Source organism: Zea mays, chromosome 8 (assembly GCF_902167145.1).
Source record: "Zea mays cultivar B73 chromosome 8, Zm-B73-REFERENCE-NAM-5.0, whole genome shotgun sequence".
NCBI classification, from domain to species: domain Eukaryota; kingdom Viridiplantae; phylum Streptophyta; class Magnoliopsida; order Poales; family Poaceae; genus Zea; species Zea mays.
Window position 1 is genome coordinate 120,519,756 of NC_050103.1, and position 69,958 is coordinate 120,589,713.

Sequence of the window (69,958 nt, forward strand, 5' to 3'; positions counted from 1 at the left end):
CATTCGTACGCGTGTCGGTACGTGGGGCCGACGGTGATGACCCCGTTGGGGCCCGACATCTTGAGCTTGAGGTAGGTGCAGTTGGGGACGACCATGAACTTCGCGTAGCATGGCCTCCCCAGTACTGCGTGGTAGGTTCCTCGGAACCCGACCACCTCGAACGTGAGGGTCTCCCTTCGGAAGTTGGAGGGTGTCCCAAAGCAGACGGGAAGATCGAGTTGTCCGAGGGGCTGGACGCGCTTCCCGGGGATGATCCCGTGGAAAGGCGCAGCGCCTGCCCGGACCGAGGACAGATCAACACGTAGGAGCCCGAGGGTCTCGGCGTAGATGATGTTGAGGATGCTGCCTCCGTCCATGAGGACCTTGGTGAGCCTGACGTCGCCGATGACGGGGTCGACAACGAGCGGGTATTTCCCCGTGCTCGGCACGCGATCGGGGTGGTCGTCTCGGTCGAAGGTGATGGGCTTCTCGGACCAGTCTAGGTAGACTGGTGCCGCCACCTTTACCGAATAGACCTCCCGACGCTCTTGCTTGCGGTGCCGAGCCGAGGCGTTCGCCGCTTGCCCACCGTAGATCATGAAGCAGTCGCGGACCTCGGGGAACTCTCCTGCCTGGTGATCTTCCTTCTTATCGTCATCGCGAGCCCTGCCACCCTCCACGGGTGGCCCGACCTTGTGAAAGTGGCGCCGAAGCATGGCGCACTCCTCAAGGGTGTGCTTGACGGGCCCCTGATGATAGGGGCACGGCTCCTTGAGCATCTTGTCGAAGAGGTTGGCACCTCCGGGGGGTTTCCGAGGGTTCTTGTACTCGGCGGCGGTGACAAGGTCCGCGTCGGCGGCGTCGCGCTTCGCTTGCGACTTCTTCTTGCCTTTCTTCTTGGCACCGCGCTGAGTTGACGCCTCGGGGACATCTTCCGGTGGGCGGCCCTGGGGCTGCTTGTCCTTCCGGAAGATGGCCTCAACCGCCTCCTGGCCAGAGGCGAACTTGGTGGCGATGTCCATCAGCTCGCTCGCCCTGGTGGGGGTCTTGCGACCCAGCTTGCTCACCAGGTCGCAGCAGGTGGTGCCGGCGAGGAACGCGCCGATGACATCTGAATTGGTGATGTTGGGCAGCTCGGTGCGCTGCTTCGAGAATCGTCGGATGTAGTCCGGGAGAGACTCTCCCGGCTGCTGTCGGCAGCTTCGGAGATCCCAGGAGATCCCAGGGCGCACGTACGTGCCCTGGAAATTGCCGGCGAAGGCTTGGACCAGGTCGTCCCAGTTGGAGATCTGCCCCGGAGGCAGGTGCTCCAACCAGGCGCGAGCGGTGTCGGAGAGGAACAGGGGGAGGTTGCGGATGATGAGGTTGTCATCGTCCGTTCCACCCAGTTGGCAGGCCAGCCGATAGTCCGCGAGCCACAGTTCCGGTCTCGTCTCCCCCAAGTACTTTGTGATGGTAGTCGGGGTTCAGAACCGGGTCGAGAACGGCGCCCGTCGTATGGCGCGGCTGAAAGCCTGCAGACCGGGTGGTTCGGGCGAGGGACTCCGATCCTCCCCGCTGTCGTAGCGTCCCCCACGCCTGGGGTGGTAGCCTCGGCGCACCATCTCGTCGAGGTGGGCCCGATGGTTGCGGTGGTGGTGCTCGTTGCCGAGGCGACCTGGGGCCGCAGGCGCTGTGTTGCACGTGCGCCCGATGTGGACCGAGGCTTCCCGCATGAATCGGGAAGTCGCGACGCGATGTTCCGAGGGGTACCCCTGCCTTCGGGAGGCGGAGCTCTCAGCCCGTCGGACCGCGGCGTCCTCCAAGAGATTCTTGAGCTCTCCCTGGATACGCCGCCCCTCGGTGGTTGATGGCTCCGGCATCGCGCGGAGAAGCATTGCCGCTGCAGCCAGGTTCTGGCCGACTCCACTGGAAGTCGGTGGCAGCCTTACCCTGACATCGTCGGCGATGCGGTGCTGGATACCCTGGGGTAGGTGACGCACTTCTCCGGCCAGAGGTTGGCCTGCCCATTCCTGCCCGATGTCCCGGCGGATCGGCTCAAGTGTTCCTGCCCCCTCGTCGAGCCTGGCCTGCATCTCGCGGATTTGCTCGAGCTGTGGGTCATGACCCCCCGCCGGGACGGGGACCACAGCTAGCTCCCGTAGGATGTCAACGCGAGGCACATGCCTAGGGAGATCACCGTTCTCCGGCATACCAAGATGGTTGCCTTCGTTGGGACCCCTAGATCGACGTGGAAACATTCACGACTTGGGCCGTAGTCCTCATCGCCGAGGCTGCGGCTACCGTCAGAACAGTCGGAAAGGCAGTAGTCGCATGCGGTCATGAAGTCCCGCATGGCACTGGGGTTACCAAGTCCGGAGAAATCCCAACAGAAGTCGGGCTCGTCATCTTCCTCGGACCCCGAGGGCCCGTAGGTCGAGACGGCCGTCAGCCGGTCCTAGGGTAACCGCATACGATACCCCGGAGGGTTTGGACTCGCCTCTACGAGGGCGTCCACCAAAGCGAAGTCGCTTGGTGGGTCGAGGCTGAATCCAAAAGGCGTGAGATGGAAATCGGTTGGTACCTCTTAGTCGACGGGCGGTGACGAAGTCACGTCAGGGACTGACTGCACGTCGTCTCAGGTACGAGGGTGACGCCCAGCAAGTCCTTCGCGAGCGTGCTGGCGTCGTCCGTTTGCTTGGGGTTGGCGTGTTGCGGGGAGACAGCGCTCGTCTTCGTCTCAGACGCGAGGTCGATGCCCGACGTGCCCCCCGTTGGGGCGCCGGCGCCATCGACTCGCTTGACAGCCGACGAGGTGCTGCCTCCTGCTTGGCCTTGGTTGCCCCGCCTCCTCCTCCGTCGACGGGGGAGGGGACGGGGCGAGCTCGAATGTTGTTCTTCCACTACGCGGGGAAGACGTCGTCGATTCCGTCGCCGGCGGGCGGGCTGTCGGCCGCCATTGTCGCTGTCGCGCGGTGGGGGAAGGAGTATCATGTCGTAGCTGCCGTCGAGGGACATGAACTCAAGACTCCCGAAACGGAGCACCGTCCCGGGCTGGAAAGGTTGCTGGAGACTGCCCATCTGGAGCTTGACGGGAAGCTGTTCGTCAACACGCAGCAGGCCCCTACCTGGCGCGCCAACTGTCGGCGTTTCGAACCCGGGGGCTCCCTGGACCGACGAGTAAATTATCGCCGCGTGCCCCAGCCCAGATGGGTCGGCGCGAGACAGAGCGCGAAGGGGGGAGGCAGCCAGAGGGAGACAGGCGTGAGAGGTGGAATCCCGCGGCCTTCGTGTTTGTCCCGCGCCCTGGTCGGGTGCGCTTGCAGTAGGGGGTTACAAGCGTCCACGCGGGAGGGAGCGAGCGGCCTCGCGCGAGCGTCGTCCCGTCCTTCCCCGCGCGGCCAACCCTCTGTAAGAGGGCCCTGGTCCTTCCTTTTATAGGCGCAAGGAAAGGATCCAGGTGTACAATGAGGGGTGTAGCAGTGTGCTAACGTGTCTAGCGGAGGAGAGCTAGCGCCCTAAGTACATGCCATCGTGGCAGCCGGAGAGGTTTTGGCACCCGGTTCGTGAGGTGTCGTGGCCGTCGGAGGAGCGTTGGAGCCTGGCGGAAGGACAGCTGTCAGGGCTGTCGAGTCCTTGCTGACGTCATCTTGCTTCCGTAAGGGGGCTGAGGGCCGCCGTCGTCATAGAGCGTGCGGGGCGCCATCATTACTTGTCTGGCGGAGCGAGCCAGATGGGACGCCGGTCTTGTTCCCCGTAGCCTGAGTCAGTTTGGGGGTAGGGTAATGCTGGCGCCTCCTGTTGACGTGGTCGGTCCGTGCCCTGGGTTGGGCGATGTGGAGGGTCCTCCGAGGTCGAGGTCGAGTCTGTCTTCCGAGGACGAGGTCGAGTCCGAGCCCCTGGGTCGGGCGAGGCGGAGACCGTCGGCTGAGGCCAGGGCTGAGTCCGAGCCCTAGGGTCGGGCGAAGCGGAGTTCGTCGTCTTCCGGGGCTGAGCCCGAGTCCGAGCCCTAGGGTCGGGCGAAGCGGAGTTCGTCGTCTTCCGGGGCTGAGCCCGAGTCCGAGCCCTGGGGTCGGGCGGAGCGGAGTTCGTCGTCTTCCAGGGCTGAGCCCGAGTCCGAGCCCTAGGGTCGGGCGAAGCGGAGTTCGTCGTCTTCCGGGGCTGAGCCCGAGTCCGAGCCCTAGGGTCGGGCGAAGCGGAGTTCGTCGTCTTCCGGGGCTGAGCCCGAGTCCGAGCCCTGGGGTCGGGCGGAGCGGAGTTCGTCGTCTTCCGGGGCTGAGCCCGAGTCCGAGCCCTGGGGTCGGGCGAAGCGGAGTTCGTCGTCTTCCAGGGCTGAGCCCGAGTCCGAGCCCTGGGGTCGGGCGAAGCGGAGTTTCCCATGGCGCCTAGGGCCGGACTTGGCTGCTGTCAGCCTCACTCTGTCGAGTGGCTCAGCAGTCGGTGCGGCGCAGGCGGCGCTGTCCCCTTGTCAGATCGGTCAGTGGAGCGGCGAAGTGACTGCGGTCACTTCGACTCTGTCGACTGGAGGGCGTGCGTCAGGATAAAGGTGTCAGGCCACCTTTGCATTAAATGCCCCTGCGATTTGGTCGGTTTGTAGCATCCCAAAAATTCAAATCTTAAAAATTTCTCAAACTCGCTCTAAATTCAAAATGAATTTCAAATTTCATTTCAAAATGTTTGTTTGCGAGTTGATATCAGCAAATAAAATATAGTGGTCTATATTCTCTCCAAAATCCTCCTCAAAATATCCTACAAATATTTCCCCAGTGATCCCCCTCAAATTGTTTACAGAAATACTGCCCAGATATTTCCCGAGTAATCCCCTTCAAGTTCTTTCCAGAAATATTGTCCAAATATTCCACAGATATATCTCCAAGTATTTTCTTCCTAAGAAATACCTTCAGAATCATTTTTCAAGTCCCTACAAATATTTTCTTCATAACTTTTCTCATGCTCATACGTATACGTATGCCTCCAGTGTCATACGGTGAGCTCTACAAGCTAATCTCACTTATACAAGACAAATACATGCTAATCTCCCACTAATTCTCTCATCCTCCCACTAATCCTCTCATCCCTCCCCCTAATCCCCCACCATGGCTATAAATAGAGGGGCAAGGGCCTCCTCTCATCCCACCCCAAGCCATTTCATGGCAACTCTCTTCCCCACACACACCCACTCCATGTTCCACACAAGCACACACTAGCACAAGGATCGTTCGATCGTTCTTCGATCGTTCGTCCCCTGTTCTTAGTTTGTTCGTTCGTTCGTCCGATCATTCGATCGTTCGTCCGATCGTTCATGGTTCGTTCGTCCGTTCGTCCGATCGTTCGATGGTTCGTCCGTTCGTTCATCCAAATAATCTTTTTCCTACCGTTATGCTGCCGAAATTCCGATCGTTCGTTCGTTCGATCATTCGATCGTTCATCGTTCGTTCATAGTTCCTATTCATCGTTCATCGTTCGTTCATGGTCCCTATTCATCGTTCTTCCGGATAATCTTTGTCCTGCCGTTATGCTGCCGAAATTCCGATCGTTCGTTCGTTCGATCATTCGATCGTTCGTCCGTTCGTTCATAGTTCCTATTCATCGTTCATCGTTCGTTCATAGTTCCTATTCATCGTTTGTTCATACGACTGTCCATCATCACTATTCGCCGTTACTATTCATCATTACTATTCACTGACACTATTCACCATCGTTACTATTCAGTGCTACTATTTATCATCGTTACTATTCATCATCGTTACTACTCATCGATGATATCTAGTAACTTTTTCGTCGTCACTATTCATCGTTACTATTCATCGATTAGCCGATCACCCCAAATTTCAACTACTCATACATCATGTTGTCCAGTCCACCTAAGACCAGCCAGATCCATATTCCAGTCATACGAACTCTGGTGACTGTGATTTTCTTTCCAGTGGGAACTTCCCATCTGGTCACTCATCCCAGGTTTCTCCAAGTTGAGCACGCTTAACTTTGAGATTCCTTCGAACCAGGCTCCCAAACTCAGATTCCAATAATTCTCGTTTCTAAATTCTTATCAAATTATTCCCTATCCAACCATGTCATCCCTTAAGCATGGTCCATATTCCAGAAAACTCCCAAAATACTCTTGTCCCATATTCTGCCTATAACTCTCCTGTTCATACTAAGTCAGACGATTCATTCGTCACTATTCTCACCAACAGTGAACTTCACTGTGCTACACCACCTACACTCAGCTATAAATACACCCAGCTACCCTCTCCCTCTCCACACACACTCAACACCCTCAGCCAAGGCAAACACCCCACCCACTCAGTTACTCTGCTCTGTCAGCTACACACATAGTGCCGCTTCGCCTCCAGTCCACCCTCCTGGTAAGCACCTCCGCTCCACCACCAGTAATATCACAACACCTCATGACACAGATTCTACTCAAGACTCTACCCATCCATATATCGCTATTCTGACCACTATACTAAATATTTGATGGTATACTTGCTTGTTTGTATGTTTGCTTGTTCATGTTGCATAGTTATCGGAGCGTTCGTGCCATCTCGTGGAGGCCAGATCTGCAAGTCTACGCCAGGCGGTGGAGCCAGAAGCCAGTTCCGCGAGCTCTCCTTCCCCTTTCACCGGATAAGCACGGCAAGCTCACTGGATCCCTTTGATGCATAAATTACCTATGATTTTTCATCCACAACCCTCAGCCTGTTATTTTATGCATGATATGATTTTGAGACAAGTTATTATGGCCACCCAGCCGCTTCCCGCAATCAATCCCTGATATATATGTTCCAAATGATTTGAGAACAGGTGTGAGTTTTCAAAAGAAAATGCTTTTCAAAATGTGTGTGATGACGGGTTTTCACCTTTATCACCTTGTGAGTGGGATAATCAGGGACTCCCTTGTTTAGGGGAGGGCCTAAGGTGTTGGCTCAGCTGGTTTAGGCATGAGCAGAAGGATTGTCCCCTCATATAAGGACCGGTTTGTCATCTTCACTACTTGTACTCTTTAATAGTACAACCACTCGAGACTGTGTGGGCAGTCACTCAATCTGAACTCGTGCGGTCCGACCCCAGGGTTATGAAGGCTGGGGAGCATCGGGAGGATAAGGAGGGGGAAAGTTTTGTCCGGTTTGGACATGGTGGTGGCCTGACTCCTTCCGGATAACCGTTAAGGTTAGGACGTGCGGGGAAAGAAAGAGATTCGGATTCGGGTCTCACTAGCTATGAGATCGCAGAGCCGGACTAGTGGGTAAAGTGTACACCTCTGTGCAGAGTTTGAAAACCTATTCGAATAGTCTGTGTCCACAGGAATGGACGAGTCTAGTATGGTATGACAATTAATGTTTTGTTTTCCAAAAAAAGAGATGCTTTTGAAAAGTGGTTTTTAAAAAGGGTTCGGCGGTTGAGCCGTGAGCTATGGTGGACGGGAAGTCCAGTAGCTGTTTTTGAAAATGAAAACCGGTGGGAAACTGCTGAGATACCTGGATGGTTTAGTCCAGGGGATTTTTTATAATACTGAAAAACTTCCTGCTCCTTTTGGAGAGGATGCGCTTTGCAAAAGTATAAAATGTTTTTCAAAACAACCCTGCATAAAATATTGCTGTTTCTGCAAAATATTCTGGGCTCCACATATTCCATGCATTATATCTGATTTCCCCATTCCGCGGGTGAAGGTGGGCTGCTGAGTACGTTTGTACTCACCCTTGCTTATTTGTTGTTTTTCAGAAAAAGGAGATCGGGTAAGAGTTACGACTGTTCCCAACCTTGCCTGTGGCTGTTGGACCGCTGATTTGCTTCGCTGCGTATATCGGGCTGCTTCAGCCCCACTCTGATGATATGTCCTGAGTTGTGGACCAACTCTTAAAGTTGTTCGCCACCTTTATAGGTTTGTCGTTTAAGCAGATCTGTAATCATCTGATGTATAAATGTGTTTACTAGCCTCCTGGAACTAGTAATTATATCACATTTGAGTCCTAGAAGATTGGGACGCTTCACGGTTGGCGTGGCGATTTGGCCTAGGTTGCTTCTTGGTGAAGACTGGGCCTCGGGCGAGCCGAAGGTGTGTCCGTTGCTGGAGGGGGGCCTCGGGCGAGACGTAGATCCTCCGGGGTCGGCTGCCCTTGCCCGAGGCTGGGCTCGGGCGAGGCGCGATCGCGTCCCTCGAATGGACCGATCCTTGACTTAGTCACACCCATCAGGCCTTTGCAGCTTTGTGCTGATGGGGGTTACCAGCTGGGATTTAGGAGTCTTGAGGGTACCCCTAATTATGGTCCCCGACAGTTAGCCTACAATGGAGGACAGCTGCCCCCTCTGTGGCTATATAAGCATGTACGTGAGATCATTTGGAATAAGAAATAAGTCAGTCCTAATCTCCCTCTCTTCTCTACAAACCGACGACTAAGGGGCATAACCTCGCCGGCGTGACGGACAGCGGCTACGAGTTACGTAGTCAGGGTCCGGCCAGTCGGGGATTTGGTGTCCTTGACACCCATCTTCTACAGTGACAGTACTGCCCCTCCCTCTTGCACGGGCAGGAGCACGTCACATTGCACTCACACTCACAGCTAGTCTCCGTCTCCCGGTTACGCCATTGCCCCCCTCTCCCACCATTTCTCTGCGCCGCCGTCGTAGGCTGGCTTGCGTGGACTGTGGCTCTGCCTCCCACCGGCCACCGAGCACGTCAGTGATGGACAATGGGTATGAGTACTGGATGAATACTCGCTACCTGTGGTGGGTAGGAGTATGATGTAATTTTATACCTATGCTGGATAGTGGATATGAGCTATTTTTTCTAGTGGGTATGGTTATGGCTTCGCGTGTCTATTAGATACCTTACCTATTCTCATCCCTACCTAGTAGGTATGAAATTTGCCAGAGAAAAATAAGTGGGAAACACCACCTAAATTGGAAAGAAGCTACTGTGACTGTGAACTAATCGAAGACACAGATCCAACAGAAACTTTGCGTCTTCATAGAATTACCTACAAGCCTAAGGGTGGGTTTGTTTGTTGGCCCAATTATACTATAGACTATGGAGCACATAGCAGCTAGCCGAACGACGAACTTGTAGGCGAACGTGTTTGGGAAAGAGAATTAGGGTCAGTCTGAGAGGCCATTTCCTCGCGTGGAATTGGCTTATTTCCCGATGTTGCCGGCCCACACAAAAACTTTCCACGTATATAACTCCGACCTGTTTGGAGGACAACTCCCTAGCGGTGCACACCCGATCTCAGCGCATCATCCCTGTGGAAACACTCTCAGACTTCGGACGTCCGACAACTATTCCGTTTCCTCCTCTCCTCTCGCACGGTCGGTGGCGCTACCATGCCTCCGCCATGCCTTCGCCACACAGAGGCAGTGGGGACGGAGGTGGAGGTGGATTTGGGTGGGTACGTGTTGAAGTAGATGGTGCACGCCTGTGGCCACAAGCTGCGCGCAGTTGGGACCTAGGTCATGTCGTCATCGCCGTCTGTCGGCGCGGGTAGGCCGACAACGCTGCGGACACGGTGCCGCTCACTGTCTGAGAACCACTCCTCTTGGCCAGGCCCGGAGTTTACATTTTAGAGACCTAAGACGAACTAAAATATCGTGACCTCTTCTATATAAATATAATTTTACTTATTTAGGGCACATACATATTTTTATCAATAAAATTAACATAATATAAAAAATATATTAAATTAATCATACAATACCTTAAAAGTTTCTTCTAACATTTCTTGATGCGAAGTCATCAATGATAGTGTTGATATCAACCTCATCTAATAATTTATTTATTACATAAAGTTGCTAACTTGTCCTATTGTTCTTGAGACATTGTAGATCTTAAATAGTTATTCAAACAATTTTAATTTTAAAAACCTTGTTTCAGTTGATGCCACAGTCACAATAAGCAATAGATATATTAGGATAAAAACTAGCAGTGCACCTGTATAAGCCTATGGCCAGAGGAGGAGGATTTACAGGAGAAATCAGACTATTAGGGGGTGTTTGGGAGTGAAGTTTTTTCACAGTTTTGGAAGAATACTGCAGTATTCTCAAATACTACAGTATTATATACAGAATGATGTTTGACAAGCTGACTAAAATCTCTGTTTTCAAAACTGAAGTATTGCAAATACTATAGTTGTTTTAAGGTATTCTAAACTTATGTCTGGATCTCAGTTTTCAAAATTGTGGTATTGTAAACTATGATATTATCATGACTAAAGTATAATGTAGTATTTTAAAAACTGTGGTTTTTAAAAACTTTGTTCCCAAACAGGGCCTTGGATGTGAACAAGACGAGTGGGAGAGATGATTCAGTTTTATTATTTATTTAGGTTTTTACTGCTCCTAAATTAAGATACCCAAATCCGGTACTGCTCTTTCCGCGCGCGGACGTCGTTCTCGGTGAGCACGACGTACCTCTGCTCCATGTAGCGTGCCGAGGCCGAGGCGTCGTCGCCCTTGGGTTGCTCAGCAGCAGCCTCTTCTTCCTCGTCGTCGTACTCGTCCATGTAATACTCCTCGCCAGCGGCGCTGTCGATAGTCATTCTCTGAGCATACCCGCCATGAGCATCGCCTCCCGCGCCAATGTAAGCTTCAGAGCTTGGTCTCTTGTTGCGGCCGCTCGTCTTGCCGTCGTCGTCCACTCATCGGTATATCTCTTGAGGCAAACACCGGCACCGCCGGCCGCATGATGCCATGCGGCGCTGCACAAGGCCAAGGCAGTGGATCCCCTTCTTGGAGAGAGCTTGAGCTTGGACTGGAACCTAAGTATCCTAATTAATCAGACTAAAAACATACATCAACATAACCAAATCGAAGACCAGTAATGCTCAACTGATTTTTGAGTTCAGTTTTCAGTTCTCACTCAGAACCTCAGTGTGTCAGTTGTGCAAGTCTTTGGCATGCAAAACTAGAAGCAGCAAGCACATACAACTCAATGCAGACACATGATGCCATGGAGATAATTGGATTTTTGTCACTCACAATGTTGTCTTCTTGTTACAATTACCACTCTGTCTATTAATTGTGGGTCCAGCTGAGTTTATGAAATGTGGGCCTGATGGCAATTTTACAAACCTATTTCTTGCTGATGGCAAATATCAGAATCTCTCCATGCCACGCTCTACTAGTGGTGGGAATATGAGCCGACCTTTTTAGGCTGGCACGAGTACGACATGAAAATAGGAGCCTAAAATACAGGCCGACACGAAATAATATGGGCCGAGCTAGCACGGCGGGTCTCAAATTCTGGCCCGTCGGGCACCCAGCACGGCCCGCACAGATGGGTCGGATTTGGACCAGCACGGTCCAATGAAGGCTAAGTTGTTTAATTATTTTAATTTAGTAAGCTACCGACTTTATATTATTGTGATATTTGGAGTTTATGTACACCACACCAAAATTTTGAATTTCCTACGGCTTCATAACTTCCTACGGTTTCTATCGAGAACCGTAGGAAGTTAATAACTTCCTAGAGGCACCAGTAGCCTCTCGGAAGTTACTAAACTTCCGACGGGCTGAACTGCGGGCTCTCGGAAGTTAGGCTTACGGCTGCGGACCGGGCCCTGCCCTGTTAACTCCCGACGGGCTGAACTGCGGGCTCTCGGAAGTTACATTTTTAAAGTAAACAGCGTCATCTCTTTCTTGCCCAACCCGACGCTCCTCGCCTACCCGAACCCGACGCTCCTCGCTCCTCGGCTACTCCTCGTCGGCCGCTCCCCGCCGCGCCCTTACCCGTCGTGCCCGCCGCTCCCCGCCCCGCGCTGCCCCGTCGGGCCCACCGCTCCACGCCGCTCCCTGCCCCGCTGTGCCGGGCGCTCCCCGCCCTGTCGGCTGTGCCGGCCGCTGCCCCGCCGTGCTGACCGCTCGCACCGTCCCACCTAGAGATGTCAATGGGGACCCGATACCCGCTAACCCGTGGGGAATTCCCCTATTAGGGTACGGGTATAGGACAAAAATTGTCCCCATGGGTATGGATATGGGACAAAATCTCCACCCATTGGATAAACGGGTATGGGTTTGGGAAGCAAAAATCCGAACCCGATTACCCATGGGTATTTCATACGTGTACATCTATCCTGTTTGTATGAATGAGTTGAGGCTGAGCCGGCCACCAAGCCCAGCACTACAGCGCACCAAACCCCAGATCCTAGCCCAACAAAGCAACTAGAAGACTAGCAAAAAAACAAAACCCTAAAATAACCAGCCATACACTACGCCGACTGCTAGGAGCCTAGGACGACGGTGACGGCCATGGATTCTCAGATGCCAACGAACTCGGATGGTGACCAAGGAAGGTAAGGAGACTCCATTTCTCCATTTCTTCTATTGGTCACGCAGTATTGATTTCTTTTTGATGGATGGATGAATGGATCATGGTTCATGGATGAGTGTTTGCGGATGTGGTGATGTATGAAATCTGGATAGTTTGTACTAGCTGTTAGTACCTAGTTATCCCTTAATTGGGGATGAGGACCCATTGGGGATCCGAAACCCGAATGGGGATGGGTATGGGATGGGTTTTGCACCCATGATGAGTATGGGGATGGGTATGGGGACGGATCAAATATGATGGGGATGGGTATGGGATGCTATAACCCGGTGGGGAATTCCCCATTGACATCTCTAGTCCCACCGGCCACCGCGGCAACACCGCCATGCACGGGGCTCGCCGCTCCCTGCGCCGGCCGCTACCCGCCCTGCGTGGCTCGTCGCTCCCTGCGCCGAGCGCCGCCTCTCCTCCACGCAGCACCATCCTCGGCCATCGAGCTCCGCATCGCTACAGGTAACTTCTGAGTGTTTGTATTGTATTTTTTTTATTAAATATACTAACTTCCGAGAGTTAATTGTTTTTAAACCGTAGAAAGTTATGTTAATAGGGTTAATTAACTTAATAAGCTAGGTGGTGCATATAATTTAATTATGTTAGTATCTTGTTTGTTGCGTGTTAGTAATATTTTTTGCAAATTTGCCGTAGTGTTGTGAAACCTATGTGTCGCCCGTTCCGGATCGGCACGAGTCACATGATACGCATATGACTCGTATTGGTCCGGAATTATCCCTTTTTTGGACAGCCTGTTAGTGGATGATAGAGCTATGGATTTATGACGATGACGGGTCCGAACGAGATTTCGGTGACAAAACTCTGTTGTTCTCTATTGCACCATTTATGGGCATGCAAATGGAGAACAACGGGGTTATGCTGCTGAAATTTCGTTCGGACTCGTTGCTATAAATCGTTGCTCTATCGGTCACTCATGGGTGGGTTTAGGAACTATCAGCGCAGAACGGACGACGTCAAACTTTAACTTCCGAGAGGAGGGCTCGGCTCTAGGAAGTTATCCATTAACTTCCGAGAGGGCAACTCAGCTCTAGGAACTTCCGACTAAAATGTTACGAGAGGCTAACTTCCGACGAAATTAGCTATCTTCCGACGGTTTCTGTAACTTCCGAGAGTTTAACTCTAACTTCCTACGGTTTAGGCTCTATGAAGTTAAACATTTTGGTGTAGTGGTAGTGAAATGATGCTAGAATTGTTTAACATATTTAATTTATTAAGCTGTGCAATTTATGTGGATGTAATATTTTGATTTTATGTTGTCAAATATATGGGCCAGCACGGTCTAACGAAGGCACGACGTGGTTTAGAACTAGGTTGGGTCACTGTTTTACACTTCGGGCTGGCACGGCATGGCCCAAAAGTTGTTTAGTCTTTCCTGGCTCGAACCCGTTTGGCACGAAGCACGATGAGCTTGGGCCGGGCCGAACCAACCCGGTCCAATTCCCATCACTACGCTCTACCACCCCTAGCAGAACAACACAGACACAAGAAACTGAACAATACAGTCAAATTCTATAATGTTAACTGTATCTGATTTCCTACATATTTACAGCTAGTTTGGGAACACCGTTTTTCCAATGGATTTCAATTTTCTCAAGGGAAAATGAACTAATATCCCTTAGGAAAATGAAAACCCCTCAGAAAAATGGTGTTCCCAAAATAGCCCTTACTTTTCATTTCCCCTGCGTGTCTCTATCCTGTATTTCTCTGTTTTGATGTTTGAATTTCAGTTTGCATTCTGTATTCATCAATCACTGAGATGAGTGCCACTTGTTGGTGGAAGGGAGGGCTGCTTAATCTACCTCTATCTGATCTAAATATAATATTTATATTTATGTTATTTTCAAAGTTCTTGGTGAATGGGAAGACCTGGGATGTTGTTTTTGTTTATGTTGCTTACAGAGTATTTGGTGGCTGATGAAAGGTCTAATGTTGTTTCCCTATTTATCTCCCAAAAATCCTGATTTTTTCAAGTTTATGTGCACCGTCAGAACTTTGGCAACGAAAAACGATTTGGTAGCCGGAGTCAGTCTGAGTCAATTTAAGGTCATGAACTTTTGGTTGTATGCAATTATGGAGCCAGCTTGTTGTTGTATGAAGTCAGTCTGGAGATTCCTTTTGGTTCTGATTTTTTGCCATTCTATTCCATTCACACCTTCAGCCATATTGATGTGTTCATTCATATTCATATTTCCATTTGTTTATTCATATTCGGCCAGTGTTCATTCATATTGCTATGTTCCATTCTCAATTTCACACCCGTGGCTAGCTTTCCTACCATTCTCTTCCAAAAAGCAAAAGGGACTGTCTCCCCTGGGCTCGAGATAATTGCATATTTGGGACTCGAAACATTGCGCTTCGCACAAATGCCATTCGAAAGATTTTCTTCGTAAAAGAGGGACTATAAATATGTTCTAATTGATTATACTACCATTTAACGTGTATTATACCTTTTTATAATTTGTTTGCATGTATTTATCATCTAAGGGTCAAAATTACCCCTACCACTCCCTGGATTTGTTCGTTCGTCTCTCTGCTGGAAACGAGCTCTGCGTTCTTCTCGGCTTTTCTCTCGCCGAGCGTGGCGGACGCGCGCGGACGGCTTCTACTACCTCGAGGAGCGCCAGGCAGGATCTGTCACCGTGCCGGGCAGGAGAGCCGCCACCGCGCCGGGCAGGGCAGCCGCCACCGCGCCGGGCAGAGCAGCCGCCACCGCGCCGGGCAGGGTCGCCATCGCTCCGGGCACGACCGCCACCGTGCCGGGCAGGAGAGCCGCCACCGCGGAGAGCCGCCACCGCGCCGAGGGCAGCCGCCACCGCGCCGGGCAGAGCTGCCACCGCGCCGGGCAGGGCCGCCATCGCTCCGGGCACGACGCCGGCGCCGCGCTCCTCGCCCCCGCCGACCACGAGGTGTGGCACGACTGCCTCCCCGTAATCGCTGAGACGGACGCCTGCTTCTCCCCTGACGCCATGGCCACAAACTCCTCTCCAATGTCCGCGACGATGGACGCGCCCAACCTGGAGACGCCAACGTCGGACAGCAGGCTGCACACGGCGGCGCTGGCCTCGGACGAGCCGGTCTCCGCCCTGCCCACGATCGGCTATTTGACCCAACAGCCTGACCACGACTGCCTGCCCGGAGCGGCCATGGAAGTCGTACCACCATCCACTGCGATTGCGCTAGCGAGGTCTTTGTTGCCCCACACTTATCCTTCGACAGTACAGTACAATGAACCTGTACTTACTACCCAAAGGTGATTATTATTTTTACGTTGTTTTTGCTATTGTTATCACCGTTTTAATGGTTATTAGGTTATGTATAGGGTTTGCTATTTGTTAGTATACAATATAGTAAGTATGAAGAAAGCATATGGTTGTCATCTAATTAATCATGCTATCTATTAGATAAAATGATTGCATTTTGTTTAGGTCTGAAAATGAGGTTGTGCAAAATATGCCAAGAGTTGATTGGGATAGCTTACAAATAGTGGAGACACATGACGAGGAAGGTCGAATTGCACTTTTGAGCGAAAATCAAATGTATGCGCTTCTAGGCTTAAGAGAAGATGACCCTACAAATGGACCTGAATATGCTCAACATGTGGTAGATCATGATGAAGATGACATTCCTATTAGTGATGTCGTACCAAGTGATATAGTTATTTCGTATGATAAGGATCACCCAATAATGAAAATTGGTACAATTTACCCAACAATGGAGATGTTTAAGATGGCAGTGCGACAATTTGCCATCAATGAGGAGTTTGCTTTAGGGACAGAGAAGTCAGATACAAGGAGGTATAGGTGTTTTTGCAAGTCTAGCATTGATTGCCCTTGGAAAATAAATGGCACCAAACATAAAGGGCAAAACACTGTTGAGGTGAATAACTTTCCATTTTCCATTAATTATTTGATTTCATAAAATAGTTTCCTTCTCGATAGTTTGACTCTCATTAGTTGTGATTTTTTTGTAGGTGACAGCTTTAACTGATCACCATACTTGTGTTTCTTCCATGAGGATGCAAACTATAACTCCATCTCAGAAGTGGGTAGCTAGTAAGGCTGTGACTATTCTTAGAGATTATCCTAGAATGGGTGCTAAGGAATTGCAGGACAAGCTACAGAAACAATATTCTGTCACAATTTCTTATGACACTGTATGGCGGGGTAAGGAAAAAGCCCTTGCTAAAGTTTATGGCAAATGGGAAGATAGTTTTGAGTTGTTGTTCAGATGGAAGGCTGAGGTTCTAAAGAGATGCCCTGAGAGTGTAGTGGAGATTGATGTAATTGAGGTGGATGGACAAGTATATTTCAATCGTTTTTTCTGTGCTCTAAAACCTTGCATTGATGGTTTTTTCGAAGGTTGCAGGCCTTATTTGAGTATAGATTCTACAGCACTTAATGGAAGGTGGAATGGTCATTTGGCAGTAGCTGTAGCAGTTGATGGACATAATTGGATGTATCCACTCGCTTATGGTTTCATATCTTCTGAAACAGAAAATAATTGGAGTTGGTTCATGCAACAACTAAAGAAGGCAATATGTGATCCTCCACTACTTGCAATTTGCACAGATGCTTGTAAGGGCTTGGAGAATGCAGTGAAGAATGTTTTCCCAACTGCAGAGCAAAGAGAATGCTTTCTTCATCTTATGAAAAATTTCCAGAAAAAATTTAGAGGGTTTGGCAAGATGTATCCTGCAGCAAGGGCTTATAGAGATGACATCTTCTATGAGCATATGGCCTCAATTCTTAATGAATCAATAGAAGTGTTGAAATGGTTACAAGCTAATCATAAGTTGAAGTGGTACAAATGTGCTTTCAATACAGAAATTAAATGTGATTACATTACTAATAATTTAGCAGAGGTCTTCAATAACTGGATAAGGGACATTAAAGACTTGCCTGTGGCTGAGCTTGCTGATAAGATTAGAGAGATGATCATGCAATTATGGAACAAGAGAAGAAATATTGGATACAGGCTACCTGAAGGAAGGATACTTCCAGCAATTATGGTCCAGCTCAAGGCAAATACTAGAGGGTTGGGACATTTAAAAATTGTACCATCTGCTAATTGGAGTGCGGAGGTTTGGGACCATAGCAACAAAAATGAAAGGCACATTGTCAAATTAAATCAAAGGACTTGTACATGTCTTGAATGGCAGCACACTGGTAAACCATGTCAACATGTATTGGCATTTGTAACCAGACAACGAGGAGTGGACCTTGAACAGTTTGTGCATGAATACTACTCTGTGAATAAATTCAAGTCTGCTTACAGCAGAGAGATTGAGCCATTGACAGATAAAACCCAATGGCCACAAGTAGAATTACCTTTTGTTGTTGGTGCACCACTTGCTAAGGGAAGTGCAGGGAGACGAAGGAAACTAAGATTAAAAGGATGTTTGGAAGGTGGCCAAAGGAAGAAAAATGTTGAAGCTGCTAATGGAGGTGAAAATGGTGCTGCTCCAATCAATGCAAAGGGAAAAAAATGATAAGAGGACCAATGACTTGCATTAGATGTGGGGAAAAAGGTCACATGCAAGCTAGTTCCAAGTGTCCACTCAATGGGACCGCAAAAAAGAGGCAAGTATAAATTTTCTTCATCTAAAATATAAAACAATATATTATTATATAATTTATTTATTTTCCTTGTAGAAAGCGGAATCAGCCTAGAATGAATGTTACAAAAGCTAAGACAGGAGAACTTAATACACCACAGAGACCAACTAGTGAAGAAATATTACGAGATAGTCCAGGAAGGATCACTAGAAGGTAAAAGGGAGAGGGACCATCTTTAAAAGATACATAATGTTTATATATACATAAATATTGCTATATTTTTTGTGCAGCCGACTTGCGTTCTTGTTAGGAGAGGGCAGCTCTTCCCAGGCAAGTACCACAAGTCCTGTGAGGATTCCAGCTACGTCAGGTCCAAAAAAGATGACTTCACAGAGGAGGCTATACAGTGGATGAATGATATTTTAATTATTTGTGAAGTCTATACAGTGGATGAATGATATTTTAATTATTTGTGGCTATTTAATATTTATGAGATGAATTTACCTTGGTATATTTGGGGCACATCTTGATATATTCAGACTGCCTTTAGAAGAAACAGGGAGAACATGAACATGCGTCAATAAATAAACATTGCAATCATCACTTATCTGATGATAGCAGACATTTTTCCAGGCCTTTGCCTTTTTTCCACTGAAGTCCAAAGCATGGAACTTTTTTTATTAATTTCTACAGTGAAAGAATTCAGAAAAGTTCTTGCAGAAAAAGGAGGACAAGATTCAAAAAAAAAATCCTGTGATTATATTGCTGTGCACAGTCAAAGTCCTGTGATTATATTGCTGTGCACAGTCAAAGTATATTTGGGGGATTTAGAGAAAAGATTCCTGACCAATATCAGACACATGCAGTATCCTTTAACCTCACCCAATAGGCTATTTCCACTGAAATATGATTGCATAGTGGACTACTAAATACCAACAAGCAGTAGCAGTACACATTGCAAGGTTACATCAGCCTCCGTCCTCCTGACGACGGTAGTGGTTGGGGCTATCAGGCTGATCCACAAGTCAGGAACTGTCAAGTCTTGTTTGGAGTTTTCAGAAGCGCGTAAATGGACAGATGCAGGCTGCAGCTGGCGTTTTGGCGGTTATTAACCACCTTTTGCAGAATGCTTATATGGAATTAGGCACTCACTCATAACAATCTTTTTTCCCACTTTTTACTAGCTGAGTAATGGCTTCAGTCACTGAAATTGAACGATGGATGCTAACTGAGCCGGTAGTAATTCAGAACGCACCAAAACTAACACTGCGCTGATGATACGATGGATGCTAACTTTTCCGAGTAGACGAGTGGCGAGGAAGGCAACAGGAACGCAGAATTTCCAGCAGAGAGACGAACGAACAAGCCCAGGGAGAGGTAGGGGTAATTTTGACCCTTAGATGATAAATACATGCAAACAAATTATAAAAAAGGTATAATACACGTTAAATGGTAGTATAATCAATTAGAACATATTTATAGTCCCTTTTTTACGAAGAAAATCTTTTGAATGGCATTTGTGCGAAGCGCAATGTTTCGAGTCCCAAATATGCAATTATCTCCCTGGGCTCTAGCTATACACGGGATACTGTCAAACCAGCCCTTAAGAGGGAATTGAGGGAACCTGCCGACACAAATGAAAGATAGAGCAGCGACCACGACTCTATGATTGCTTCGGTGCTTCCTCCCCGTTCCGTTCTCCCAATCGCGGCTAAGTCTCCGCCTCCAGAGACAGATGTCGGCGGCGACGGAGGTTGCGCCAGTTCAGCAACCGAGCCATCCGGCGGCGGCGGGGTGGCTCGGCCTCGGTCTGCTCTTCCAGATCCTGCTCCGGATCATCCGCTCCTCCTGGGCGCAGCTTCTCTCCTTCGTGCGCCTGCGCCACCGGCTCCTCCCAGTTACCGCGTCGCCTGAGCTGGCCTTCGTGCAGCTCCCACCCGAGGCGCCTGCTGACGCGTCGCCTCCGCCGCTTCGGCGGCTCATGGTACGGACCTCCATGCCTTCGGCCTGCTGGGCACGCGAAATGATGGTGACTTTGGTAGTTTGGACATTTGGAGGGCCAAGGATCAGTTGGAAATTGGAACTATATATGGGGTTATTCGTAATAAGACTGGTTGCAACGGTTCACTCTTGGCCTCCCCTCCCCTAGTCCTATAGCTCGCGTAGGGGCTACACAGCAACTCTTGAACCCGCAACGGCGTCCTCTACAAAGCGTTTGAAAGAAAAGAAAAGAAAATAGAAAATGAAGTTAGTTATGTTAGTTATGTAGAAATATATATTTAATGTGTAGAGGGATATATAAGAGAATTTATAGGGGAAACAGTTGCGTGATGAGTGAATATAGGGGAGAGAATCTTGCTGACGTGGCTGCATAGTAATATTTAGGAGGAAAAATTTAGAGAACACCGCTGCTAATAGTCTAATAACTGACTGCTGATTAAAGGGATACTAGTCAAATGCCCGTGCCTCGCTACGGTTTTCTGAACAAAATAAATTGTCACGGTCTTGACGGATACGATTAGGATAAAGCATTGTATAATTAGTACAAACCAGAACGGATTAAAGCTAAACGAATAGATTATGATGTCAAGACCGGAGTCTTGACGTCTCGTCTTGTATGAGAAGTCATAAGTACGCGCGTGTACCTTGCATCATGGCTTTGAACCAGGAAGCAATAACAAAGTATTCACAAGTCTCGAGCAATATATAACCTAAGAGTTTATTGTGAAATATCTGTGCAGGTTCTGATAGCTCTAATCCATATAGTCTCATTAGATTGTAACAGTATAAATACATCAGCTGTACCACACTGATACACTGCAGCTAAGCCTTGCTCAACCTGGCCAGAAGACATATTACTTACATCTTACTAAAGAGCATCGACCTAGGTGCCTATGATCAAACTGGAACTTCAACTAATCCTAACGACCTGTTTGGAAGGCAGGAAAAATGTTTGTTCCTGTGTATTTCGTGTGAAATACAGCCTATACGAAATTCATGCGTTCAAAAATGGGCCTAAACATTTTCTACAAAACTTAGCAATTACTCGGGCCAGTCTAGCAACTGCAGACTTCGACATCATGAGCATCGTGGGAAAGTCGCAGTACACTGAGCATCAGTAGGTTCCTTCCGTAGTGTTCTCTTTTCTTTTAATCATAGTTCCATCTCCACGGCCGAGACCAGAACAGCAACGGTGCCGGAGCTACACATTTGTAACCAAAGTATTTCATCTTTCTTGCAGTAGTAATCATGCCATGAAAATCCTATCCTTGTTTCAACAACCCTACCTTGCTATTCGTGAATGTCCACCATACAAGGGTATAGCCCGTTGATAAGCAGTGTAATTATAACTTAAAAGTTACATATAGTACAAATTATCCAAAAATTATTGCTACAAATTAAAATTTTCCAAGGCAAGCAGTGTAAATATAACATGGCTTAAAATATGAGAGCAGCAAGCGAGCATGTGCTGAAATAAAAACAAAATACTCACCAGGTACCAATAGGCTTTAACCCAACCTTCCCATTATGTGGAGGTAGTGCTAACTCCGTCACATTCCTCTTCCCAAGTGGGGTAATTGTTTGGATCCTTGAAGAGAATATGGTGCCTTTAGCAGAGAAGATGATGTCATCCAGGTGTTTGCCCAACGGTTAGGGCGACATCTTTTCCTGCTTGATTGAGTTTACCATTACCATATCTGGAGAATAAGGGAATAACATATCGCGTGTGCACAAAAAAACATCCTTTTTGTTGACTGAGTGATCATTCTATTTTTCTTTCCTTTTGTGTATTTTTCATACTCATTCTATTTTTCTTTCCTTTCGTGTATTTTTCATACACACTTGGACATTCTATTTACCCCTTGCTGACAGGATATATGAAGATTGATATGTGAAGTTAGCTGATTTAGGCCCAACCCAATTAATTTGCATGGACCATTAATGCCCATTGGCATGCATGAACACAGAGAGATGCAATGTATATTGTTAATCCGAGCACACACTCAAAAGAAAACAGACATATTTGTAGCGACAAGTTTTTCGGGACAATTCTACTATAACTTAGAAGTTACATGTAGTACAAATTACCTAGAAATTATTGCTGCAAATTAAAATTTTCCAAGGCAAGCAGTGAAGTTATAACATGGTTTAAAACATGAGAGCAACAAGCGAGCATATGCTGAAATAAAAATAAAATATTCGATAAAATGTACCAATAGTCTTTAACTGAACCTTCTCATTGTCACATTCCTCTTCCCACGGCCTCTTGGTTTTTTGGAGATTGAGGTCCCATGGGAACAATGACATCATTGTTGTAGGCCTCAACATTGGTTCCATCATAACAATCATCAAGGCTTTGTGAATTGGCAGAGCAACAGTGGTCTTTTGTGAACCATCAATAACTCTTTGAAGAACTGGCAGCAACAACATTGGTGCCTTGGGAGCTCCCTCTCGTTGTCGCAACGGTAGCTGCCTTTGTGTAGGCTGGGCGCAGCGGCGACTGCACCTATGCCCCAGCACGGGGGCACCTGGTAGCAGCGACTTCGGAGCTGCACTACACAAGAATAGAACTGCAACACACAAGCCCGATTGACACAATATTTTACCCACAACCTTATTACATGGACAGAAAAATATGGCAACAAAGAACTCAGAAAAGATCAATCCTTGAACTCCATATTCAGATAATCGTGAAACCATAAAAAGGGCAGAAATTAGGGGAGTGCACTGCTAACCGTGCGAGTGCGACCGCCTTGAGATGCCAGCTTCGCTCGTGTTCTGTGTCATTTCCTCCACTTCACTGTACCATTTCTTCCCACTTCCGCTTGATAAATGCTTACCCCTATTTGCTCGCTCTCGGACGAATCCATTCGCCCGGCGGCACCACCGCCCCCCGTTTCGCTCGCGAGAGGAAGGGACTGGGCGTCAGCGCACGATGGCCACTGCCGCCTTGTGCGTCACCGACGCCGGCGACTTCATCGGGTCGTGGATCGTCAAAATCCTGCTCGCCCGTGGGTACGCAGTCCGGGCACCTCCCGCCACGCAGATTGGTACGTGCTGGGCATTGGCTGCTGCCTCCCTCCCTCTCTGGAGGTTTGGAGAGTCCGCCTTGCTGACGCTCTAGCATATCATCTGCAGCAAGAGGAGGGAGAGGTCAGGATATGGAGGATCTGAGCGGCCAGCGAGAAGTGGATCTGGGGGGGCGCCGTCTGCGAGTTGCGTGCGTCGGCGGGGGCGCGCGAGAGGCGGATCCTTCCATGAGGTCGGGGGCGAGAGTACGGGAGGAGTGGCGAGCGGCTGGTTTATAGATCGGGGGTGGGGGAGGCATCACGAGGTAGTTGAGATGCCGAGGGGCGCGGCGGGAGGGCGACGCGAGAATCGGATCCTGGATTGCGAGCTTGCCGAGGGGCGCGGCGGGAGGGCGACGCGAGAATCGGATCCTGGACTGCGAGCTTGCCGAGGGGCGCGGGGGAGAAGCGGATCGTGGGGCAGAGTGAGCGCGGACTGAACGATGAGGGAAGGTATACCGCGGATAAGTACGATAAACGGAGGATGCAGATGAGGCATGCGGGTGGCGAGGATGGCAGTCACGGCATGCATAGACGCGGTTGGAGCGGGCGCGTCAAGCACTACACGAAGCATGGGCGTGGATGTCGGAGGCGACATGTAGATACATGGTTGGAGCGAGCGAGGATGGTGGGCATGGCATGTAAGGACGCGGTTCGAGCGGATGTAGTTGGCGACGCGAGCGAGGCGATGAAACTCTATGGCGACGAGCGGGGCGGGGCGGGGGGGGTGCCTGATGGGGGGTGGAGACGGCGTGGGGATGGCGGCTGCGGGGTCGGCGGGGATGGCGGATGCGGGGTCGGGCTGCGGGGTCGGCGGGAATGGCGCGTGGGTCGGCGGGGATGGAGGGATGTTTTGTAAAACGGTGACGCAGGCGTGTGAGATGCTCGATGGGTTGATTAGAAGAAGAATAGTGATTTTTTGTAAAATCATGACGCATGACGACCGTTGAAACTGGTGCTTTAAGTATAGTATAGATATGCTTCTGTAGCTGGACTCATGCGGGCTAGCCGGCTAGGTCGATAATATCCAATGTAAAAACTGAAAAGTTAGTGATCATTCCGCAGGTTTTCATCTAGTTTACTTTTGGGGAACGTATCCTGTGCTCATGGAGCTCTTGTGCTCATATGAACACTTTAAATCTGGTGCCTTCATTTCTTATCCAGGGGGTGAGGGCAGCAATGGCACACAGAAGAGACAGGCGGCGTGGCGTAAAAAAGGTGGCACATAGAAGAAACTAAGAAATGTCTATTCACATTTGGATAAGAAATGAAGGCACCAGATTTAAAGTGCTCATATAAGCACATGATACGTTCCCTTACTTTTGAGCTCTGCTGGCCGGTGGGTGGTACGGTTTCCAATTTCTAGGCATGAGTCCTAAGTCCTGATTGACTGCTCAGTGTTAACATGATTCTCGGCTATAATTTTTTTTACATTTGGTTTCTATTTGCCTCTCTTAGTTATGGCTATCAAGTCTACTTTAATGAACTTCCTATGATACTTGCATAATCTGCAGGTCGTGCTTGACTTGGATGAGACTTTAGTTTGCGCGTACGAGTCATCGAGCCTTCCTTCTACTATGCGCACACATGCTGTTGAGGCAGGATTGCATCGCTTTGACATGGAGTGCGTATTGTCTGAAAAGGCAAGTAAATTGCAGTGTTTTGCCTTTGCTCTATCTATTGCTGTTTTCAGTATGCTTCTTAGAAAGGCACTTACACAAGTATATTTCGTGGTTTACAGGATACTGAGGGAAGGCAGAGGATAAATCGTGTAACTGTCTTTGAGCGTCCTGGCTTACATGAGTTTTTGCAGCGAACTAGCGAATTTGCTGACCTTGTTCTCTTTACAGCTGGTTTGGAAGGTTTGATCTCCTGTATTTTTTTTTTCTGTTTTGTGACAACAAAAGCCAGGTTGATCTCAGCTCACGCCCACTGATCTGTCCTCTTATCCAGGCTATGCAAAACCTCTAGTTGACAGGATAGATGCTCACAACAGATTCACTCACCGTCTCTATCGGCCATCAACTGTTAATACATAAGTCGCCGTTGGCATTTCCATAAGTTATTAGTGACGGGATGTTAAATTCATGAGGTTTCCTGCTCGTAAAAAATCAGCTACTTTCAGTTGGAGGCTAAGTCTCGAGTATAAATTTTCCATGTCCCTAGTGATTCATCAACAGCATATTAGCATCAAAGCACTCTCAATGCAGGCCGATTGGACAGATTCAGTTCATCCTTTTTTGTTTGTTGCTGATTTCGCTATCTTATGTAGTTATTTTCTTGTTCATGACCAGTTTATGTGAACCACAAATCTGGCTTTACTGATGCTTCCGTGAACCCTCATATATTATGCTGGTTGGACCAAATTGTTATTCAGCGAGAAAGGGAGTCCTTTGTTGCATTAGCTGAGCTGGTTCGATCAGTCTTTGATACTGTGTGTTTATAATTTCAGGGAATACAGAGAGCATGTAAAAGACCTTTCTTGTTTGTCCAAAGATTTCCAGAGAATTGTCCTTGTTGACAACAACCCATACAGTTTCTTACTGCAACCATTGAATGGAATACCATGCGTTACGTTTTCGGCTGGACAACCTGTTGACGACCAGGTAAAAACTGGCTACGTACATGAACAATTCTTTGGCTCGACAGTTGCAGTCTCTGCTCTCTACTGTTACTGATCCCTTTACGTGTTCTGGCATTTTAGCTTATGGGAACGATGTTTCCGCTTCTCAAGCATCTCGCTCTCCAAAAAGATGTGAGGCCTGCATTGTATGAAGCATTTCACATGCCAGAGTGGTTCCAAAGACAAGGAATCCCACAAATTGAACAGGCAGTCTAGGAATTGCAGCTACCACATTGGACAATTGAAAGTCTCAAAAACCTGCTACTGTACAGTAGAACTCTTTTAGCTCTCCCCTACCAGCGTTATTAATTCCCTTGACGGAGTCTCAGCAGCACAACCACCGTGGCATCCTGCTCGTAGCCGCCAGGCGTGGCGGGAGGGCGAGGTTGGAGTCTGCGTGCTGCATCAATCCAAGCAGTCGACGCAGACTGGTTCGCAGCACGGCGCAACCCATTCATGGCACGTCACTTCCCTAGGAGCTGGACCACTTCATCTTCATCCGTGCATGGCCTTTCATCAATGGCAACAACTTCTATTAGAGGCCGAGTGAAGCACTTCCAGAGCCGAACCAAACGGATAACGTTTTTAGTTCCTCTGTAGTAGTAACAGTTAGCACTGTTAGTAGCTAGTTGCATTACCATTCCCGCACTCCCTCTTGAAACAAACAGCACCATGGTTGTAGTGCTCCCAACCATTATTTAGGTCAAGAACCAGAAATCCGGTTGAAAACACAGTGCATCAGATTAAACGACAAAGGCAAATCTATGAATTCCATTTTGCTATACCATGAGTTGGATCAACACTGTAGTACATGGCAACTGTACAGAAAAAAAAAGGAACCACTTTTCTCATATTTACATGCATGAACCAGCGCATATACACGATCGATTCACCTTGCAAAACAGGTTTTTCAACGCCAAGTGTTGACCTAAAAAAACCACGAAGCCAAATCCTACTGCAAAAGGAAACATGTTGTTTCAGGAGCCAGTAGCTTCAGAAAGTGTTGCCTACTTGTCAGGAACGAGTCTGATTGGCCGTTGAACTATATTTGAACGAAAGCCATCGGTGTTGCAACGCTTCGCTGGCCGTTGGTCTGTTTCTGGGATTTATTTGCAGCAGGTAAGACAAAAAGTCAACAAATTTCTTGTCTGGGCACTGCAAGTGGCGCCGCAAAGAGGATTTCTCTGGGATCAAATACTCCAACTGATCTGTCTCCTATTTTTTAGCAGGAAATGGAATGGAAAAAGTAAGTATCCAGTGATGAATGGAAACTGCACAAAGAACAAACAACTAAAATTCTTATGCCAAAGATCTCATGGTGTGATGGTGACAACAAACTGTTAGGGTACCTCGTTCCAGTAATTACCAGTCATGTGGTTTTCAGGTCATCATTCAAAATCAACACGAACAACATCACTGATTTGTTGTCAACTATAGTGCATACTGAAACAAAGTTATGTTGGTAATCTTGCATATAATCCAATAATTACCTCGTTCGTGTGGAAAAGGTCATAGTCATCTGTGAAGTACTTCTGGGTCTCCTGTCCTGATGCAAGCATTTCCATATCAATTGGACCAATTATCCCAATCATACGAGCAAGAATGATTGGCATTGATTCATTAGGAAAGAGTACCTGTGACATGTCAAAAGGGTCCAAGTCACATCTATGACGTCTTTTAGAAAACAGGAGTACATATAGCAAATACTACTGTCAGTTTCAAGAGACAATGATTCCCCGTTATATGCATTCTGAAATCACAAGCATTTTCCAGATGTTTAGCAATTTAAGCTTTTGAAACCACAGGAAAATAGCCACCACACAAGGTTCGAATCGTAAATTCGCATTTGGGTACATATTTCTTCGTAATGCAATGTCACCTAAGGTTCAACCAACATGTCAAGCACCTACAGAATTCTGGCATATATACATCTTCTCTGGATGAGATGAGTAACAAAACAAGGTAAAACAACACAATGAGAATCTCAAATGCCAACAGTTATTTACCACAGTAAATGCCAACACAATGGTAAACAAGATTTTGTTAGTTTCAATATAAGCTTAAAAGACATGCAAGGATTTAACTGTAAGCACAACCTTACTTGTCATTTGTTTTTTTTTATTTCAGTTGGTTCACATGTTGAAATTTCAATATTATACCAAACAAAACAGAGAACAGGAAGTCAAGATATATACTTACTTCACCAGTGTACAGTTCAGATAAGATGCAGCCAAGAGACCAAATGTCAATTTTCTGATCATATGGTAAACCCAAGATGACCTCAGGAGATCGGTAAGAACGTGATTGGACATATAAGTTTAAGTTATCTGACAAGAAGCAGCTGCTTCCAAGATCAATAACTTTGATTTCACATCTGCTGTAGCTCTTCAGAAGGATATTCTCTGGTTTCAGATCACAGTGAACTATGTTTAAATGATGCAAGTACACCAAAGCCTCCAAGCATTGTCGAGCTATAGCCTGAAAGCAAAGAGAAAACACTCTTACATTTGTAGCTGCAAATGCTTTTCTAATTACTTGAATTAGAGTTAACTAATCCATATGACAGCAGTAAGGAGTAATTTGATCACAAAACAGTTGCATATACCTGTATTCTGGGCAGTGAAAAGTACACCTCGTCACCAGACTCCTGGTTATATTTCTGAAACTCATAAAGATTTGCCCGTAGTAACTCAGTGACAATAAAGAGATGTTCCTGTTGAATTGTTTCACCATCAGCAATTTGCACGTTCAAAAGTGAGCTTGGATAAATATCAAATATGTAAATTGTAAAAGTATACATAACAAACAGGAAAAACATGCAACCTTTTATTCTTAATGGATCCTTAGCACTTGGTATGAATGACCTCCCTAAGAGCAATATGGCTGTTGATTGAATTCTATGGTGTAAATGAAAGCACAAGACCTAGTTCACTGAATAAGTGAATATGTGCATCACACACCTGATAGTAAAAATAATCATAGAGACGCAATATATGATGATCATCATCTGGATCATACTTATTGACAAACTTGAGGAGCTTTATCTCATCCAAACTCTGGTCAAAGAAATCCTTGTCATTTTTAATTATTTTAAGGCATACATCAACTCCAGTGCGAAGGTCGTGTGCCCGTACAACCTTGCTGAATGCAGCAGAACCAAGATACTCATTGATACGATATCTTCCAGCTATAACGGAATCCATGACAATAGGGAATTCTTTGTTTTCCTCAAAGCCAGTCCTGCAGTGGACATCTTAGCATGAGCACAGTGCCCCTAAAATGATTTGGCAGCAGAAGAAAATAAGAAAGGTGTCTGATGGTGAACCTGTTCTTCCGGTGGAATATTTTCAGGTCAAATACTTCATACTCCTGCTGAAACTTAGAGAGTGCAGGATCAATTTTTGGATCTTCCTGAAATTTGCGAGCGGTAGGGTTTTGAAGATCTGTATCTTCTGTCTTGAAGTCTTCCACCCCATAAACATCAAAAGGGACTGCACTCTCAGGAGAAGGAAGTATGCAGTAGCTATCTTTTAGAAATTCTTTGCCATTAGCATTTTCCTCGTTTGTTACCATACATACATCTAGGTTGGTATTTCCTCTGACGTCATCTTCAAGTCCAGTACCTGAAAAAGATAACTAGAGTTAAAACAAAAAACATTAAGTCAAGGGAAAAAAACCCCTCGGGGTTAGAATGTTAGATAGGTGAATGACGAATTTCAGATTTACAAAGGCATACAGATCCGGACTAAGAAGCAAAAGCTGTGCTCACTGCATCTGGGCTGTGGCTGCAGCTCAACAACAGAATCCTATTGTAGCTAAGACTTGCAGCTGCAGCCGCTGCAATCTCAAGTGAGCAGGTTAAAATTTCATCATGGACATGTGGAACTAGATTCAGCCTTCCTTTATATTACAATTATACCCACTGTTGCGGATAGCAGTGACTATAAACTCAACTAACCATTACAAACCCTGAAATTCATGGCAATGAAATTTAGGGTTTATTTTATATTCTGAGAAAGGGCACTTATGTGAAGCAAAATAGTAGTCAGGGATTAGCACAAATTCCAAACTCTCAGAGTGATCCAAATGACAATGTCGTGAAGTGAGTAAATGTGAGAAATGAAACTGAGCAAAGGGAAAGAGGTAAGAACTACTTACTCTCAAGAGCATCTTCATCAGCCAAGTACGGAGTAAGCATTTGAAGTTCCTTCTCCAGAGCACTAAGATTCAAGCCGTCGTCCTCTCCTTTCTTGAAATCCACTAACTGTTCGCTAGCATCAACTAACGAATTCAGTCTGAACAAGAAAGCTTCTGCAACACACTCATCAAGCCCCTCCGTGTGGTCCTCCATGGTATGATACCTCCCATAAACAGAAACAGCGGAGCAAGAATCTCTCAACAACTCCTCATTATAGCAACAACCACAAGGTGGCGAAGAGCAAGCATTCTTCGCCTGTGTGCACCCATGAGAGTCCGCATTGCAGTCTCTATGTACGTGTCTGAGACCGCAGCCATCGCCAAGCTCCGGCGTCTCAGTCCGCTGCAAGCTGACGTCAGGACCAACAATGAACTTGTCCTCCCCTTCGCTGCCATCGCTCTCCGTGCTGTGTAACAGGTGGTTGTCGTAGAGCCAGTTGTCAGTGAAGAACGCATCAGTGGTGTCGTACTCGCGGGCCGTCCCGAACTCCATCTCCGACGAGGACGCCTCCGACGGTGCGCGAGGTGGTGGTGACCATAGACCGCACGGATTCAGCATACCTGATCCCCACGGGGAGAAGCCAAGACAAGCATAACCGACCAAAATTAGGATCAGAAAAGTAAACAGACAAGCAATCGCGCGAAGTATCGAGATTGGGAGCGGTGTCAATGAGGGCATGTACGCATTGGGAAAAAAAAACTGTCGCAAAAGCACGCGGTACCTGAGGGCGTGGAAGGCATGCTGACGAAGGTATCAGAGGAGGAGCAGGAGCGTGGGCTGGCGATCGCGCCGCCGCACGAGGCGCGGAGCCTCAGCGGCGGAAGCTGGGGGTCATCGAATCCAGGCGCCGACATGGCTGGGTGCGAGCCGACTTGCGCCCGGGTCAAGCTCGCGGTCGCTCAGCCTGCAGCGGCTCTACCATTTGAAGCGAAGCGAGGGGCAAAGCAAGCGGGCTGGCCGACGCAGGCACGCAGCCACAATGAGGGGGTCGCTGACGCGCCGAGGACGGGCGGGGCGAAGGCGGCGGCACGGCACGGGATCCAACGGCCGCCGCGCCCGGCGCCGCACAACAACTCTTCTAGAGTGCGCGTGGCGTCTGGACCCGCCGCCCCCAGAGGCGCAGGCGGTAGGCCCAGCCGTCGGCGTCCGCGGGGATGCGGGGCGTCGCTGTCGCGTGGCGACTGGCGATGCGGTGGGTGGTCGGGGAGGTGGGGAGTGGACTCCGATGTGGATTGCCGCCATTATTGTCGGTGGCTGGCGCAGGGACCCGCAGCATACCTGGACGCCGTCCTCTTTGCGCTGCTTCGCTGGGAGAAGTGGGGATTATCTGCGCCTGCCAAGGGGCCGGCGGCGTCCCCGTGAGTACACCGTGACAGCCAGCCAACCGGAGCCCCAAATGTTGGCGCTCACGGTGGCGTCAGATCAGATCCCAACAGCAGAGCAGACAGCAGACTGGGACACCAGATCCGACGAGGGAGGCGGTTCGTACTGTCTCGTGTCTCGTCTAGTCGTCTCCACATCCACATATAGAACGCATCATAAACACTCACTCAATCGCTCCCGATCATTAAAAAACCCAAAAAAAAATGTGGCCGGCTACTGAATCAAACTAACTCATGTCGCGAGTTATCGGTTCGTTCGAAGATTGATTTGTTTATAGTTTTAATGAGGAGCCGGTATTTCACACTCATGTAGTTAATAAGAAGTTATTGATTCTAAATTTATGTTATTTTATATAATGTATTATACTTTATAATTAGTTGATAGATGGAGCTAGATCCTATAAAATAATACTATGACTCTGTCGCTTTATTTGTAATGGACGTATAGACAATCGATAATAGAATATAGATAGATACAACATATATACGGTGTAGAGTATATAGAATAGATAGTATAGTATAGACTAATAGACTATGGATATACAGTATAGTGTTAGGATATATTTTATATATGTCAATATTTTATTTATTTGATTCAAAGTCTATGGATATGTTACTTTGTATTATTACGCTGAGCTTTAGATAAATATAAAAATATTGTTTTTATGCCTCTACATCTAAATCACAAGCTAAACGAAATAGATCGAGTTTATAAACGAGTTGAACTGAACTAATTTAGGGGGTGTTTGAATGTACTAGAGCTAATAGTTAGTGGCTAAAATTAACTATTTTTACTATTTTTAGTAAATTAGTTAATAGTTAGCTAGCTATTTGTTAGCTACGTAAGAGTAACTCCAAGAGATTAGTTAAAAAGACTAGCCAAATTTACTGATTTAGCTACTCTCTAAAATAGATTTTAAAGAAAAAGTGTAGGCTAATCCAACAGTCTCGGTAAACCTACGGACTGAATAGAGAGTGAAGCAGACTATCCAAAATTATAGTAGTTCAAGTTATGATGAATCTAGTAACTTCATTTTTATATTGTAAAATTTTATGAAATATCTAGTATAACAGGTAGTGATTGATTTAGGATAAAATTAAAAAGGACTAATTCATGTGGACCAAGAAAGTAGTACGATTTGGAGTTATCATCAACCTTGCGTTCACCTCTAACTACATAAATGTCACGTGTCTCATCCTGCAGGCATGACCCCTCGGATTCCAGTGATTGTGTCACCGTGCGTGTGTTTGGTTGGACGTAGAAGAAGTGATGGAAGGAGACGGTCACATTTTTAATTATGTTTGAATGATAGTCATGCGGGAGCGAGATGAACACCGAAGCAATTTTTTGTGCCGGCATGGTCCTAAAAAATCGAGAGAACGGTGTCACCCTCAGCTCATCCTAGTTTAACCTTATAAACCAAACACATTTTGGTGCCGGGAACCAATGATGTTGAGTTGTTGACAATGACGAACCAACCCCACTGTCAGAGCATTGCCCTCCTTGGATTGGATCTTCCATGTTCTGACGCCACTGTCTTTTCCCTTTGCTCCGACTCCGATCGCCCCTTCTTCAAATTCCAAACCAGCTCCAACGAGACCATGTCAGCTCAATCGACGTATATACTTGGGACTTGTTCGTTTGTGTCGGATTGCACCCGGAATCGTTCCACCTAATCAAAGTTTATATAAATCAAAGAAACAATCCGGTTAGGAATCGTTTCGACCAACTAATACGACAGAAACGAACAAGGCCTTGATCTTCACCATGTTTACCTATACTTCGTTGAATGGGAATACCGGTGCCATGAACAAATGCTGAAATCCGCGAGACGAAACGTCCAACGGCATGGTGGCCATGCCCTTCCTCGACGTCCTCATCCCCTCGGGCAACCGTGGGAACTATCACTTGTTCCAAACAACGGGGATGGACGGAGTAGCGAGAAAGAAGGAAGGAAGGAAGCGGCCACGCCATAGTTGTGCAGGGGAGGCTTCCAGGGAAGCGTGGTCACCGCGGGGAGAAAGATGGGCCATCAAACCGTCCGCCCTGTCATCGAACTTCTAAAACTTTGCTACTACAATAGATCGAACTTCTAAAAGTACTCGTATTTATTTTATACTTGTGATAATTTAAGGTGGGTGCAATTTTTAGTTGGCAGCGTACAGGGCTCCATAGGATCATCATACCAGAAAAGGCGAAGATGGATGAACGGGCAAACAGTTCACCTCCGGTCCCACATGGCGCATCCGATCTGGACAGCTGCGGTCCTTTTTGCATTTTCCAGCCGGTGCTGGATCGCCTCTTTCCATCACGTCACGTGATTTCTTTATCGCCTGATTGGTAGATCTGACCAGCGTTAGGTACTGAAAATGGAAAAGAAAGGCGTAGTTGACAGAACACGTCTGAGGCTCGTGCAGCATTGCTGCATCTTCCCGGGCCAATGCGTTGCCTGAAGAGCAAGGTCGTGGATACCCGAAATCTAATAGGTTTTTACCTCGTTATGATACAGGTTTGGGTCAATCTCCGTATTCATAGGTTTTTTACTGAAATAAATCTATACTCAACGGGTTCATGGGTACGAGTTTGTTCCTATAGTACTCAAACCCATGAACCCGTGGTTTTTTTAAACCCAACCAAGTCTAGTGTATATTGTCATTTTATTTTATAAATGAATAACAAACTCGTTATCTCCCTATTTACTTCCTAATTTTTATCAAATGTGAATGTATAGATAGTTGGTGAGAGTGTTGATTGCTTGTTATTATAGTTTATACTAGCATTATATATGTGGTGGATAGATAACTTAGTGCAATGTCACTTGATTATACAACTTATTATGTGCATTCCATTTTCTCAATTAATAATTTTTATACCAAATTATGAACTCGTTGTTCATCATATAAATTTTGGACCATGACCTCATTAATCATTACGGTACTTATTGATTATGAGAAGAACAATTATATTGGAGATGAAACCCGCGGGTAACCCGTGGGTACCCGCTAACCTAATGGGGTATGGATTTGGGCAAAATTTCAAACCTGTCATAGGTAGGAGTTTTTTAGTGGGTATAGATATTTTTCACGGGTATAGGTTTGAGATGGCAAACCCATCGGGTTTGTACCAGTTGCCATCTCTAGACCCGACACGCTCCAATCGACACGTTTTTCCTTTTTTTTCTTTTCTTTTTGTAAAACCTAGACCCCTTCTGTAAGCAGTAAGCGGGGGAGAAGCTAGACCACATGATTGGATGGTTGTCCGCCCAAGTAGCTGGCCGGCTAGATACGACGTTTTTCTGAGTACGTGTGGTGCAGCTAAATGGTCTTAAAATGATTTACTTTGCATTCATTCATACAAATTGTGTCTTCTCTTCTACGTGCAGTCAATCAAACATGAGTTGAGACAAAGTCAACGTATATAGTGGTGCAAAATGAGACGGTACGGATAACCAATCAGATGGAGTGAATTAGAGGAAGATGTAAATAGTTTAAGGGTGCATGATAATAATTGTGGGTATATATATGATGAAAATCTGGTCTGAATCACTAATCTTGTAAAATTTCGTTGGTGCATGTGCATAGGGTTGAAAACGGGCGGAAAAAATCCTGTCCCGACCCGTACCGTTTTCTACATTTGACCCGACTGTTTCCGTATTTATGGAAAAATATGGAAACGGGACGGAAACGGGTGAGGGCTTATTCCGTCCGTTTTTGCGGGATCCCGTTTTTTTCCGGATTGAACCCGTATTTATTCTGTATTTGACAAATATGGGACGAGTCTAATATGCATTAGTATATAAACTAAATCATCGTGTATTTAGGTGACAAATTATAGCACAATTGACCATTGTAACCACCGGCTCTTTTCAAATGACAAGTGATCTAAAGTCTTAAACAACATCGGATGTAGCTAAATGTACACATTTAGCAACTAAACAACAATAGAATATTGCCTCTCTATATCTATTTGTTTTATGTTATTGTTCTGCCAATCAATCACTAGTCAAACATCAATAACATTTCTATTTGTATTAAATTATGAGTTTCCGTTAGTATTTCCGTTTCGGTTCGTTTTCGCAATTTCGTTTATCCCGATCTCGTTTCCGTTCCCGACTATTCCGGACCCGATCCCGTTTCCGATGATAAAATGCGGATACGGAAATGGGAGAGGGGGTTTTTCCGTCCGTTTTTATCCCTACATGTGCACTCCTATCTTGTACCTAGCTTGGTGTAACACCCTGAATTTGGGGGTATAAAATTTCTTTGCTCATATTCACAAATTCAGGTGTTACTTCCCTTTTCTCATCCTTCCTCATTCTTTTCTTTCTTATTTCTATAGGAGAAAAGTGCTTATTTTATTTGTAATAATAGTTTAATAAGTTAAACCCTAAGGGAGTATGAATTGTTGCATCATGTTGAACCCTAGATCTCACTTTTGCTTGGTGCATAACTCTTGGAAAGTCCAATTTGAATTTGTGGCTTATTTGAATTTGAATCTAATAGAGAAAATAAAAAGAAAAGAGAAAACAATTCCAGAATAAAAAGAAAAGGAAAAGAAGCCCGCCACCCTGCCCCCCTCGGCCTTTCGGCCCAGCCGGCCCAATCCCGCGCGCGCGCTCTCCCCCCCCCCCCCCCCCCCCCCCGCTCTCTCTGCCCTGGCGGGCCCGCCCGTCAGCGCAGCCGCCTCTCGCGCGCCCGCCTCCGCTCTCCCCTCTCTCTCTGCTCGCGGGCCCGGGCTGTCAGCCCCGTCGTCCCCGCGTAACCGCCGCCGAGCTGCGCGCGCCCGCCTTCTCCGCGCCCACGTCGCGCGTGGAGCTCGCAACTGACCCGCCCCTGGCCACTTGAGCCCCGAGCCCCACTCGCCCTCTCCCCCTCCCCCATTTGCACTCCAGTAGACCCCTCTTCCCCCCTCGCTGCGCGCACGCAGAGCGCCGCCGCCGTAAACCCCGTCGTCCCGAGCTCGTTTCTCGGCCGCCATTGGAGCTCCGTCGTGTCCGTTGCCACGGTGAGCTTCGCCCCGGTGTCCGCAACCCGGGACGCGCCCCAATTCCCTGTCCCCCTCCCTATTTCTCTCTGCCCGCGCTCACCCGCCGTTCCCCATGCAGCCACGGAGGTCCGCCACCGTCGCCCCGGGCCACCGTCGCGCCATTGCCGCCGCCGAGGAGTCCCCGGAGCCCGCCTTGAGGTAAGGAACCTCTCCCGCCCCTATCGACCTTTGTTTTGCTCTCTGTCGCGTTTAATTCCTCGCCGGAGTAGGGTAACCCCGCCGCCGAGCCGCTCCGCCGTGAACCGCCCCCCTCCGGTGCCCCTGCCCCGACCCAGACCCCACCAGAGGACTCCCCGTGCCCTCCCCAACCTTCCCGGCCACTCAGGTCGCCCCAGAGACCCGCCAAACGCCCGCGCCCCTCGTCTCCGGCGAGTCCTCCGCCGCGGGGACGAGCGCCGCCGCCCCAGCTAGCCGTAGGAGAAGCCCAGGCCGGCCACCCGATCCCCACCGTCCGTCCCAGATCGGGTGGCCCCGCTTTAATTAGGCCAAGCCCAATCCTGGCCATCCGCCCGAGATCCAGCGGCCCAGGCCCGCTTCCCCCACACCCCGTCCCCCTGCCGTTGGGCCCCGCCTGTCAGTCCGCCCGCGCGCTCGCGCTGCCCGCCGGCCCCGCCTGTCAGCCCGCCCGCGCGCTCGCTCTGCCCGCCGGCCCCGCCTGTCAGCCTGCCCGCGCCCCGCGCTGCCCGCCCGGTCCCGCCTGTCAGTCGCCCAGGCCGCCGCGCGCTCGCGCGCCCGCCCGCAGGATCTAATCCTGGCCGTTCGCTTTAGATCTGACGGCCGTAGTAGCCCGATACCCCTTCGCGCGCGCGTTTTCTTAAAGATACCCCCCGGTTTTCTAGAAATTGAACCCGCCGTCCCTGGTTTCTCTCAGTTAGGTCCCTGGACCTTTTATTTAATTCAAAATAGGTATTTAGGGTATATTTTTAACCCCTAAACTTGTAAAATCCATAACTTTGTCATATGAACTCCAAATTAAGTGCTTCAAATTGCAAAATGCTCATGATGTTTTTGTCTATCTATTTAAACAATGTTTCCATGCTGCTTCCATGTACCAATTAATAATTAATCATTAGGATAGGATTAAGGTTATTGGAACCCCATTTGAGATAATTAGAAATTGGTAGACTTTAATAAAAGTTGGAGTACTTAAGATTAGGGACTTAAACACCTAAGTTTAGGAACTTAAAACCATGTAATGATTTAATCCCACCACTGACTTAAACCTGATTAGTGGATAGTGAATCACTTTGTATAGTCCTCTACCCCAGACCTAGGGAACACCAGAGTGCCTATCCCTTTTCTGCTATGAACTTGTGATCTCTTTGCTGCATATGTTTGTATGTTGCTTTTGTTTGTTATCTTCCCAAGTGCATAGTGTGAATGATTACTTTACGTAGACAACGAGCAGTCTGTGTTTCCCGAGGAGGTTGCAGAGGAAATCCCTGATCAGCAGCTTGGTGAAGGCAAGTGTCCTCTGTCCCATTATGTCCTATTCATTTATAACTTACTACCCCGCATTACTTACTTGAAACCTAAGGATTGACTAGCTTTACACTTTACTTTGTCCTTGATGACCTACTGGGTTGTTATGGTTAGCACTCTGCTACTGCCTTAACTTAATCAATGAACATGATGTGACTATTTATGATACTGTTATCCTGATGATGTTGATGATCTTGTGATACTCTAGGGGGCTCAGGCTGTTTCCTGAGTACCTCTCCGTAAGGACTTGTTCGTTGAGAGACCACCCGGGATAACAGTACAACCATGAGGGTGAAATGGGATGCCCTTAGCTGATTAATTAGGTGAACTAGAGGTGTAGTTGCTTAGCCGTCGTGCCGTCAATGGGGTCCAGGCACAGTGCTTGCTCTGCCGAGGCTGAGTGCCGAGGTTCTTTCGTTTTGCTCTTTGTTAGTCACTCTCCTGCGGGGAGGGGTACTGTGTTTATCAAACTGGAGAAACCTAACGGGCAGCTATGATCTCTAGGGAATCTCTGTAAAAGCTACGTAGTGATGCCCTGCCGGACCACCTAGGTAGTGGTCAATGGGGATTAGCTCTCCCCGGGTAGAAAGGGAATCATGGCTCATGGGTAAAGTGTGCAACCTCTGCAGAGGGTAGTGAAAACTGATATATCAAACGTGCTCACGGTTAAGAGCAGCCTTGGGATCCTCTTTGATTAGTGATACAGATGGTTCGAGATACAAGGATTATGTTATGGTTTTGGTTCGACTATGATGATGTTGTTTCCTCGATGAGGAAATGGTTTACGGGTTGGTCAATGCTAAAATCTGGCTTCTACTAATGATAAATACCTGACCAACTAAAAGCAACTGCTTGAGCCTAACCCCACATAAAGCTAGTCCACTTCAGCCAAACGGGACATTTGCTGAGTACGTTGATGTGTACTCATCCTTGCTTTACCACAAAACACCAGGTTGTCCGCATTGTAACCACTGCTCAGGAGAAGGTGAAGCCGTGGAAGGAGACTTCCAGGAGTTCCAAGACTACGACGAATTCTAGGTGTGGGTTGGCGGCAACCCCCAGTCAGCTGCCTGTGAAGGCCTTATCTTTACTGCGTTTCGCTAGTACTTTGATTTAACTGTTAAGACAATGACTATGTGGATGTCTATGACTCTATGATGTAATAAGTACTCTTTTATGTTATTATTCGAGCACTGTGTGATGATGTTCATTTATGTAATCGTTGTGTACGTTAGTTCTGATCCTGGCACGTACATAGTTCGCATTCGGTTTGCCTTCCAAAACCGGGTGTGACATAAGTGGTATCAAAGCCGTGCTGACTGTAGGACCGCTGACCTAGAGTAGCACTGGTCGTACTAAGGACTATTGACCTCCCCTCTCACCTTGACCTCTGATGTTACTTCAAAAGTCGGTCACCTCGACCAACCCTATGTTTTACTACATAAATATACTATATTATACCTTGTGAAAATTTTTATCTTGTTCTGTCTATGGATTATTCACTTGTCATATTAGTTCTGCTCTTACTCTTGTGCTTACGGTGTCTTTTGTAGATGGCTCGTCTTAGACACACTGCACGTAAGTCGGTGATTCCTTTCCTACCGTCTCGACTTGCGGAGCGTCCTCTGCACCGCACCGTGTCCGGTCAGTCGAGTCACCTGGAGAGACTGCACCACCGCCTGCGTGAGGAGCAGGAACGCCGGCGCCAGCACCGAGAGCAGCAGGGCTCTTCCTCCCCACCCCAGCGAGAGGTGGAATCTGTGAGGCCCCGTTCTTCTGTGGCCCAGCTGGAGGCGCCCCCTGCACCGCTGCGGGACGTCCCGGCTGTTGGAGGAGCTACTGGAGGAGCTACTGGAGGAGACCCCGACGACGACGACTCAGACCACAGCACGGAGTCTTCTGAGCCACAGGAGGCGGAAGGATGGGTCGCCCGACCCATCACCCGTGACGCCGCTCGCGGTTGTCACTTCCACGACGCACTCGACACCCTGCTGCGCCAGGCTTTCGACCGGCACACCTGGTCGATCGAGTATCGTTGTGTAGTCTACCAGCACAGTCGCGGGAGGTACCCGGACCGCTGGGAGGCTACCTGCCTAGTTCGCCGTCCGGAGGATGATCTCCGGGGTGCGGAGGCCGTTTCGGAGCACTATTCCATCTCCGAGAGGGACACTGCAGAGGCGGCTATGCAGGATGCAGCACGGCGTGCACTCTCCCAGTACTGTTCCTTGTTCGGTGGGGTGGCCGACGGTCTTAACCTTAGGTACTACCCCCGCCGTCCTACTGGCAGCACCGAGAGTGTGGTTGTCTCACCTGTTGGTGAGGATAACCCTAGGTTGAGCAGCACAGTCAACCTAGTCGCGGTGCTTAACACTGAGCTGGATCACTCTCTGGACGAGCTAAGCAGGGCTCGAACGGAGATTGCGGAGTGGCGTGCTGAGTTGGCAGAGCGCCATCACCAGGAGGGTGGTTCCCCCGCTCCTGTTGGGACTCAGCACCCATACCGCTCGCCGCCACGTGGTCATCACACTTATGGTTCCCCTGTCTGTAAGACCAGGATAGATCTGGATCCTTAGATCGTTAGCGTCGGAGTTTGTAATAATTCTTAGGTCAGATGTCTCAGTCTTAGGTAGTCAGTTTAGTTTGCTTATCAGTTGCTTCCATTTAGTTTAGTTTGCTTATCAGTTGCTTTCATGCTTGTTATGATGAACTTGTGCTTGATTTGAATCTTTGTAATGACTGTTGCCAACCTATGGGTTTCCCCTGCAGTTTGGCCTAGCTAGTGATGTTAATGAAGTCAGTTGTTTAGTTGGGAAACCCTTTACTCCTACTTTCCTTTCTTATCTGAGAAGCTGTGTTGAATCATAATGAGGATCAGTGAAGCTCTTTTGTTCACTCAGTGTCATGAAGAATTCTGTATTCTCTTTTCTTATGCTGAAGGGTTGTAAGATCAATGCTGATGTATGAATGTCTTCCACAGATGTCTGACAACAGGCGCCGATGCAACAGGCGTGCTCAGCAAGAGCAGCATGACCAGCAGGAGGAACAACAGAGGCAGCCTCCCCCACCACCCCCGATGTCAGTAGAGCAGATGTTCTTGATGCAGACTCAAGCAGTGCAGGCCATCGGGCAGACTCTGGCAGCCATGCAGCAGGCTCAACAGCAACCTCAACCCCAGTTGCAAGTGCAGATGCCCCAGATGCCACGAGATAAGCGTGGTGAGTTCAGAGAGGGCACCCTCCTACCTTCGCCCATTCTGCTGACCCCATGGATGCAGAAGACTGGCTGCGCGCAGTGGAAAGGGAGCTACGCACCGCCCAATGTGACGACAGGGAGAAGGTTCTGTACGGCCCCCGCCAGCTAAGGGGAGCAGCCCAGTCCTGGTGGGAGTCCTACCTCGCCACCCATGCTGACCCTGAAGCCATCACGTGGGAGGAATTCAGCGAGAGTTTCCGCAGGTACCATGTGCCAGAGGGGCTAATGATCGTGAAGAAGGAGGAGTTTCTGGCTCTGAAGCAGGGACCCCTGTCTGTTAGTGAGTATAGAGACAAGTTTCTGCAGCTGTCTCGTTATGCACCCGAGGATGTCAACACTGATGCTAAGAGGCAGTACAGGTTCATGAGGGGTTTGGTGGATCCCCTGCATTACCAGCTGATGAATCACACCTTCCCCACCTTCCAGCATCTGATCGATAGGGCAGTTATGACTGAGAAGAAGCGTAAGGATATGGAAGATCGGAAGCGCAAGATGAATGGACCCCAGTCCGGAGGCATCAGCCGTCCGCGTTTCTCAGGCAGTTCATCTCAGCAAGGCAGACCTGGTCACCCACAGGGATATCAGAATCAGAATCAGCGTCCGCATCAGCAGCAGTTTCAGAGGCAGTACCCACAGCAGCAGCAGCAGTATCGTCAGCACAGCCAGCAGGGAAGTAATCAGTATCAGAAGCAGAACAACCAGGCACCTCGCCTTCCTGCCCCAGCGACAAATCAGAGCAACCAAGCAGCCCCAGCACAAGGAGGAGGCAGAGGATGTTTCCACTGTGGAGATCAAGGCCACTGGGCGATGCAGTGCCCAAAGAAGTTGGCACAGCAGCAGACCAACCCCAATGCTCCAACAAGGCAAGGTGTACTGCAGCCGGCAGCAGGCAATCGTAACCAAGCGTACAACCGTGGAAAGGTGAACCACTTGGAGGCCGAAGCAATCCAGGATGCACCAGATGTGGCAGTAGGTATGTTCTCAGTCGAATCTCATCCCGCAAAAGTGCTATTTGATACTGGTGCAACTCATTCATTTGTCACTGCAACCTGGGTAGAATTGCATAACATCTCAGTAGAGGCAATGATGCCGCCCATGAGGATTAACTCGGTTGGTGGCAAGGTGCAAACAGATAAAATATGCTCAAATATAATGGTGGAAATAAGGGGGATAGGATTCCCCAGTGACTTAATAGTAATAGACACCCCTGGGATAGATGTTATTCTAGGGATGAATTGGTTAATGAAGTATGAAGCAAATGTTAGTTGTGACAAGAGGACCGTAACATTGAAGTCCCCGTCAGGAGAAGAGGTAGTGGCCGAGCTAAGGATGCCTAAGTCAGAAGAGGGAGTCTGTCACCAGATTTCAGTTGATAGTAAGGAGCCCAACCCGCTCGAGGCTATTAAGGTTGTGTCGGACTTTCCGGATGTGTTTCCCGAGGAGCTAATGTAACACCACAAAAGCCATCAAATAAAAATAATGAATTTAGTTATTATATTAATTAGGGTAATAATTTTTTTTAGTGTTTAATTATTTATTTGCATCGTTTTCTTTGCATGCGTTTGATTTCTTATCGGATGTTTAAATATCAACCCATTTTTAAAAAAAAAAGTACTAGTAATTAAATAATAATTAAGTATTATAGTAATTATTAGTCTAAAAATAAGTACTTCATTTATAAATATTTTTGGTAATTTTTTATGATTTTTAGAGTTCTTTAAAAATGAATTTCGGAATTTAAAAAAAAAAGAAAAAAAAAACCTAAAACTACTCCAAACCGGCCGGCCCACTAGGGGCCCATGATCTAACCCTAAAATCCCTGTGCGCGCGCCCTGGCTGGCTTCACAGCCGCCGCCGCCAGGCTACTACTCCCTCTCCTATCTCTCTTCTCTCTCTCCCTCACGTCTCTCTCCCTCACGTCTCTCTCTCCCTTCATTTTCTCTCTCCCTTGCTTCTCTCACGCACGTGCCCTGGCCAACGCACGCGACGCCCCACCGCGACGCCGCACAGGCCCCGCCCTGCGCGAGCAGCGCGCTGCCGCGCCAGCCCACCGCGATGCCGAGCGCGCCCGACGACCAAACGCCGCGAACCATCGTCCGTTTCTTGCTTCATGGCGATTTATTTCATCCGTTTCTTATTCCTATTATTTCTCCATTAGTAACCGACGTATTGACGGCATTTGAAGCCTGCGGCACCCCATGACCTCCCTGGCAGACTCTTCTTCTCCCCTCCTTCTCTCTATAAATGGGGACAGCAGAGCTCTCTCTTCTCTCCTGCCTACCCAAGCGCCCCATCTCTCTAGCTCACCATTGCACTGTTCGACGCCGCCGTTCGTCGCCGGAGTTCGCTGCTCGTTGCCGGAGCCCGTGGAGTTCGCCGGAGTGTGCCGTCGTCGCCGGAGTTCACCGGAGCCGCGTACTAGCTGTCCGTAGTCGAGCCCCGCTCTCCGTCGATCCGTCCCCGTCACACGCACGAACCCGAGGTTGATGACGACCCAAGTTTATTTTATGTATTTTATAAAGCGCTTTTAATTCGATTCATGTGTTGTATAGTTTGTTTGTTGTAATATGAACACATGTGATTCCGATTTATGTATTTGTGTGCGCTACGGAATTTGTTAGAAATATGCGTGCATCGTGTTATTTCATATAATCGACGCGTTGAATTTTGGTTTAGAGAAATATGACGTAGATTTAATAGTCACACGTCGGTGATAAAAATACTAGATAAGAATTTATAGTTAAAATTGGTCGCGATAAATTTTTGAAACTAATTGGAGAATTATAGGTGCATTTTTTATGGATTAGAAAAATGGTATAGAATTCATGTCATATGAATAAAATAGGATTGTTAGATGATTTATCCGATTATTTAATTAATATCTTCTTTTGGAAAGAAAAGAGAAAATATCATTGGTAGATGGCAAAATAGGGTTTTGCTAGTCAAATAAACATGTTCACAGATTTAGAACTTAAAATTTGTTAGAGTACTAGTTTATGTCAAATAACCCCGCTTGTGTTAGAAAATGTTCAATTAGTAGTTTATGTAGATTTTTAGAATATTAATATTATTAGATTCATTTTTGGTCATACTAACTAATTTGTGTTAAAAGTAATAATAGGTGTTAATTTATTTATTAGTATTAAAAGATAATAAGTATTATTTAATTTCATTGATGATGTTAAAATAAGTTAATACTAGTTTAAAACTATATTTATTATACCCACTCATAAATTCACCATTAGGATCACATTAATAGCTATAATTGAATTAATAAGTATTTACGCGATTAGGACATATTTAAGATGTGATTAGTGCGATGTGTTAATGTGTATGTAATGGTGGATGATTATGTAGTGGTGCATGTTTATTTATTTGTGTATATTTTATTTTTGTATGTGCGCTATGCGACTCTATTAGAAGCGGATTGTGCGGTAGACGATCCGAACTCGTTCGAAGACGATCCGCAGGACTCGCTTGAGCAAGGCAAGTGGATTCTCCCTCTGCATACTCTGTTTGTACCTATTCACTGCATATAATAATGTTTACCTTTTTGATATACTGCATAATTTGATGGGTTTCACCTAATTAAGGATTTCCTAGATTTATTATCTGTATTCCTTGTTTAACCTGGGAAAATAATTAAGCTGTGCAAGATTCATGCTACCGCTCAACTTAATGATTCTTAATGTCACTCTTTAATTGGTTTTAATGTTCCAAAAATGTTAATTGGCAATTATGGCATTAACCCGATGGTTAAGATAATTTTATTACAAATTTAATTGGAACATGGAGTGACCACCCAGGATAACAGTGCAACCACGAGTGCTATCATGGCTCTGGCTTTGGTAAATAGCTCTATATGCTTAGTGCCTAGCAACCTTACCTGAAAGATGGGCAAGAGGGGGAGCGGTAGGTGCTGGCAGCCCACGTTAACATGGGGTCGTATTCTTGGCTAAGGTACTTCACCCAGGGGGCCACCACCATCGTCTTAGAAACCTTAGCGGGTTGCTTCGTATTAAGGTATTTTGTGAAAACCTCATAATGGATCCCTAGCCATTCACCTCGGCAGTGTCTAAGGGTCCGATCAACCCGGGCTAGATGGGATACATGGCTTGTGGGTAAAGTTGTACCACCTCTGCAGAGTGTAAAACTGATATATCAGCCGTGCTCCCGGTTAAGAGCGACCTGGACTCCTCACATGATAATTGAACTTGAAGATGGAATTAAATTGAGATCCGATGATCTGCCAATAATTTGCTTAAGTGATTTCACTTAAGTGTTTTTGCTATATTCATATTCCTTTGTTTAAATGGGATATTTGGGACTCACACTTATTAGTAAGACAGGTGATGTTAATAAAACGTTGACCAACTAAAATGCTTACTGCTCAACCTTAGCCTCACCTTGTTATACCTGCATTAGTTTTTCCCCCACTTGCTGAGCCCCGACCATAAGTGAGCTCACCCTTGCTTAATTTTGATCAGAGGGTGATGCTGGAGACTTTGATGGAGATTTTATCGACGACGATGATTTCTAAGTCTAACGATGCGCCGGTCATCTTCCTGTGGGAGATTGCCCAGTTGTTTATTTCCGCTTACTTTGATGTGATACTTGTTTAAGACACAATGTCTCAGATGATATAATAAAGTTTTATACTCTCTTTACGCCTTTATTGCATTGTCTTTTGATATATTACACTTGTGACGTCAACATATGTGTGGAAATGGATCCTGGCACACATATGGTATGCGCTCGGTTCTACCCCCTGGAACCGGGTGTGACAGAAGTGGTATCAAAGCTATGCTGACCCTAGGTCGTTAGACTAGTTAGAAATGGAAAACCTAGTTAGTCTTTCAAAAACTTATTTTACCTCAAAACTCAACTCCTTTATATTCAACTCTTCTAGTCTGATTTTCTCTCGTCTATCAGAAGGTTGCTATCAGAAGAACTGCTTACAAAAGTATCGCCTATGTTGCTCAAGATCGGCCAGCACCCTCTACCCCACCTTTGGATGATGAAGAAGAAGCGTCTTTCTCTGCCTTATCCTCATTCTTTTTGGAAGGCTTTGTTATGAAACCCCTGAGTCTATCACCATACTCCTTCAGGTTGATAGGATAGTTTATTGAAATAAGCTAGACGCGATAGACGATAAAACAGTGTTATACTATAATAATAACAACAATGTGATGGTGATGTTTGATATGTTTGAGTTGGATTTTTGTTTGAGTGCAATGGTCTGATGGCCATAAGAGCATTAAAAAACATAAACTTAAGAAATTTCCCTCTAGAATCTTTTCTATTCCCCACTTCTCTAAGGACTTCACCTCCTAACCAATCAGATGGTGAACGCTCGTCAAGGACCCAACCACAACCGGAACCAGCATGGTCAACAAGTACCACCACCACCGAATCCCAATATGGAGCAATTCATCGCCGCCCATAGGGGTGGAAACGAGCCGAGCCGAGCTCGGCTCGGCTCGGCTCGCTGCGGCTCGCCCATGTAACGAGCCGAGCTCGGCTCGGCTCGCCTATCTCACGAGCTCGAAAAAGCAGCTCGGCTCGGCTCGCTCCTGGCTCGCGAGCCGGCTCGCCGAGCCAACGAGCCTAGGTATAAAATTAAATCTGCTCTCTAAATTATAATATAAAATCTTAAAAATATTTTAAATAACATATTTTAAATTAGTAAAATAGATATATCACTAATATAATATATAAAATAGATTATTTTTGTATAATAATCTCAAATAACATAAATTAATTGTCTACTCGGTATTAATATTATATGTTAATTAAGATTTTATGTAACAAATTGTTGTTGGGTCGAGCCACGAGCCAGCTCGCGAGCTGCACCGAGCCGAGCCGAGCTGGCTCGCTCTTTTCACGAGCCAGAAAAACAGGCTCGGCTCGGGCTCGTTCGGAGCGTCGAGCCGGTCCGAGCCGAGCCGAGCTGCTGCGAGCCCGAGCCAGCTCGTCGAGCTCGAGCTTTTTTTCCAGCCCTAGCCGCCCAGATGCAGATTCTGCAAGGAATCACTGCGGCTGTTCAACAAATTCAGCAGGACCAGCAGAATCAACAACCCCAGCAGCAGCAGTATGCGCCCCGACCAGAGATAAGCACCGGGACTTCATGAGTCATCACCCGCCAACATTCTCTCATGCGGTTGATCCTCTGGATGCCGATGACTGGCTCAAGGTCATTGGAAAGAAGCTGGACATCGCTCAGTGCAACGACCGGGAGAAGGTCTTGTACGCCTCGGGAAGACTCGAGGGAGCTGCGTCCGATTGGTGGGATGCCTTCAAAGCGGCACATCCCAACGTAGATACCATAACCTGGCAGGAGTTCCAAGAGAACTTCCGCACTCACCACATCCCCTCTGGAATCATGAAGCTGAAAAAGAAGGAGTTCCTTTCCCTTACTCAAGGGAATATGACTGTCAGTGAGTATCGTGATCGCTTCACTCAGCTTTCACGCTACGCACCAGAAGAAGTGGACACTGATGAGAAACACCAAGAGCGTTTCCTGGAAGGATTGATTGGACCTCTGAACTATCAACTTCAGAGTCACACTTTTCCCAACTTCCAGACACTGCTGAACAAGGCAATTGGCCTTGAGAGTAAAAGGAAGGAGCTATCTGACCACAAAAGAAATTTTCAAGGTCAGTCCAGCAGGAACACCCGGCCAAACAATGCTCAAGGTTCGCAGTTCCGCTCTGGAAATCAGGGTGGAAACAATTATCAAGTGCAACGCTTTGGACAGCAAAGCCAGAGAAGTAATCAAAACCAGAATCAGCAAAGGAGCAACTCCCAGACCAACCAGAGGTCTGGTGGAAATTCACAGAACCGTCAAGGTGGCACCAACAACACGCAGGCCAGAAACAACGCACCTATCCAACCCAATGGATGTTTCAAGTGCGGTGAACTAGGCCACTATGCCAACAACTTCCCAAGGCGCAACCAGTAGACACCCCAGAAAGGCAATAATCAGAGGAATGACCAGAACACCCCCGCTCGTGGATCTGCTCAGAACAAGACACCGCAGAACCAGAGCCGAGGAAGGGTCAATCACGTCACTGCTGAATCAGTGCCTGAGGATGCCGACATAGTGTATGGTATGTTCCTTGTTAACTCCATACCTGCATCAGTTTTATTTGACTCTGGAGCATCACATTCATTTATAACTGAGTCATTTGTGGAAAAACATAACATACCTAAGTACCCTCTGAAGAGGATATTACACATTAGTTCACCGGGAGGTGACATGAAGGCCACACACTCATGCCCTCATGTTAATATCAAGATTCAAGGAATAGATTTTACCGTTGACCCAGTGGTCCTAGGATCCAACGGTATTGATGTGATTCTTGGATGTAACTGGTTGAAAAGTTGTGATGGAGTGATACGGTGTGCCAATGGAACAATTATGTTGACAAGTCCTCAAGGTGAAAGAATCCAAGTTAACATAGACAAGTCAACAGATGAAAAAGGGAAGACAGTGATCAATCACTTGGAAGAAAAGCCCTTGGAAAATATCAAAGTAGTGTGCGAATACCCAGACGTATTTCCGGAGGAATTGCCAGGTATGCCACCTGACCGTGATATAGAGTTTTCTATTGAATTAGTACCCGGAACCGCACCTATCTCGAAAAGACCATATAGAATGGATGTTAAAGATTTAGTAGAATTGAAGAAACAAATAGAAGAATTACTAGAAAAAGGTTTTATTCGCCCAAGTTCATCCCCTTGGGGAGCCCCAGTGCTGTTTGTGAACAAGAAGGATGGTTCGAGAAGAATGTGTGTGGATTATAGAAGTTTGAATGAAGTAACCATCAAGAATAAATACCTGTTACCTCGGATTGAAGATTTATTCGATCAAATGAAGGGAGCTAAGATATTCTCGAAGATAGATCTAAGATCGGGATATCATCAGTTAAAGATTCGAGCAGAAGATGTACCCAAGACAGCCTTCACGACGAGATATGGATTATATGAGTTTTTGGTCATGTCGTTTGGACTGACTAATGCACCGGCATATTTGATGAACTTGATGAATAAAGTATTCATGGAATATCTGGATCAGTTTGTGGTCGTATTCATTGACGACATACTGATATACTCTCCGAATGAAGAAACACATGAAGATCATCTAAGGCTAGTCCTACAAAAGCTTCGTGACAACCAGTTATACGCAAAGTTCTCAAAGTGTGATTTTTGGTTGAAGGAAGTTGCTTTCTTAGGGCATATCGTTACGGATGGTGGAATTAAAGTGGACCCAGGAAAGATAAGTGAGATACTGGATTGGAAGCAACCTAAGGATGCGTCCAAGATCAGAAGTTTTCTTGGATTTGGCAGGATACTATAGAAGATTTATTGAAGGTTTTTCCAAGTTAGTGAAACCACTTACCTCTCTACTGGAGAAAGGTAAAGAGTTCAAGTGGGATGAAGCTTGTCAGAATTGTTTTGAAGAACTCAAGAAAAGGTTAACCACTGCACCAATATTGGTAATGCCAGACATCCACAAGGGATTTGATGTGTATTGCGATGCATCACACCTTGGACTTGGATGTGTGCTAACGCAAGAAGGAAAAGTGATAGCTTATGCCTCAATGCAGTTGAGGAAGCATGAGAAGAATTATCCTACGCATGATTTGGAACTAGCTGCCGTAGTGCATGCTTTGAAGATTTGGAGGCACTATATGATTGGAAACAAGTGCAAAATCTTCACGGATCACAAAAGCCTGAAATATATATTCACTCAGAAGGAACTCAACCTCAGACAGAGAAGATGGCTTGAGTTGATTAAGGATTATGATTTGGAAATACAATATCACCCCGGAAAAGCAAATGTAGTAGCTGATGCTTTGAGCCGTAAGGGTCAAGTGAACAACATCACTACTCATTTGATGTCACAAGAATTATGCTGGGAAATGGAACGACTCAACCTTGGATTTCTCAATAATGTAGAAGCAACGGTGATGGAAGTCGAATCTACTTTGGAAGAAGAGATTCGTAAAGGACAAGAGTCTGATGAGAAAATTAAGGAAATTAAAGCTTTGATTAGTTTGGGTAAAGCCCCAGATTTCACGGAAGATGAACAAGGCACAGTATGGTTTAAGAAGAGAATCTGCGTACCAGAAATCGAGCACTTGCGCCAACTTATTTTGAGAGAAGCTCATGATTCAGCATACTCTATTCACCCTGGAAGTACAAAGATGTACCAGGATCTTAAGGAAAAGTATTGGTGGTACGGTTTGAAAAGAGATGTTGCTACTCATGTTGCAGTATGTGACGTGTGTCAGCGAGTTAAAGCTGAACACCAAAGACCAGCAGGATTGCTACAACCTCTCAAGGTACCGGAATGGAAATGGGAAGAAATCAGTATGGATTTCATAGTTGGACTACCCCGTACTCGAGATGGCTATGATTCAATATGGGTCATAGTAGACAGGTTAACTAAAGTAGCACACTTTATACCTGTGAAGACAACATACTCGGGAGCCCAGTTAGCAGAATTATACATGTCAAGGATTGTTTGTCTGCATGGAGTACCGAAGAAGATCGTATCAGATCGAGGGACCCAGTTTACCTCGCGCTTTTGGAAAAGACTACATGAGTCCATGGATACCAAGCTAAATTTTAGTTCAGCTTATCATCCGCAGACGGATGGGCAAACGGAAAGAACAAACCAAGTGCTGGAAGATATGCTAAGAGCTTGCGCTCTAAAGCATGGTAGAAGCTGGGATAAAAGTTTGCCTTATGCAGAATTTTCGTATAACAACAGTTATCAAGCAAGTCTCAAAATGGCACCATTTGAAGCACTATATGGACGAAAGTGTAGAACACCGCTTTATTGGAATCAAACTGGAGAAAGTCAAGTATTTGGTCCAGAAATTCTCCAAGAGGCGGAAAAGCAAGTGCAAATTATCAGAGAAAATTTGAAGACAGCACAGTCAAGACAGAAGAGCTATGCTGATAATAGAAGAAGAGAGTTGATGTTTGAAGTAGGAGACTTTGTCTACCTTAAAGTTTCACCGATGAGAGGAATGAAAAGGTTTAAGGTTAAGGGAAAATTATCACCTCGCTATATTGGCCCATTCAAGATTTTGGAAAGAAAAGGCGAAGTAGCCTACCAGTTAGAGCTACCCGATAGATTATCGGATGTGCATGACGTATTTCACGTGTCACAACTCAAGAAGTGCTTAAGAGTACCAGAAGAACAATTACCCATGGAAGAACTGAATGTTAATGAGGATTTGACTTATTCGGAGTACCCGGTCAGAATTCTGGAAAGATCTCGCAGAATTACACGGAGTAAAGTCATTAACATGTGCAAAGTTCAGTGGAGTCATCATTCGGAAGATGAGGCCACTTGGGAAAGAGAAGATGAACTCAGAGCAGAATTCCCTCAGTTATTCTCGGAAGTTTCTTAATCTCGAGGACGAGATTCTTTTTAAGAGGGGTAGGTTTGTAACACCACAAAAGCCATCAAATAAAAATAATGAATTTAGTTATTATATTAATTAGGGTAATAATTTTTTTAAGTGTTTAATTATTTATTTGCATCGTTTTCTTTGCATGCGTTTGATTTCTTATCGGATGTTTAAATATCAACCCATTTTTAAAAAAAAGTACTAGTAATTAAATAATAATTAAGTATTATAGTAATTATTAGTCTAAAAATAAGTACTTCATTTATAAATATTTTTGGTAATTTTTTATGATTTTTAGAGTTCTTTAAAAATGAATTTCGGAATTTAAAAAAAAAGAAAAAAAAACCTAAAACTACTCCAAACCGGCCGGCCCACTAGGGGCCCATGATCTAACCCTAAAATCCCTGTGCGCGCGCCCTGGCTGGCTTCACAGCCGCCGCCGCCAGGCTACTACTCCCTCTCCTATCTCTCTTCTCTCTCTCCCTCACGTCTCTCTCCCTCACGTCTCTCTCTCCCTTCATTTTCTCTCTCCCTTGCTTCTCTCACGCACGTGCCCTGGCCAACGCACGCGACGCCCCACCGCGACGCCGCACAGGCCCCGCCCTGCGCGAGCAGCGCGCTGCCGCGCCAGCCCACCGCGATGCCGAGCGCGCCCGACGACCAAAACGCCGCGAACCGTCGTCCGTTTCTTGCTTCATGGCGATTTATTTCATCCGTTTCTTATTCCTATTATTTCTCCATTAGTAACTGACGTATTGACGGCATTTGAAGCCTGCGGCACCCCATGACCTCCCTGGCAGACTCTTCTTCTCCCCTCCTTCTCTCTATAAATGGGGACAGCAGAGCTCTCTCTTCTCTCCTGCCTACCCAAGCGCCCATCTCTCTAGCTCACCATTGCACTGTTCGACGCCGCCGTTCGACGCCGCCGTTCGTCGCCGGAGTTCGCTGCTCGTTGCCGGAGCCCGTGGAGTTCGCCGGAGTGTGCCGTCGTCGCCGGAGTTCACCGGAGCCGCGTACTAGTTGTCCGTAGTCGAGCCCCGCTCTCCGTCGATCCGTCCCCGTCACACGCACGAACCCGAGGTTGATGACGACCCAAGTTTATTTTATGTATTTTATAAAGCGCTTTTGATTCGATTCATGTGTTGTATAGTTTGTTTGTTGTAATATGAACACATGTGATTCCGATTTATGTATTTGTGTGCGCTACGGAATTTGTTAGAAATATGCGTGCATCGTGTTATTTCATGTAATCGACGCGTTGAATTTTGGTTTAGAGAAATATGACGTAGATTTAATAGTCACACGTCGGTGATAAAAATACTAGATAAGAATTTATAGTTAAAATTGGTCGCGATAAATTTTTGAAACTAATTGGAGAATTATAGGTGCATTTTTTATGGATTAGAAAAATGGTATAGAATTCATGTCATATGAATAAAATAGGATTGTTAGATGATTTATCCGATTATTTAATTAATATCTTCTTTTGGAAAGAAAAGAGAAAATATCATTGGTAGATGGCAAAATAGGGTTTTGCTAGTCAAATAAACATGTTCACAGATTTAGAACTTAAAATTTGTTAGAGTACTAGTTTATGTCAAATAACCCCGCTTGTGTTAGAAAATGTTCAATTAGTAGTTTATGTAGATTTTTAGAATATTAATATTATTAGATTCATTTTGGTCATACTAACTAATTTGTGTTAAAAGTAATAATAGGTGTTAATTTATTTATTAGTATTAAAAGATAATAAGTATTATTTAATTTCATTGATGATGTTAAAATAAGTTAATACTAGTTTAAAACTATATTTATTATACCCACTCATAAATTCACCATTAGGATCACATTAATAGCTATAATTGAATTAATAAGTATTTACGCGATTAGGACATATTTAAGATGTGATTAGTGCGATGTGTTAATGTGTATGTAATGGTGGATGATTATGTAGTGGTGCATGTTTATTTATTTGTGTATATTTTATTTTTGTATGTGCGCTATGCGACTCTATTAGAAGCGGATTGTGCGGTAGACGATCCGAACTCGTTCGAAGACGATCCGCAGGACTCGCTTGAGCAAGGCAAGTGGATTCTCCCTCTGCATACTCTGTTTGTACCTATTCACTGCATATAATAATGTTTACCTTTTTGATATACTGCATAATTTGATGGGTTTCACCTAATTAAGGATTTCCTAGATTTATTATCTGTATTCCTTGTTTAACCTGGGAAAATAATTAAGCTGTGCAAGATTCATGCTACCGCTCAACTTAATGATTCTTAATGTCACTCTTTAATTGGTTTTAATGTTCCAAAAATGTTAATTGGCAATTATGGCATTAACCCGATGGTTAAGATAATTTTATTACAAATTTAATTGGAACATGGAGTGACCACCCAGGATAACAGTGCAACCACGAGTGCTATCATGGCTCTGGCTTTGGTAAATAGCTCTATATGCTTAGTGCCTAGCAACCTTACCTGAAAGATGGGCAAGAGGGGGAGCGGTAGGTGCTGGCAGCCCACGTTAACATGGGGTCGTATTCTTGGCTAAGGTACTTCACCCAGGGGGCCACCACCATCGTCTTAGAAACCTTAGCGGGTTGCTTCGTATTAAGGTATTTTGTGAAAACTTCATAATGGATCCCTAGCCATTCACCTCGGCAGTGTCTAAGGGTCCGATCAACCCGGGCTAGATGGGATACATGGCTTGTGGGTAAAGTTGTACCACCTCTGCAGAGTGTAAAACTGATATATCAGCCGTGCTCCCGGTTAAGAGCGACCTGGACTCCTCACATGATAATTGAACTTGAAGATGGAATTAAATTGAGATCCGATGATCTGCCAATAATTTGCTTAAGTGATTTCACTTAAGTGTTTTTGCTATATTCATATTCCTTTGTTTAAATGGGATATTTGGGACTCACACTTATTAGTAAGACAGGTGATGTTAATAAAACGTTGACCAACTAAAATGCTTACTGCTCAACCTTAGCCTCACCTTGTTATACCTGCATTAGTTTTTCCCCCACTTGCTGAGCCCCGACCATAAGTGAGCTCACCCTTGCTTAATTTTGATCAGAGGGTGATGCTGGAGACTTTGATGGAGATTTTATCGACGACGATGATTTCTAAGTCTAACGATGCGCCGGTCATCTTCCTGTGGGAGATTGCCCAGTTGTTTATTTCCGCTTACTTTGATGTGATACTTGTTTAAGACACAATGTCTCAGATGATGTAATAAAGTTTTATACTCTCTTTACGCCTTTATTGCATTGTCTTTTGATATATTACACTTGTGACGTCAACATATGTGTGGAAATGGATCCTGGCACACATATGGTATGCGCTCGGTTCTACCCCCTGGAACCGGGTGTGACAGCTAACGGGCATGCCACCCGAGAGAAAAGTCGAATTTGCCATAGAGCTTATCCCTGGTACCGCCCCCATTTCCAAAAGAGCCTATCGAGTGTCTGGACCAGAATTGGTGGAACTCAAGAAGCAGATAGACGAGATGTTAGAGAAGGGTTACATCAGGCCAAGTACCTCGCCTTGGGCCGCTCCAGTGTTGTTTGTAGAGAAGAAAGATGGTACCAAAAGGATGTGCATAGACTATAGAGCCTTGAATGAAGTCACTGTCAAGAACAAGTACCCCCTGCCAAGGATAGAAGATTTGTTCGACCAGCTCAGAGGTGCCAGCGTATTCTCGAAGATAGACCTGAGGTTAGGTTACCATCAACTCAGAATCCGACCCTCGGACATACCGAAGACGGCATTCATCACCAAGTATGGGTTATATGAGTTTACAGTTATGTCTTTTGGTTTGACAAATGCGCCAGCCTTCTTTATGTACCTGATGAACAGTGTGTTCATGGACTATCTAGACAAGTTTGTGGTAGTGTTCATCGATGACATTCTCATATACTCTCAAAGTGAGGAAGATCATGTAGAGCATTTGAAGATGGTATTGCAAAGACTTCGAGAGCATCAGTTGTATGCCAAGCTAGGCAAATGCGAGTTCTGGATTCATGAAGTCTTATTTCTGGGTCACATCATAAATCAAGATGGGTTGGCAGTGGATCCGAAGAAAGTAGCAGATATCCTGAACTGGAAAGCACCGAAGGATGTTCGTGGGATCAAGAGCTTCATTGGAATGGCTGGATATTATAGGCGTTTCATTGAAGGCTTCTCAAAGATTGCTAGGCCAATGACAGCGTTACTAGCAAAGAAAGTTGAGTTTAAGTGGACCCAAAAGTGTCAGGAAGCATTCGAAGAACTGAAGAATAGATTGACTACAGCTCCTGTGTTAGTCCTGCCTGATGTTCACAAGTCATTCTCAGGGTATTGCGACGCTTCTTACACCGGATTGGGATGTGTGCTAATGCAAGAAGGAAGAGTTGTAGCATACTCATCTCGGCAACTGAAGATCCACGAGAAAAATTATCCCACCCATGACCTGGAGTTGGCAGCAGTGGTTCATGCCTTAAAGACCTGGAGACATTACCTGTATGGGCAGAAGTGCGACATCTACACAGATCATAAAAGTCTGAAGTACATATTCACCCAGTCAGAGTTAAACATGAGGCAACGAAGATGGTTGGAATTGATCAAGGACTATGAGTTGGAGATACATTACCATCCAGGCAAAGCCAATGTTGTTGCAGATGCTCTGAGCAGGAAGAGTCAAGTCAATATGTTGGCCTCGTACCCGATGCCGTATGAGTTAGCCAAAGAGTTCGACAGACTGAGCCTCGATTTCCTGAACAGTACGCAAGGAGTAACAGTGGAATTAGAGCCCACCCTAGAACGGGAGATCAAAGAAGGGCAGAAGGATGATGAAAACATCAACAAGATCCGGCAGCTGATCTTAGAAGGAAGAGGCAAAGACTTTCGAGAGGATGAAGAAGGGGTAATATGGTTCAAGGACCGATTGTGTGTTCCCGACCTCAAACCTATTCGGGAACTGATCCTCAAGGAAGCTCATGAGACAGCCTACTCCATACACCCTGGAAGTGAGAAGATGTACCAGGACTTAAAAAGAAGGTTTTGGTGGTATGGTATGAAAAGAGAGATCGCAGAATATGTCGCCATCTGCGATAGCTGTCAGAGAACCAAAGCAGAGCATCAGAGGCCTGCCGGATTGTTGCAGCCATTGTGGATTCCTCAGTGGAAGTGGGATGAGATCGGGATGGATTTTATAGTTGGCCTACCTCGTACCCGGGCCGGTTATGATTCCATCTGGGTGGTTGTGGACCGCTTAACAAAGGTGGCCCATTTCATACCTGTGAAGACGACATACACCGGAGCAACGTTAGCTGAGTTATACATGTCACGGATAGTCTGCCTTCATGGTGTGCCGAAGAAGATAGTGTCAGATCGAGGAACGCAGTTCACCTCTCATTTTTGGCAGCAGCTACAAGAAGCTTTGGGCACACATTTGAACTTCAGCTCAGCTTATCACCCGCAGACAGACGGTCAGACTGAAAGAACTAATCAGATCCTAGAAGACATGTTGAGAGCCTGTGCGTTGCAAGACAAGTCAGGATGGGACAAAAGATTACCTTATGCAGAATTCTCCTACAACAATAGTTACCAGGCCAGCTTGAAGATGTCGCCGTTTCAGGCACTCTATGGGCGGAGTTGTAGGACTTCCGCTGCATTGGGACCAGCCTGGAGAGAGACAGGTGTTTGGCCCTGACATCTTGCTTGAAGCCGAAGAGAATATCAAAATGGTTCGGGAGAACCTGAAGACAGCCCAGTCAAGACAGCGAAGCTATGCTGACAGAAGGAGAAGGGAACTGAGTTTTGAAGTGGGAGACTACGTCTATCTGAAGGTGTCACCTATCAGGGGAGTCAGAAGGTTCGGAGTTAAAGGCAAGTTAGCACCCCGGTACGTTGGACCATATCAGATTCAAGCAAAGCGTGGAGAAGTGGCCTACCAGCTCAACCTACCAGAGAGCTTGTCAGCTGTGCATAATGTGTTCCATGTGTCGCAATTGAAGAAGTGTCTGCGAGTACCAGAAGAACAGTTACCAGTGGAGGGTTTGGAGGTCCAGGAGGATCTGACATACATAGAAAAGCCAACGCAGATTCTGGAGTTGCAGACAGGGTCACCCGGAGGAACACCATCAGAATGTGCAAAGTCAGATGGGGTCACCACTCGGAGGAAGAAGCAACCTGGGAACGGGAAGATGATCTGAAGGCCAAATACCCTGAACTCTTTGCTGACCAACCTTGAATCTCGGGGCGAGATTCTTTTAAGGGGGATAGGTTTGTAACACTCTGAATTTGGGGGTATAAAATTTCTTTGCTCATATTCACAAATTCAGGTGTTACTTCCCTTTTCTCATCCTTCCTCATTCTTTTCTTTCTTATTTCTATAGGAGAAAAGTGCTTATTTTATTTGTAATAATAGTTTAATAAGTTAAACCCTAAGGGAGTATGAATTGTTGCATCATGTTGAACCCTAGATCTCACTTTTGCTTGGTGCATAACTCTTGGAAAGTCCAATTTGAATTTGTGGCTTATTTGAATTTGAATCAAATAGAGAAAATAAAAAGAAAAGAGAAAACAATTCCAGAATAAAAAGAAAAGGAAAAGAAGCCCGCCACCCTGCCCCCCTCGGCCTTTCGGCCCAGCCGGCCCAATCCCGCGCGCGGCGCTCTCCCCCCCCCCCCCGCTCTCTCTTACCCTGGCGGGCCCGCCCGTCAGCGCAGCTGCCTCTCGCGTGCCCACCTCCGCTCTCCCCCTCTCTCTCTGCTCGCGGGCCCGGGCTGTCAGCCCCGTCGTCCCCACGTAACCGCCGCCGAGCTGCGCGCGCCCGCCTTCTCCGCGCCCACGTCGCGCGTGGAGCTCGCAACTGACCCGCCCCTGGCCACTTGAGCCCCGAGCCCCACTCGCCCTCTCCCCCTCCCCCATTTGCGCTCCAGTAGACCCCTCTTCCCCCCTCGCTGCGCGCCACGCAGAGCGCCGCCGCCGTAAACCCCGCCGTCCCGAGCTCGTTTCTCGGCCGCCATTGGAGCTCCGCCGTGTCCGTTGCCACGGTGAGCTTCGCCCCGGTGTCCGCAACCCGGGACGCGCCCCAATTCCCTGTCCCCCTCCCTATTTCTCTCTGCCCGCGCTCACCCGCCGTTCCCCGTGCAGCCGCGGAGGTCCGCCACCGTCGCCCCGGGCCACCGTCGCGCCATTGCCGCCGCCGAGGAGTCCCCGGAGCCCGCCTTGAGGTAAGGAACCTCTCCCGCCCCTATCGACCTTTGTTTTGCTCTCTGCCGCGTTTAATTCCTCGCCGGAGTAGGGTAACCCCGCCGCCGAGCCGCTCCGCCGTGAACTGCCCCCCTCCGGTGCCCCTGCCCCGACCCAGACCCCACCAGAGGACTCCCCGTGCCCTCCCCAACCTTCCCGGCCACTCAGGTCGCCCCAGAGACCCGCCAAACGCCCGCGCCCCTCGTCTCCGGCGAGTCCTCCGCCGCGGGGACGAGCGCCGCCGCCCCAGCTAGCCGTAGGAGAAGCCCAGGCCGGCCACCCGATCCCCACCGTCCGTCCCAGATCGGGCGGCCCCGCTTTAATTAGGCCAAGCCCAATCCTGGCCGTCCGCCCGAGATCCAGCGGCCCAGGCCCGCTTCCCCCACACCCCGTCCCCCTGCCGTTGGGCCCCGCCTGTTAGCCCGCCCGCGCGCTCGCTCTGCCCGCCGGCCCCGCCTGTCAGCCTGCCCGCGCCCCCCGCTGCCCGCCCGGTCCCGCCTGTCAGTCGCCCAGGCCGCCGCGCGCTCGCGCGCCCGCCCGCAGGATCTAATCCTGGCCGTTCGCTTTAGATCTGACGGCCGTAGTAGCCCCGATACCCCTTCGCGCGCGGCGTTTTCTTAAAGAGACCCCCGGTTTTCTGGAAATTGAACCCGCCGTCCCTGGTTTTCTCTCAGTTAGGTCCCTGGACCTTTTATTTAATTCAAAATAGGTATTAGGGTATATTTTTAACCCCTAAACTTGTAAAATCCATAACTTTGTCATATGAACTCCAAATTAAGTGCTTCAAATTGCAAATGCTCATGATGTTTTTGTCAATCTATTTAAACAATGTTTCCCTGCTGCTTCCATGTACCAATTAATAATTAATCATTAGGATAGGATTAAGGTTATTGGAACCCCATTTGAGATAATTAGAAATTGGTAGACTTTAATAAAAGTTGGAGTACTTAAGATTAGGGACTTAAACACCTAAGTTTAGGAACTTAAAACCATGTAATGATTTAATCCCACCACTGACTTAAACCTGATTAGTGGATAGTGAATCACTTTGTATAGTCCTCTACCCCAGACCTAGGGAACACCAGAGTGCCTATCCCTTTTCTGCTATGAACTTGTGATCTCCTTTGCTGCATATGTTTGTATGTTGCTTTTGTTTGTTATCTTCCCAAGTGCATAGTGTGAATGATTACTTTATGTAGACAACGAGCAGTCTGTGTTTCCCCGAGGAGGTTGCAGAGGAAATCCCTGATCAGCAGCTTGGTGAAGGCAAGTGTCCTCTGTCCCATTATGTCCTATTCATTTATAACTTACTACCCCGCATTACTTACTTGAAACCTAAGGATTGACTAGCTTTACACTTACTTTGTCCTTGATGACCTACTGGGTTGTTATGGTTAGCACTCTGCTACTGCCTTAACTTAATCAATGAACATGATGTGACTATTTATGATACTGTTATCCTGATGATGTTGATGATCTTGTGATACTCTAGGGGGCTCAGGTTGTTTCCTGAGTACCTCTCTGTAAGGACTTGTTCGTTGAGAGACCACCCGGGATAACAGTACAACCATGAGGGTGAAAATGGGATGCCCTTAGCTGATTAATTAGGTGAACTAGAGGTGTAGTTGCTTAGCCGTCGTGCCGTCAATGGGGTCCAGGCACAGTGCTTGCTCTGCCGAGGCTGAGTGCCGAGGTTCTTTCGTTTTGCTCTTTGTTAGTCACTCTCCTGCGGGGAGGGGTACTGTGTTTATCAAACTGGAGAAACCTAACGGGCAGCTATGATCTCTAGGGAATCTCTGTAAAAGCTACGTAGTGATGCCCTGCCGGACCACCTAGGTAGTGGTCAATGGGGATTAGCTCTCCCCGGGTAGAAAGGGAATCATGGCTCATGGGTAAAGTGTGCAACCTCTGCAGAGGGTAGTGAAAACTGATATATCAGCCGTGCTCACGGTTAAGAGCAGCCTTGGGATCCTCTTTGATTAGTGATACAGATGGTTCGAGATACAAGGATTATGTTATGGTTTGGTTCGACTATGATGATGTTGTTTCCTCGATGAGGAAATGGTTACGGGTTGGTCAATGCTAAAATCTGGCTTCTACTAATGATAAATACCCTGACCAACTAAAAGCAACTGCTTGAGCCTAACCCCACATAAAGCTAGTCCACTTCAGCCAAACGGGACATTTGCTGAGTACGTTGATGTGTACTCATCCTTGCTTTACCACAAACACCAGGTTTGTCCGCATTGTAACCACTGCTCAGGAGAAGGTGAAGCCGTGGAAGGAGACTTCCAGGAGTTCCAAGACTACGACGAATTCTAGGTGTGGGTTGGCGGCAACCCCCAGTCAGCTGCCTGTGAAGGCCTTATCTTTACTGCGTTTCGCTAGTACTTTGATTTAACTGTTAAGACAATGACTATGTGGATGTCTATGACTCTATGATGTAATAAGTACTCTTTTATGTTATTATTCGAGCATTGTGTGATGATGTTCATTTATGTAATCGTTGTGTACGTGAGTTCTGATCCTGGCACGTACATAGTTCGCATTCGGTTTGCCTTCCAAAACCGGGTGTGACACTTGGTCCATGTCTGTAGGAGTATTTTTACTAGGCCTATACTATTACTTGTCATGTTTAGTTTTTTTTTTCTATCGGAGAACAACTCGTTAAGCACTAGTTTGACAACTCTATTTTTTAAAGAAAAAATGAACTAATTTTATTTAAAAATAGAAATCTCTTAAAAATTAGAGGACTCCAGTTTCAATTTAAGCTTTCAGCAGACAGCTTCGCCAATCGTATCCCATAAGATTTTCTCCAGTGGTTCGCGTAAAATAGGAGACGCGGAACTGTAGGATACTGTTTGAACACCGTTTATATATTGAAGTTTAAAATAGAGGATACGATAGGAGATTGGATAGCCTAAGTCAAGCTTACTGCTGAAAAGGAACCCACAACTCAAACTAGCTTTACACCGCATAAACAGAATACAAGACAAATCAGCTAGCGCTTCATCATTTCCTCATCAAATGACGTAAATTTTCACAGTTAGCCTTATAGGCGCAAATGAATCTTGGGTGTCAGTACACGAAACCAGCAAATTGCATTTGAGGTCAACACCAAAACATTTTACAACACTTCCATTGAGCGACGGGTACACCGGAGGAGATGAGCAGACAGACGGAGGCAGGCGTGCATCTACAGCAGATGCTCCTCAGCGATACTGAAAAGGGCTACTAATTACACGAGTAAACCAATCAGGGAGGCTCCAACTACCTAAATCCCAGACAAAATAATCATTAGCAAACGGAAGGGGGTTTCTGCTTAGCGGGCCCGAGAGGCAGACTACAATGCGTGGAGAAGAGCATCGGCAGCAAGCTACAACCTCACTCGCTACCCAGTTTTACAGACCCATCTTTTATAAGCTTTATGCTAAGGCTATTGAAGCGCCCTCTTGAATAATGCCGCGACGCCTTCCTCCAATCTGTTCCAGTCTTCATCATCGCTACAAATTCTTCGTAGCTAATTTTACCATCCTGCAGAAACAACAAAGGTATTGCGACTTGAAATAATTAATGAGATTTGAAGGCAGCAGAGCTATCTCAGGGGCCTTAGGGAACCGTTAACCTTATCTGTGTCAACTTCTTGCAATATGTCATTGACCACGTCCATGGTATCAGCTCCCCCGTCCTCCATCAGGGCTTCCTGAAGCTCCTCAGGCTCAATGAAACCATTGCCATCCTTGTCGAAAAATAGGAAGGCCCGCCGAAGGTGCTCATCGTTTGCCATCCTTTGTAAATGAAGTGAGACGGCCAAAAATTCACCATAATCTAGTGCTCCTCTACCATTTGTATCCACCTATTATTACAAAGACAAAGATATGCTATGCAATCAGCACCTGCTTCTTGTTAATAATAGATGAAGCCAATCATGTCACCTAGTTCTCAAATTGACACCAAGTCGGAAGTCACTGACATAGCAAAAAATGACCTTATCTGAATCTAAGCAATCGAGGAAAAATTAAAAGCGTAAACTAAATTCTAAACAAATAAATAGTTCAATGGCATGTCACGTATGAGGCCCTATATTATCAGCTTTCAAGAAATCTAAATGAGTAAAAAACACAAGTCCTTCAGGGAAATGGGAGTGAATGTTTCATTATGTGTATGATGCCACAATGACAACCTCCAAATTCTTCAGGACCACCAAGCACCACCTGGTGCAACTATAACTAAATTGCTGGGTTCCATCGAAAACCAACAATCCAACATACTCCCTCTGTTCCAACTTCCAAAATAGAAGTCGTTTTAGCATTTTTAAAAATGCATTCAATAACTGATGTATGGTGTTTTGTATGTGTCTAGATTCATTGTCATTCATTTGAATATAGACATAAAAATAAAGACCTAAAACGACTACAAATTTGGTACGGAGGGAGTACAAACATCAATGGTAGCATAAATCATGTGATTCAGATCAATTACAAACTGGCAATAGTGACTCAATTAATTAAACAAAACATACTTACAGCTTCAATAAGCATTTGCACTTCTGATTCTGCAAGATGAGAACCAAATTTTGCAATCCCACTCTTTAAACTCTTCATAAGAAACTATGCCATCATTATCAGTATCCATCACCTTGAACATATCCTTTATGTCCTCCACCTCTTCAGCTGACAAGTGATCAGCAATAACCTAGTCAAGAACCACTTTGTCAGTAAAGCAAACTGTCTCCATGATGGTATCTAGAAAAGGGTGCACTAAAACACACTAGATCAGTTCCGTGATAAAGAAAGGTTTCGAACCCTTAGAGCTTTTTCTTTTGAATCTGTTCATCCTTGAAAACTGTTTCAGCCTTGACTTTACAATGTCTCCAAGAGGAACATTTGGAGCTTTCTTAGCATTTTGAAGCCAGGGATGCTCTGTGATAACAGAAACAAAAAAGAGGCATGAGCCCTAAATGGGATGCCAGGTAATTCCATATGGACTTTGAACATGTATACAACTATACATCATGAAAACTTAAATAGCTCTTGGTTACCATCCAAAATCTAAAAAAAATAAAAACATGCAGCTCAAATATTTGAAGCATAAAATAGCAAAAAATGAACAAACTTGGTGCTATCTTATTCACTCAAGTGATTGATATGTATAATAGTGCAGAAAATGGTATTCTCCAATTGCTAAAACAATATCAATCATCTTGTTTTTAGATAAACCAAACTTCTTTTACCAGCTTTTCCTTTTGAGAATGAATACAATCTACAAGTAACTGGGACACCTGGAAGTTACCATGAAGTGCAATAAGAAAACACGTCTCAACTCTAAAGACTGTCCAGAAGAGCTACTGAAAAGCATTTACTTCCACTTTTTACTTCAAACTTTGATGCATCAATTTTTTTTGCCACTAATCGCTTTTACATCATAGCATTACGTAAACTGTACCTAGTCATATTTGATCCTGTTATTCCTGTAGAAGTGGCACATACTATAGTTGCACCAACTTCTTGAACAAGGATATATACAGAGTAGATCCTGCAGAAGTGGCAACCAACTACACTTCTGAAACTATCTTTGATCCATGTTACATGGAACACCTGTGTGGTATCAGTGTCTAATTCAGGTGTGGGGGTCCAATTTGGCAGATTTTTTAGGAACCGTCCAAATGGCACTTGGAATACAATTATCCAAATAGGTTTTGGGTATCTGGCTAGGCAAAAAAAAACACGGGTGTCTGGGTAACACTGGTGTTGATCCCTTAAACTGAACAGATCTGATACAATGTACCATTCAATACAATGAAGCACTATGTGTTAATAAGTTCGATATACAGATACGAACCTACCAAGAACTTGCTTTGCTGTTAGCCTGAGTTTTGGATCAGGTTGAAGCATCTGCCGAACAAGATCTTTAGCATTGTCAGAAACATTGGGCCAGGGTTCTCGCTTAAAATCTATATTTCCCCGAAGAATAGCTTGTGCAACTCCTTGTTCAGTCTCTGCAATTATTACTTGGTAAGCTCATTTGCACAAAAGTAATGCTAGAGGACAAGTTGTTCTCACAAATAAAATCCTTTACCAGCCCAAAACGGAGGAACACCACATAACAAAATATACAAGATAACACCAGCGCTCCATATGTCTATTTCAGGTCCATAGTTCCTCTTCAAGACTTCAGGAGCCATGTAGTATGGACTTCCCACAATTTCCGAAAACTTTTCACCTAGAAAAGAAAACAATGCTTTTATGAGTTTCAAATAAATAAGTGGGAAGACGGCCACATGAGTGGGGTCTGAAGAAGGGAACCGAGGCAAGCCTTTGCCCCGTAAATACCGAGAGGCTGCTTCGAACCACTATGCCTGCCCTTCTCAGATGACAATTTACAGCAATTGCAAAAATAGTTGCATTGCAGCCGAAGCAAGTGATCATTTGTTTAGGTGATAACGAGACAAGCAGTTACCTGTGAGTGCTGCTAAGACAGCTAAGTCTTAACGGAAGTTGCTTGAAACATACTCATATATGAAAATGTGTATTTCAAAATATTGTTGTACATAATCTGAGTTTTCCCAAAACACCTGAATAAGTATACGTCGCTATAGACAAGTCACTATGCTGGGAAACAGATAAGCGACGGTGCTTAATTGTTTCCAGATTCCAAAATAGCAGGCAGGCAGGCAGCGAGGCAACAAGTCAACCTAGCTCCTAGATTCGAATCTCTGAGCTCACCACACAGTCTCCAACAAAGCTAGCAAGAATGCCATCGGAGGCAACAGCAAGAAGTTACCTTGGGCTGATAAGTGCTGTCATGTCCAGTACCACAGCTTGTTCGAAAAGGCGAATCCAAAGAAATGCTAACGTTGCAGAAGAATGAAGGCCAATTGTGCCTTAGATTGCGTAAGCATGAGAAAAGCAAGTGGCTACAGAAACGACCGCTACAGATAATCCACCCCAACTAGAACTAGAACGGCTACCAACCCACCCCACGGATCCAGCCTGAATCGACGAAAAAGTCCAAATTGCAGCCAGCGGTCCGCCCAAATCAGGGACGGATCTCGGTGGCCGGGGAGCTCTTACCGGGCTTGAAGAAGATGGAGAGACCAAAGTCGATGGCCTTGAGCGGCGAGTTCTCCTTCTTGTTGGCGAAGAGGAAGTTCTCGGGCTTGAGGTCCCGGTGCATGACGCCGTGGCGGTGGCAGAGCTGGACGACCTCGACGATGGTGCGCGTGACCGCGGCCGCCGCGCGCTCCGTGTAGTGGCCCCTGGCGACGATGCGGTCGAAGAGCTCCCCGCCCTCGCAGAGCTCCATGACGAGGTGCACGGCGCCGTCGTCCTCGCACGCCTCCCGCAGGGACACGATGCTGGGGCTCCTGGGCAGGTGCCGCATGATGGCCACCTCCCGGCGCACGTCCTCCACGTCGACGGGGGTCCGCAGCTTCCGCTTGGAGATGGACTTGCAGGCCAGCAGCTCCCGCGTGCCCCGGTCCATGCACAGGTACGTCACCCCGAACTCGCCGCGCCCCAGCTCCCGGTCCAGCGCGTACTTCTCCTCGATCCCGCCGGCGCCCACGTCGCACCCCCTCCTCCCCGAGCACCGACAGACGCTTCTTCTCCCCGGAGCCGGGGCCGCGCCGTTCCGCGCCTGCTGGTGGGGCTTCTTCTTCCCGCCGGCGGAGGCCGGGAAGTGCGACGACTTGACGTCTTCCCGCGCCGCGGCGGCCGGCGAGCGGCAGCAGTTTCCCATGGCCGCCGCGCGAGATTGGGAGTGGGGGCACTAGGGTTTGTGCGGCATTGGGCACTGTGCGAGTGGGGGAGGAAGAGAGAGAGAGAGGAGGGGGGGGGGGCTACAGGCTACTGGGCTGGAGAGAGAAAGAGGGAGAAGATGCGAGGGACGAGGGAGGCGACCAGCGAGCGAGACCTGTGTCGGGGACTCGGGGTATAACGGTAAGGACGAGGCGAGGGGGGTGGGTTTCCGGGGACGCGTAGCAGGCGCTGTAGGGGCCGGAGCCCGGAGGGCACCCCCACGTCGCGCTGTTCTTGGAGGCTTGGAGCCCAATGGTCCACTGGCACACCGCCCCTGCGTGGGGTGAGTTCGGGTGGTGGGCTCCACGGTCGTCGGCACGGGTCCCGTTTGAGTGTTTGACTGATGACTAGAGAGGTACGAAGGCAGACCAGAGAGAGTTTCGATCGACTCGACAGTCGGACAGGCCTAGCTATGTAGTGGACAGAGGAATCGGATATAATCTGACAGGATTTATTAATGATAAAATTTGAAACACTAACGATCAAGTGCGTTGGTCATAGAGATTTGTTTAATCTGAAAGATTCTTGTGAATTCCAGGAGCCGGTTTTGCTCGGGCTTTACCTTTTTTATGGCTCCAGCTTCTCGACATTGCTACTATTAACATACAGTACTATGTACAGGGCCGTTCCTGACTTTTCAGGGGCCCAGTGCGAAATCCGATATTGAGGCCCATCTACACACAAATATATATATATATATATATATATATATATATATATATACATATATTATCAAATATTTGACATATAAAATTATTATGCACTATTTTGAAGTTTACAAGATAACAAAGGTAAAATATAGCAAAAAAAACATTTGTTATCTGATATTATTATTAAAAACATATTTTAAACATTTTGTGATACAAAGTCATCTCTTATATCATTGAGATCAATCTCATCCAACAACTTTTTTTCGATATATAAAATCACCAAGCCATTTAACATCTCTTGAGTTATTGTTGATAAAAAATAGTTTACAAAAATATTTTAATTTTAAAAAGCTTCTCTCTGCCAAAGCAAACCATCATATGTATAGTTTATAATACTCTCCTAGTCTCCCCTATATCAAAATAGAATTTGTTTTGCTTCTTTAGTGGATTCATCATCATCATCAATATAAACATAAAAATCAAGAACTAAAACAAATACTATTTTGAAACGGATGGAGTATTCGATAAGTAATTGAGACAGTTTAAGAATATAAACAAGACTAGTCGATAACTCAATAACGCATCGTTCTTTACGTATTTGTGTCTATAATAGATAGGTTTAATAGGAAAAAATGCTACCGTACAGTGGCTAGGGGGCCCTCTATTTTTGGGGGCCCGGTGCGGCCGCACCCTTGCACCCCCCACAGGGACGGCCCTGACTATGTAGCAGTATATATATTATTGATAGATTTCTTTTTTCCTCTCTCTCCCTTCACCGGCTTCGGCTCATCTTAGACCAACTCCAGCAGCACTCCGCATGCGGCTCCGTATCCCTTTTTTACACAGCGGAGCACACTATTCATCAGTCCAGCAGTCTCCGCATCCGTCTCCCTAAAACGCACGTCCTGTACCTGCACTCCCCTTTTCCACGGTTTCTCTCTCCTCTCCGCAGCTGACTGCATGCGCTCGCGGCTGCTCGCGGGCCCCAGCTGTCATAGACTGCATGCGTGTCACACCCGGTTTCAGAAGGCAAACCGAATGCGAACCATGTACGTGCCAGGATCAGTTATTCACGTACACAGCAGTTACATAACATGGACATCATCACACAGTGCTCAAAATAGTATTAAGAAGGGAAATAGTCGATTACATCATACGTCTGAGACGTCCATATAGTTCTTACAATAAATCAAAGTGCGGAAAAGAAACGTAGATAACGCGGCCTTCACAGGCAGCCGACTGGGGGGTTGCCGCTAACCCACACCTAGAACTCGTCGTAATCTTGGAACTCCTGAAAGTCTCCTTCCACAGCTTCATCTTCGCCTGAGCAGTGGTTGCAATGTTGACAACCTGGGGGGGGTTTGGTGTGTAGAGCAAGGGTGAGTACACATCAACATACTCAGCAAGTATCCTGTTTGGCTGTAGTGGACTAGCTTTATGTGGGGATAAGTCAAGCAGTTGCTTTTAGTTGGTCAGATTATTACTTACTAGTAGAAAGCCAAGTTTTAGCATTAACCCAAGTTATTAACCCGATGTACCCTTTCCAAACGGAAAGAATACCACTTACCAGCACCATAGTCATAACCAAAACCATCAATCTCATTGCCACCTGTACCAAAGTATCTCTGATCAAGTACCACTAATCACTGGAGCTCCCTTGGCCGCTCATAACCGCGAGCACGACTGATATATCAGTTTTCAAACACTCTGCAGAGGTTGTGCACTTTACCCACAAGCCTTGATTCCCTCTTGCCTCGGGCCGATCAAACCCTTAAACACTACCAAGGTGAATAGGCAGGGTTTCACTACGTAGCCTTTACAAAGATTCCCCGGGGCTGTAGCCGCCCGTTAGGTTTCCTAAATGTACCGCACTCCTCCCCAAGGGACAAATCAACCTTGGCAGAGCGAGCCGCATACACCGAGCCCCATTGACGGCACGACGGCGAAGCGAACTACACCCCGGATCCTCTAATTATTCAGCTAAGTGCACCCCATTCCACCCTCATGGTTGCACTGTTTTCCAGGGCGGTCATCCATAGAACAGGTCCTTACGGAGAGGCACTCGAGAAACCGCTCGAGCCCCCTTAAAGCCACAAGTACAACATCATCATAAGAGAAGGGAAAACAGCGTATCATAGATAATCTCATCATGTTCATTGATTAAAGTTGAGCAATAGCATCAAACTAAGCAGTAATAATCCAACCCAGATAGGTAAACAAGGACATGGATAACAAAAGCTAGTCAATCCTTAGGCATAAATGTGTAAGCAGGAGGTGAATTAAAGAATGATTAGGACAGAGATAGGTCAAAGGACACTTGCCTCCACCAAACGACTGCTGCTCAGGGGCTTCTCCTGCGAATTCCTCGGGCTCTTCGACCGGATCGTTCTCTATGCGATTGCAAACATACATACATCCATCCACATATTTAATACAAAAGAACAGTACACCATACAAGATGACAAATAAAGTGAATATGCATCAAGTATGACATTCGATATCGCATTTGTTATGGTTAGAAAGAAACGGGAAAAGGGTCTCGCAGGGGGGTTAAAGTTTATGCACTAATGATTAGTTAAATTATGCACTCTAGTTTCAATAGGTTCCTAACAAAAGAATTCTGTTATATGCACTAGTGGGAACCTAATCATTTTAAGTTGATTAACATTGCACGGGATAAACAGTTAATCACATGAATCAATTAGCGTAACGGAATTTTAAATTAAACTTCCTATTTCAATAACATGAACAATGATTAACCTACCTAAAATAAAGTACTAGGATCACAGAAAGTAAATAAAATAAAAAATAAAAAAATAAAAAAAACAGAGGGGGGCGGTTGAACCGGCCCTAGGGGCGGTTGAACCGGCCCTACGCAGGGGGCGCGGCCAGGGCGGGCGGCCGAGGGCGGGCTGGGGGCGGCCGGGACCGGCCAGGG

The 69,958-nt window shown here is 46.7% G+C and overlaps 4 protein-coding genes, 1 long non-coding RNA gene and 1 pseudogene across 10 annotated transcripts; 1 reads left to right on the plus strand and 5 right to left on the minus strand.

Annotated features, from left to right (window-relative positions):
* Positions 1–19,152: 19,152 nt before the first annotated feature.
* On the plus strand, positions 19,153–28,271 carry LOC103635784 (probable phosphatase PSR2). 3 transcript variants are annotated; one of them, XM_035961752.1, is made up of 7 exons: positions 19,167–19,831; positions 24,431–24,559; positions 24,658–24,778; positions 25,369–25,522; positions 25,621–27,567; positions 27,667–27,831; positions 27,923–28,271. In XM_035961752.1, the coding sequence occupies exons 1-4, from the start codon at positions 19,583–19,585 to the stop codon at positions 25,386–25,388; spliced, it is 519 nt and encodes a 172-aa protein (XP_035817645.1). In that variant the 5' UTR covers positions 19,167–19,582; the 3' UTR covers positions 25,389–25,522; positions 25,621–27,567; positions 27,667–27,831; positions 27,923–28,271. The 3 variants fall into 3 exon arrangements, 2 of the variants coding, with proteins under 2 accessions (XP_020398949.1, XP_035817645.1); XM_020543360.3 differs by lacking the exons at positions 27,667–27,831; positions 27,923–28,271 and having other exon boundaries at positions 19,153–19,831; positions 24,870–25,522; positions 25,621–26,323; XR_004852021.1 differs by lacking the exons at positions 19,167–19,831; positions 24,431–24,559; positions 24,658–24,778; positions 25,369–25,522 and having other exon boundaries at positions 26,766–27,501; positions 27,667–28,271.
* Positions 20,551–23,738, minus strand: LOC100277590 (uncharacterized). Of its 2 annotated transcripts, XM_035961754.1 has the most exons (3): positions 22,584–23,738; positions 22,062–22,418; positions 20,551–21,516 (listed from the first exon to the last, which is right to left on the minus strand). In XM_035961754.1, exons 1-3 carry the CDS (start codon positions 22,633–22,635, stop codon positions 21,476–21,478), a joined length of 450 nt encoding a protein of 149 aa, XP_035817647.1. In that variant the 5' UTR covers positions 22,636–23,738; the 3' UTR covers positions 20,551–21,475. The 2 variants fall into 2 exon arrangements, with proteins under 2 accessions (XP_035817647.1, XP_035817646.1); XM_035961753.1 differs by having other exon boundaries at positions 22,062–22,621.
* Positions 21,980–23,862, minus strand: LOC118473131 (translation initiation factor IF-2-like). Its single transcript, XM_035961751.1, has 2 exons — positions 23,376–23,862; positions 21,980–22,980 (listed from the first exon to the last, which is right to left on the minus strand). The coding sequence occupies exons 1-2, from the start codon at positions 23,845–23,847 to the stop codon at positions 22,691–22,693; spliced, it is 762 nt and encodes a 253-aa protein (XP_035817644.1). The 5' UTR covers positions 23,848–23,862; the 3' UTR covers positions 21,980–22,690.
* LOC100279465 (uncharacterized) lies at positions 26,283–31,327 on the minus strand. 3 transcript variants are annotated; one of them, XM_008656585.3, is made up of 9 exons: positions 30,459–31,327; positions 29,698–30,297; positions 28,865–29,162; positions 28,677–28,779; positions 28,500–28,595; positions 28,145–28,252; positions 27,739–28,017; positions 27,030–27,173; positions 26,283–26,754 (listed from the first exon to the last, which is right to left on the minus strand). In XM_008656585.3, exons 1-9 carry the CDS (start codon positions 30,589–30,591, stop codon positions 26,554–26,556), a joined length of 1,962 nt encoding a protein of 653 aa, XP_008654807.1. In that variant the 5' UTR covers positions 30,592–31,327; the 3' UTR covers positions 26,283–26,553. The 3 variants fall into 3 exon arrangements, with proteins under 3 accessions (XP_008654807.1, NP_001145942.2, NP_001347901.1); NM_001152470.2 differs by having other exon boundaries at positions 26,301–26,754; positions 28,500–28,779; positions 28,865–29,175; positions 30,459–31,140; NM_001360972.1 differs by having other exon boundaries at positions 26,304–26,754; positions 28,500–28,779; positions 30,459–30,943.
* Positions 31,328–32,387: 1,060 nt separating this feature from the next.
* Positions 32,388–33,203, minus strand: LOC103635782 (uncharacterized). The gene is made up of 2 exons (XR_557623.3): positions 32,896–33,203; positions 32,388–32,792 (listed from the first exon to the last, which is right to left on the minus strand). It is a non-coding gene; the product is annotated as an uncharacterized lncRNA (long non-coding RNA).
* Positions 33,204–61,557: 28,354 nt separating this feature from the next.
* LOC118473132 (calcium-dependent protein kinase 16-like) lies at positions 61,558–66,601 on the minus strand (annotated as a pseudogene).
* Positions 66,602–69,958: the final 3,357 nt, after the last annotated feature.

What these genes read in the sequence shown, in the direction of transcription:
- LOC103635784 (XM_020543360.3), top strand. Translation starts at nt 19,583, where the DNA reads ATGTCGGCGGCGACGGAGGTTGCGCCAGTTCAGCAACCGAGCCATCCG. An exon ending in CGCCGCTTCGGCGGCTCATG is followed by an intron (nt 19,832 to 24,430) that starts GTACGGACCTCC and finishes CATAATCTGCAG; the next exon opens with GTCGTGCTTGACTTGGATGA. An exon ending in CTTTACAGCTGGTTTGGAAG is followed by an intron (nt 24,779 to 24,869) that starts GTTTGATCTCCT and finishes CCTCTTATCCAG; the next exon opens with GCTATGCAAAACCTCTAGTT.
- LOC100277590 (XM_035961753.1), bottom strand. Translation starts at nt 22,548, where the DNA reads ATGGTTTCACGATTATCTGAATATGGAGTTCAAGGATTGATCTTTTCT. An exon ending in GGTTCAGTTAAAGACTATTG is followed by an intron (nt 21,517 to 22,061) that starts GTACATTTTATC and finishes TCAATCAAGCAG; the next exon opens with GAAAAGATGTCGCCCTAACC.
- LOC118473131 (XM_035961751.1), bottom strand. Translation starts at nt 23,847, where the DNA reads ATGATTTTACAAAAAATCACTATTCTTCTTCTAATCAACCCATCGAGC. An exon ending in GTTTATCGTACTTATCCGCG is followed by an intron (nt 22,981 to 23,375) that starts GTATACCTTCCC and finishes CTCTTGCTGCAG; the next exon opens with ATGATATGCTAGAGCGTCAG.
- LOC100279465 (NM_001360972.1), bottom strand. Translation starts at nt 30,591, where the DNA reads ATGTCGGCGCCTGGATTCGATGACCCCCAGCTTCCGCCGCTGAGGCTC. An exon ending in TGATGAAGATGCTCTTGAGA is followed by an intron (nt 29,163 to 29,697) that starts GTAAGTAGTTCT and finishes TATCTTTTTCAG; the next exon opens with GTACTGGACTTGAAGATGAC. An exon ending in ATATTCCACCGGAAGAACAG is followed by an intron (nt 28,780 to 28,864) that starts GTTCACCATCAG and finishes TGTCCACTGCAG; the next exon opens with GACTGGCTTTGAGGAAAACA.